This window comes from Perca flavescens, chromosome 14 (assembly GCF_004354835.1).
Source record: "Perca flavescens isolate YP-PL-M2 chromosome 14, PFLA_1.0, whole genome shotgun sequence".
Lineage (NCBI taxonomy): Eukaryota > Metazoa > Chordata > Actinopteri > Perciformes > Percidae > Perca > Perca flavescens.
Genome location: NC_041344.1, coordinates 18,626,935 through 18,698,261, shown reverse-complemented (window position 1 = coordinate 18,698,261; position 71,327 = coordinate 18,626,935). Strand labels below are relative to the sequence as shown.

At 39.5% G+C, this 71,327-nt stretch overlaps 6 protein-coding genes across 13 annotated transcripts in view; 4 read left to right on the top strand and 2 right to left on the bottom strand.

Moving 5' to 3' along the window:
* The window catches only part of LOC114568291 (zinc finger protein 385D), a 17,258-nt gene extending 11,275 nt beyond the window's left edge, over window positions 1-5,983 (top strand). For all 4 annotated transcript variants that reach the window (XM_028597821.1, XM_028597818.1, XM_028597817.1 and 1 more), the window contains exons 7-8: window positions 3,536-3,637; window positions 5,211-5,983. In XM_028597821.1, the coding sequence (XP_028453622.1) occupies window positions 3,536-3,637; window positions 5,211-5,468 (360 nt within the window). In that variant the 3' untranslated portion in view covers window positions 5,469-5,983. The remainder of the gene's footprint in view (window positions 1-3,535; window positions 3,638-5,210) is intronic.
* A 5,557-nt stretch (window positions 5,984-11,540) lies between these two features.
* Window positions 11,541-16,796, top strand: sgo1 (shugoshin 1). Of its 3 annotated transcripts, none has more exons than XM_028597527.1 (10): window positions 11,541-11,700; window positions 11,907-12,061; window positions 12,268-12,479; window positions 12,594-12,646; window positions 12,738-12,802; window positions 13,076-13,948; window positions 14,063-14,191; window positions 15,550-15,717; window positions 15,986-16,175; window positions 16,276-16,796. In XM_028597527.1, the coding sequence occupies exons 2-10, from the start codon at window positions 11,917-11,919 to the stop codon at window positions 16,433-16,435; spliced, it is 1,995 nt and encodes a 664-aa protein (XP_028453328.1). In that variant the 5' UTR covers window positions 11,541-11,700; window positions 11,907-11,916; the 3' UTR covers window positions 16,436-16,796. The 3 variants fall into 3 exon arrangements, with proteins under 3 accessions (XP_028453328.1, XP_028453329.1, XP_028453327.1); XM_028597528.1 differs by having other exon boundaries at window positions 13,076-13,960; window positions 16,055-16,175; XM_028597526.1 differs by having other exon boundaries at window positions 13,076-13,960.
* Window positions 16,797-45,088: 28,292 nt separating this feature from the next.
* kat2b (K(lysine) acetyltransferase 2B) lies at window positions 45,089-54,571 on the bottom strand. The gene is made up of 18 exons (XM_028597365.1): window positions 54,170-54,571; window positions 52,985-53,111; window positions 51,718-51,863; window positions 51,535-51,621; window positions 51,264-51,445; window positions 50,977-51,168; window positions 50,673-50,776; window positions 50,399-50,524; window positions 49,706-49,839; window positions 49,156-49,364; window positions 48,936-49,062; window positions 48,730-48,840; window positions 48,116-48,259; window positions 47,907-48,021; window positions 47,759-47,789; window positions 47,593-47,656; window positions 47,083-47,167; window positions 45,089-46,608 (listed from the first exon to the last, which is right to left on the bottom strand). Exons 1-18 carry the CDS (start codon window positions 54,368-54,370, stop codon window positions 46,415-46,417), a joined length of 2,379 nt encoding a protein of 792 aa, XP_028453166.1. The 5' UTR covers window positions 54,371-54,571; the 3' UTR covers window positions 45,089-46,414.
* A 2,731-nt stretch (window positions 54,572-57,302) lies between these two features.
* Window positions 57,303-62,276, bottom strand: LOC114567838 (ras-related protein Rab-5A). 3 transcript variants are annotated; one of them, XM_028596979.1, is made up of 6 exons: window positions 62,048-62,276; window positions 58,941-59,130; window positions 58,412-58,563; window positions 58,103-58,225; window positions 57,759-57,852; window positions 57,303-57,575 (listed from the first exon to the last, which is right to left on the bottom strand). In XM_028596979.1, exons 2-6 carry the CDS (start codon window positions 59,104-59,106, stop codon window positions 57,460-57,462), a joined length of 651 nt encoding a protein of 216 aa, XP_028452780.1. In that variant the 5' UTR covers window positions 59,107-59,130; window positions 62,048-62,276; the 3' UTR covers window positions 57,303-57,459. The 3 variants fall into 3 exon arrangements, with proteins under 3 accessions (XP_028452780.1, XP_028452778.1, XP_028452777.1); XM_028596977.1 differs by having other exon boundaries at window positions 58,941-59,159; window positions 62,048-62,274; XM_028596976.1 differs by having other exon boundaries at window positions 58,941-59,162; window positions 62,048-62,272.
* Window positions 62,277-63,610: 1,334 nt separating this feature from the next.
* Window positions 63,611-67,181, top strand: otud6b (OTU deubiquitinase 6B). Its single transcript, XM_028596975.1, has 8 exons — window positions 63,611-63,930; window positions 64,634-64,782; window positions 65,052-65,159; window positions 65,461-65,661; window positions 65,873-65,993; window positions 66,150-66,211; window positions 66,303-66,412; window positions 66,742-67,181. Exons 1-8 carry the CDS (start codon window positions 63,855-63,857, stop codon window positions 66,824-66,826), a joined length of 912 nt encoding a protein of 303 aa, XP_028452776.1. The 5' UTR covers window positions 63,611-63,854; the 3' UTR covers window positions 66,827-67,181.
* Window positions 67,182-68,017: 836 nt separating this feature from the next.
* lrrc69 (leucine rich repeat containing 69) lies at window positions 68,018-70,011 on the top strand. The gene is made up of 8 exons (XM_028596974.1): window positions 68,018-68,306; window positions 68,434-68,560; window positions 68,648-68,720; window positions 68,867-69,062; window positions 69,172-69,243; window positions 69,351-69,452; window positions 69,571-69,750; window positions 69,892-70,011. The coding sequence occupies exons 1-8, from the start codon at window positions 68,133-68,135 to the stop codon at window positions 69,997-69,999; spliced, it is 1,032 nt and encodes a 343-aa protein (XP_028452775.1). The 5' UTR covers window positions 68,018-68,132; the 3' UTR covers window positions 70,000-70,011.
* The last annotated feature ends 1,316 nt before the right edge of the window (window positions 70,012-71,327 follow it).

Below are 71,327 nucleotides of genomic sequence, written 5' to 3'. Positions count from 1 at the left end.
TTTAGGACAGAAGACACAAATATTTGTTTGCATTGCAATGTTCTATTTAAGAAGTTGGGTTATTGTCTGAAAATCATTTCACTGCAACATTGTTTTTTAGTGGTGGAAAAAGTACTCAAATCCTTCATTAAGTAAAAGTATCAATCAAACAGTTTTAAATACTTCATTATAAGCAAAGGTCCTGTATTTAAAAATCATACTTAAAGGAACCGTTTGTTGAAATAGGGTTATTCACCATCTCCTCCATATTTATATAGGTGGGCAAACGCATTTTTGTCTCAGTGCATGCATTGTCTTAGTCCAGCAGCCCCGCTGCTAGCTTAGCGTAGTGAATGGAATCCTATGTTGCCGGTCGTCATGTCGCATGTCGTGAGTAAAAGTGACCCAACAACACCAAAAACAAAACCTAATTACTTCTTGTGGCCTGCGTATTCACAACGAGTACAAATGGCAATGCAGATTAAGACTAGATGATTTCCTAGGCAGATGTTGATTTGGGACTATATTGGGTGGAAGTAGGCTACAGCCGAAGCACTGCTACTCGGGCACAGAGATATCACGCAGCAACTCTGTGTGTGTACGGCTCTAATAAGGGTCAATCTATCCCGTAAAATAACCATGCATCATGTTTACAATAATCACTTACTCTGTGGACAGCTGTTTATTGGGTCCATTCAGTGTTTTTTTTCTAGTGGACTTTATCGCACCAAAAAAAAGTCGAGGACTCCAGTATGGATCAATGCCGAGAAATCCTTGGTAGCTTTGACACAACTGCAGGCACGCTCATTTCAGTAGGCATACGTTGGCATATTCCCCCACACTCACGCCGCAGATCGTGTTGGCTCTCATCCTCACGTCCTCGGGCTGTTGAGCAATCGCAACCTCCTCCTCCTGTCGTTCTATTTCCAAAGCACGCAGCTCCTCTTCTGAAAACTCTGGTTCGTAGAGGTATGTTTCTGGATCTTGACTGTCTGAGAAGTCATCCTCTTCGTCTCTCACAATAATATATATATATATATATATATATATATATATATATATATATATATATATATAATAATAAACGCCGGTATGTTGACAGAAGTTGGGGGTTTTCAGGTGCTGCGTGATATCTCTGTGCCCGAGTAGCAGTGCTTCGGCTGTAGCCTACTTCCACCCAATATAGTCCCAAGTCAACATCTGCCTAGGAAATCGTCTAGTCTTAATCTGCATTACCATTTGTACTCGTGAATACGCAGGCCACAAGAACTAATTAGGTTTTGTTTTTGTTGTTGATGGGTCACTTTTACTCACGACATGCTAACCGGCAACATAGTATTCCATTCACTACGCTAACCTAAGCTAGCGGCGGGGCTGCCGGACTAAGACAATGCATGCACTGTACTGTACATGTACAATACATGCTTCTGCCCACCTATATAAATATAGAGGAGACGGTGAATAACCCTATTTCAACAAATGGTGGTTCCTTTAACTCATCATAATCAGCAAAAAGTGTAGAAAATTGTCCCCTGTGATATATTATTATATATGAAATTACTTGTTTGTGTAAGCAGCATTTTACTGATGGAGCTGGTTGAGGTGGGACTACTTTAACTACTTTACTGTAGTTTGTCCAGTGGTTTTCGACCTGTGAGTCTGACCCTGTCCAAAGGGTCACAAGATAAATCTGAGAGGTCGGGAAATGATTGATTGGAGAGAAAAGAAGAAAAAACTAAGTTCTGCTACACAAATTTTTATTTATTTTTTGGGACTTTCCTCTAATCTTTGCTGACTGGATAATTTTACCTCTTTGGGCCTCGAACAGTTATTTAAATGAAACCATCTGAGAAGTTTAGAGGGGAACTCACTCTTTGGTGGAACTGCAAATTCAACATAGACATCTGAAACATGACAAAAGGCCCCAAGCACACTCTGCTTTTTGTAAGAGGTCAGAAGCCCAAAAGATTGGAAACCATTGGTTTAATCTTTAACAGTGTGTTGTAATTTAATAATTCAGCTTTAAGCATTTTAGGCCTTTATTTGTGACAGGACAGCTTAGAGATGAAAGGGGAGAGAGAGGGGGAATGACATGCAGCAAAGGGCCGCTGCGACGAGGACTGAGCCTCTGTATAGGGGCGCCCAAGATATGTCTTTTAATGTAAAATCTAAACAGTGACTAGCAATTGTAAATGTCAGATAAATAATGGAGTACAAAAAGTACAAGATTTGCCTCTGAATTGTAGTGGAGTAGAAATATAAAGTAGCATAACAGTGTTACTAAAATACTAAAGTTTTAAAATAAATATACAAGTGCCTCAAAATGGTACTTACAGTAAGAACAATACTTGAGTAAATGTACTTAGTTTATTTTCATCTTTTTGTGTGTAGTGCAAATGTGCATGACACAATAAAGAACACCAACTGACCGTAGTTACTATGTCACTCGAGCAGAGCGAACACCGTGTACGTGACACGAGAAACTGGCTCATCACACTTCTTACTGGTTAGTTCCTCTTCTGAATGTAAAGCTATGAAAAGGTCAGCTGTCACACAGATCTGCCACTCCCTCAGTTGAGCCGCTTAAAGACACCAACAGATTCATCATCACTTTATCCGTCATGCATTACAGAAAGTCAATTTCAGGACTGTGCATATTTTATTCCAAATCACAGTGTGAACATCTCACACCTGTCCCTGCAGGTGAGTTCACTGAAGATAATGAGCACAAACCAGGTGGCTTGGCTTCCTGACCAGGTTCCAAAGGCACTGAGGTGTGGATAAAGCCTTCTCCTACTTTGTTCCTGGACTAGGAATAATCTGCAGAGCACTAAATGATGTAATGATATAAATGATCTAGTCCCTTGGGAAATAATTAAAGCCATGCTTAGAAGTCCATGTAACTAAGAAAGGCAACTGCTTTATTTGAGCTGGATTTAGTCTCAGCCTTGTGTGTTAGATGATTGTATTTCCTGTTTGTTGTGTTTCATTTCTATCTATCTACAGTATCTATGAAAAAAAAAAACTGCTGTATTGGCATGCAGGTCTCCCTCGGGAAAGAGATTTTTATCTCAAGGGACATCCTGGTTAAATAATGGCTAAATAAACAAAAAGAAAACAAAGCTACTGAGCCTGTTATGTTTGAGCCAGCATCTGAATATGATGTTGGCATCTTTGTTCGTGATATGAATGCACAGTCTTGGTCTGACTGTTTAAAAGTTAACTTTGGCCAGGTGCTCATGAATATTTAACAGTTCACTGCTGATTGTGTGGCCGTAGCCATCTGTTTGTGCTTGTCAATCAAATCAAAAACATTTCAAAACCTTCCCCCTCATGAATATTTTAAATCTCAAAGTCAGAGCCAACAAAATATCGACATGTTGCCTGACTCGTCAAAATAGGAACTTTGATTAGGCTTTCTTTAATTTCCTCTTCTCTGATTATTCAATTTACCAAACAAAGGTGACTGATGCCTTCTTGCTTTGTCCGCTCCGTCTTTATGCTGCTGCCTGCGTCTGTCTGGTGTTTATCTGTCTGTTTCTCTCCTCCACTCCAGCACATCAGCAGTAGGAGACACAAGGATAGAGCAGCAGGTAAACCAGCCAAGCCTAAGTTCAGCCCTTACACTCCCACCCAGCGCCATCAGAGTTTCCAAGCAGTGAGTACTCTGCTGTTGCTTAATTTACTTTCATCCCTTATCATTATGTTTGTGTACGCGAGTTGACTCTTCCAGGAAGCTCCACTCCCTTCCAATGAGACAAATCATCATGGGTTGAAAAATCTTATGTCTGAAATGAAAATGATGTAATCCTAAAAAATTGTGAGAGGCAACAAGGCAGATTACGTTAAAGGTCCCATGACATGCTGCTTTTTGGATGCAGTGGTCCCCTAATACTGTATCTGAAGTCTCTTTCCCGAAATTCAGCCTTGGTGCAGAATTACAGCCACTAGAGCCAGTCCCACAATGAGCTTTCCTTAGAATGTGCCATTTCTGTGTCTGTAGCTTTAAATGCTATTGAGGAGAGAGAGGGGCGGGGGAGGTGGAGGGTAATGGTGCGTTCTTTTTGTCTTGTAATCGCGACTAGTAGCTCGAGTGTAACGTCACATCCATGTCGAAAAACGAATAACCGTGGGTTGTTGCGTTCTTTTTGTCACACAATACTACGAGTCGGAGAAAAGATGGATTTTTGTAACATTTTTAATAACATTTAGGATTCTATTCACTCAGTTATTAACATATTACACAAATATATTTCACAGTTTGATAAATGAAAATTACGTTTTGATTAACGTTAACGTTAGGCTACTGCTCTGCTTTCTGCTCAAGACTTGGCTTAAAGCCATTGTTGTCATATAGCAACCGAGCGTCTCTAGCCAATTTCAGCTGCACAAGCTACAAAATAACTAATCAGGCGGTATTTAACTCTGTAGCGACATGCCTATAGGTAGCAGTATACAGTGCTATATGTACGACTTCTTCATTTGGTTACAACAAAGACAAAAGTGCTTAAAATGGTTGAAAACCACAATGTTTACTACGTGTGATGCACGACGTAGCCATCTTTGAAAGTGAACTCGGGGTCCTCTGAGTTCAGACGACTTGACGAGTTGTATATACGACCTCGGTGGCGTTCTTTTTGCAACTTCCGGTTCGTAACTCCGGAAAACAACTCGTAAATCGACTTCGGCGGACAAAAAGAACGCACCATAAGGTGGAGGGTGGGAGTGTGGCTTTGACCAACTGCCACTTTGCTTGTTTGCAAGCCACGATGTCTCTCTCGTTCTCATGGGTGGGCCAAATTCTCTGGGCGGGCAAAGCAGAGAAAGGGGAGGTAACCTTGCTCCTTATGACCTCATAAGGAGCAGATTCCAGATCAGCCCCCCTGAGCTTTCATTTTCTCAAAGGTAGAGCAGGATACCCAGGGCTCGGTTTACACCTATCGCCATTTCTAGCCACTGGGGGACCATAGGCAGGCTGGGGGAACTCATATTAATGTTAAAAAACCTCATAAAGTGAAATGTTCATGCCATGGGACCTTTAAAAGGAGACATATTCATGATAATATTGTTTGGCAGTAAATTAGGCAGCTTGTACTCTTATTTGCCAAGTAGCTGCTAAGACTTTATCTCCTTGTCCTTCTCTGGTTTCCTACTTCAACTGCTCAATGTCCTTTTGAGAGAAAAAGAACAACCTTGATTGCAATTTGTTTGTCTGTTTTTTTCCTCCTCAGATTGGTCTTGCTCTACGGAAAAAACAAGAGCTGACCAAACCTATGGCCTCCTGTCTTCTACAGCGTCAACTTTCCGTTGCTGCTGCCATGGCAACGATGCCCCCCTTCCCTCTCCGCCCTGCATCGAGCCCCGCCCTGTTTCAGAGTCAGCCCATCCCCCAGGCGCTACTGCATTCGGTCCCTGGACCCATCTGTTCGACACACACATCGGTTCTATTTTCCCCTTACTCACCCCGTCGAGGTCTCTATCAGCTGTGAACTGCAGCTAAAGGCAGACCTGAGACCTGAACAAGATGTGATATAAGACAGGGCTTACAGTGCTCTGGGGGTGTCATGGACCAGGGCTGAAGATTATTGTTGCTGTGGCCAAAACCATAAAGTAGAATGGGATGGAGGAAGCACAAAGCAGCAAATGAGCTAAAACAAGAGTGTGTGTGTATGAGCGTGAGTGTGTGTGTATGAGCGTGAGTGTGTGCGAGTGCATGCGCAGATATAGCCATCATAGAGGTCCAACTGCTGCACTACTGCTTCATTCCCCCAGTAATAAACAAGTTTTATAGATGCTGATAATCTATATGACAATCAAGAACATCTCTCTTACAATGGACAGTTTAATTCATAGACATAAGAAAGATGCATGATGGTAAACTTCTATGATGACTATAACTGTGTGTTTGTGTGTGCAGATATGCATATGAGTATGAATGCCAATCAGAGCATGCTTGACGATGGATGTTTATTATTTTCCAATAAACAATAGCTGTGGATACTCATGTTTGATTCCAGAAAATTCTTTATATCAATCCAATGCTCCACATCATGCATTTTATTCAATTAATAAGTGCAAAATCCTTTCAATGTTATATGATGTTCATATAGTGATACATCTTTGTTCCAACAGACGTAGCCTATTAGATAAGACTTATATGCAAACATCAATGCTAGTCTTTTCAGCTCCTTGCATACGTGTTCACCCAGACAATTCCAGAACCGTAGCATCACCTCCGGCCAAACTCTGCATTCAGACACAGACTTAAGCCCATTTTACCCTCCTTTGCTACTTACCAGCAAGCAAAAACAATCTTTTCTTGGTCTGTACTCAGGTACTTCCCTAAAAAACAAAATGAAAAATACTTTTTTCCAACAATGTATTACTTAAGAGTACAGATAAACCTTGCCCCCCATCTGCATCACCTCCTACTTCATTCTCTGAGATAAATCAAGACAGGAATGTTCTGTCTGACTTTATTGTCTGTCTTTCTGATGTTTACTACCCTGCAGCCTCAAGCAATGTGCTGCTCTTCTTGGTAAGCTTATGTTAAAGGAAGTTAATTTCGGAAGCCTAGAGGTATAGAGACAGTGTGTACTGTGATGGTTTACTGTAGATACAGATAATGTCTTGTTTTTTGATGTATGTGAAAATGAAACAACTGAAAACAATTTTAACTGACTACATTTGTGTGATCACAGCTGAGATTCCATGCTGATGTTCTGTGAAAGATGGTTATTTTAACCTTTCTCAGAGGTTGAAGTCTTAACTCCATCAGGTCGGAGGGCTGTGTGATCCCTGCTTTTTCAACTTTCTGTGACCTCTCAGACTATCTTCTTGTCTTTCATCAATCAACTGATACCAAACTCGATTAATTACTTAGATATTTTTGCTTCTGCCTCCCACAGCTGCTCCAAAGTAAATGATTCTACAAGCCAATTCAGAGAATTATCTTCCATTCAATTAGGGCCTCTTGATTCTCCCAGTTGTCACAGCAGTCATTATCATTATTATTAATTGTCTGGGGTGATGATTGTGAACATCTGTGTGTAGGATGCTCAGTTTTCCACAGGCTGTCAGAATCCAGACCTACTCTGGCCCCTTAACTCCCTGGCTCATTCTCTCGCCAGCTTTCACTCCTTCACTTTTTGTCATCTTTCTTTCGTTATCTCATAATACGTTCACGGCTACTCTCTACGCGGCCTTTCTGTCTCTCACTCCTCTAGTGAATTCGTGGCAAACACGCGCACATGCACACAAAAACATATGTCAGCAACACAAAAGCCTGACTTGGCATCCAGGGATTTTTTTTCATTTTCTTCTACCTGGAGAGAGTACAAAGGTACAAAGCAGACCTTTGCATGCCATGTGAAGGCAGTTCACATAGAAATAAATCTATAATAAGCTCTTGGCGCGAGGTTGCACCATTTTGTCTAACAATAATGTAATAAAATGGAAGTGGTCATGGATAAGTGCAATGAGACTACGACCAACAGAAATGAGCGTTGGAAAAACAAAAGTTTATAAAACTGGAAAATAAAGCTGAAAACACAACTGCAATCTGTATTCTCAACCCAATACTTTATTTACAAAGTAAATTCTGTATTAAAACGACTGCTGTGTAGTTTATTAAGTCAGCTGGAATATATTACCAAAATACCATTATTATACTTCCAAAGCAAGAGAAAAAGTGAGAGAAATTATTAAAAGAATAGTTCAACATTTTGGGAAATACACCCTTTCGCTTTCTTGCCGAGAGTTAGATGAGAAGATTGATGCCACTCTCACGTCTGTCTGTATGGTAAACTGGAGCCAGCAGCTGGTTAGCTTAGCTTAGCTTAGGTCGTCACAGCAAGACTGGAAATGAGGGAAACAGCTTAGGTTGGCACTCCTACACCTAAAAAAACCCTTTAAAATCTGCCCTTGGGAGCTGTGATTCTCCGGCTCTAGTGGGTAGACAAAACATGAGTGGGCAGAGGGGAGCTGTGGCACAAGCACCATCTGTGTGGGGTCAACACGCTTCAACAGTTGTCCAGAGCAATTTTAGACACAATCACGGCAGTCAATTCAAGTTCTCTCCTAAATATCAACCGCTGCTCTTGCAGCATCAGGCAGGATTTGTTGTTTAGTCCCTGTGAGGGTGCGGAGGCGGTGCAGCAGTATGGCATGGAGCAACAGATCAGTAAACGGAGGGGATGTAGGCTGTGTAGTAAATGCCTCAGCAGGGTGTTTAAGAGCAGGCTGTAAGGCATAATGACCAAGCTGCACCCCACAGGGAGTTGATTGTGTGTCTGGGGTTCAGTGATGCTGCTGTCTGCTTTCAAAATGATGTGGTGGTAAAGGAGTGCTCCTCCAGTTCAGTTTGTTAGCGATGCAGTCTGACATTGCTCACACACTTAGAGGGAAAAATTGTTAGAGTTCCTCTGCAATACTGAAACACATTGTGGGATGTTCCAGTTATAGTGATTACTATAGGTTCACTTAAATCCAGTGCTTACTTGTGTTCAATTTGTTGTTGTTTGTTTAGGACTCTTGTATTTGTAATTACTCATTATAGAGTTGTTCTTCCAACCTAAGCGAGATTCCTTCTATAAGCCCCTAGGTTTTTTTAAGCTCACCTGCAAAATCTTTATTTATATTATTTTCTTTTCTTGTGTTACTACAAAATAAACAAATTACAATTACAATTTATTACACATGGTTTTCATCAACAAATTCAAGAGTCAGCTATATTTTATTGTATCCGCTCTTAAAAAGACACTTCCTGAATGTAGCGGAGTCTGAATACAGCAGACTAAAGGCATAAACAAAAAAAAGCAGCGACCGGAACATCAACAAGTAATATCAGTAGGCAATAATCGATTATGGTCTGTCCCTGCATCGATGCAGAATTGTCTAGGTCCGCATCGCGATGCATCGATGCAATGATTAATTTCAACACCCCTAGTGATAAATGCACCAGTGGACCAGATATCCCCTCTAAATATTCTCTAATTGGTTATTAATTGTGTAATAGTGTTTGAGAGGACATTTATTTTTTGGACAACAGACTCTTTAATCTAACACTGATTGTCAACCAGACTAGAGTGTTGTGCTTGCCGAGGTTATACAGGTAATACAAACACATTTCTTTGGAGCTAGATTAAATTCATAAGTAACCACCACAATTTAAAATATAAGTTTCAATTAAAGCTTACAGGATATATGGAAGAATAAGCTCACCATACTGGTTAAAATGGTACATTATTGAAATACAGTATTTAATTTGGAGTAATTTTTATTGATAATGATTTATGTATTAATTGTGTTGGTTTGTTAGTAGTATGTCGCTTAATGTCGCACATTTTAAAGCATATGACAGGTGGCTACCTGGTTAACTGTCCTAGAGTTTCCCATCCACGTAAAATCCAAAAAAACAAGTCATAATCTAATATCCTGAGCTGTTTCTGTGTTACAGGTTGCTTTTGGGGTTGATTACACAACCGGTGTTATGCTTTCATTACCATCAATTGTGAGTATGGCACCATACTCACATTTTCCATATTAAAAAGTAGGGCTGTGTATTCTTGGCCGCAGCTGAGGCGAGTGCACAGATTAGAGCTAATACTTTTCATCTGGTAGAAAAGCAGATGATCTTTTCATTGGCCAGTCAGACCGTGTGGACAGTGATGGGTGAGCTAGAGATGAGACTGGACAGAGACGAGTTTGTTATCTCTTAATCTTAATGATATGAGTGCATCACGTCAGTAGATAAATAGTCTTGTACTAGCTACTGTTACTACTAAAAAAGGCAATGTATTCATCTGTGTTGATGCTCATCTGTTCTTTGTATCTATGTGCGCCCTAATTTTTCTGACAGCCACAATGCTCTCTCCATTTTAATTTTAATCAGTCCCTCTTATTCTGTCCTTTTGCTGTACCTGTGATAATATGTTTCTCTCCAGGCGTCTGACACGTGGATAGTCATGGAGCGGCATGAAATGACAGTGTGATGGATTTGTCCTTTAAAGCAAGCTGAGCTAAAACCTGTGGAGTCCCTCTGGCTGTCTATCCGTCTGTCTTTATATTTTTCTCTACCTACTTCTCTCTCTTTTATCTTTTTTAATACAGAAAGACTCACAAATACACCCTAACACACAAAACACACCACTTACGATGTCCCTTCTGTGAGGCAACAACTGTAACATGTACCTGCTTTTAGCAAGAATAATACACCTTTTAGGTAAACAGAAGTGATCTTTTTATTACAGATCTGTATGGCCCACTAAGAAAACAAAGCACTCATACCTAACACTTACTCAAGCCCCTAAACCATACTAAAAGTGTTAATAAAAAATGTATGATGTTAGCTGCAGTTTAGGGATTTTTAACTGTAATAAATCGTATTTATTTAGTTTAGTTTAAAGTAATAAAGCTTAACTGCTACATAACCTTACATATGCAATATGGGGGGAAATCCCATTGAGAACATACAAATGGTCAAATATTTGCGAGGAAAGTCAGCTAAATCAAGAACTGTCTGTATCCTTGACTCGCCCGAAAGTACAGGCCTGTTTCACAGCTGAGGCGCCCTGCTGAAGTCATTTGTTTTCAGTGGGTGACACTGACAACACCCTAACTTTACCAAACCCCTACTGTAGCCTCAATATGCCATTCAGTTGGCTGTCATGGACACTTTCTTGGATCCTCACTGACAGAAGGGCCAAATGGATGTTACATTAACTGCAGTGCCCTGCACCCTGCCAAGTAAGACATGCCTGTTTGACTTTAAGTTGGAAAAGTAAATGAGATCATGACGAGGTATTCAGTGTAATCCAATATTTACAGAACATTCATTGAGCAAAACCTGAGATGGGGTAGTAATGGAATCAGGGTGGATGGAAGAAAGTTGTGTGTATGCATGAAGGCATGTGTGTATGTAGGCTGGATCATAGTGTTATAAGACTTACTGGCTCAATTTAAAATTTGCATTCATCTAATAATTGACTCGCTCTCTGAGCTACTGTGTAATCTTATTTTGAAAGAGCCACAAGAGTTTCAGAAAAACCCCAAGGAATAGGCTATGGCTATAATTCAAACACTGCATGTCACTGCTTTTAGATTAGCACAATTATCAGCTCTATCCACATGCAGCAGAACACTTAACAGAGCACGGCTAAAGCTCTTATCTTTAGCAGTCAATTATAAATACCAAATTAATCATTTTTTATGGGCTGAATGAGCCTGACCCTTGATGAGTAGTAATCTAATTTCCATTTTTTAAGAAATTTACTATACCTCCATTTTCCCAGTGGTACTCCACTTTGCTTTGTTTGCCTCCCACAGACAAACAGACGGAAAAAGGAGAAAAGATGCTGATTGAAACAAGAAGAATTATAATAAGATATTTGGTGCCTTGTGTGGTAGCCTACTGTTAAGTTACAAAGCGTCAGAATATGCAGACGAGACGAATAATCAATACCAAATTAGTTACATCTCCTCAGCAAGGAAATGCACTTTATGTTTTGCTATACATTAGCGCCATCTAGCGAACGATCATTTCCCTTGAAGGAAGTGACGTCTCAGACCCCTACCAATCAACAGTCGCGGCTCAAAATTCGAACGTTAACTTGCGGATAGTCGGAATCGGACATGATTAATAGATTTTTGCAGCCTAACTTTAAAGTATTTTGTTGAAGCGATACTTTACCCACCAAACAGCTTACCGATATACACGAGCAAGTAAGTTAAAGTTTACGATGTTTTCAAATATGACGTCAGCTACTGAAGTTAGTTTGTTGGATTGACTTGCGTTAACCTTAAATACCATACTAACCTAGCTAGTTAGCATGTTAGCTTAGCTAGTCATTTGTTTTGCTATGATTCATCAGTAGTCTACGTTGTTGATAAGTTGGATAACGTAAAAATAAACTTTAAACTAATCATAGATCCCGAGCCATGGTGAAAGAACGGGCTCAGAAGAAGTCCTTCCAGCAGAGTCTGGAGGACATCAAGGAGAGGATGAAGGAAAAGAGGAACAAACGGCTGGCTAGCGCTTCAGCTCCCAACAGAGGACGGTCCAGAATGATAAACAAAAGCAGTGGTAAGGAAATTAAGGCTTATCTTGCACGTCGACAATCACAATTTTAATGTACGTTTAGGACTTTTCCCACAATCATGTAGACTACTAACGTGAGTGCTTGTAATCGCCATAACCATGACATGAATAGATGCAGATGTGCAGAATATGTAGACATGCAGATGAAATTTTGCCTTACAAGAAATGCTCTATCCCGTATTTTCTCCCAGTGGCCAACTCTAGCCACCAAACCATCTTGAAGGGTGTCCAACTGAACAACAAAGTGCTGGCTGTAGCCCTGCAAGCTGAAAAGGAAAAGGTGAGACAGTCCAATGCAGTGATCCTGCAGCTGAAAAGGGAGCAACAGGCCCTGTTTCTTCACCTACTTCTGCTCAAGAGGAAGCTCAAAGAGCAGGAAGCTGTGGCAGTGAGTGCTTCAGAGGTCTGTGGTCTGTCCTTTGTTTGTTGATTACCAATCCTGGCTAACATGTACGTTATTTTTAAGTACTGCGTGCCACTGTACAGATTTCTTTCTTTTCTTTCTGTGTTGATTTAGAATAAACCTGCAAACATCCTTGTTGAACCAAAACCCTCTGTGGATTCAGCCAGGTAAAAAAAACTAATTGTCATTGCATGAACTTTGATGACATTTTTATCTGAAGATCAGGATTATCAACATCTATTACCTTTCAATTTACAGGAGAAAGCGGACCAGCCAGGACCTTGATAAGCCCATTGTGTGCAAAGCCTCACCAAATTGTGCAGGTAAACAAACACACAGTCTACTACTACTACTACTACTACTCCTCTTAATATTAAGGATTAGCTGTAATAGTTAACTCATTGCCAGCTGAGTAATTTTTAATTGAAGTAATTGTTAAACATTCTGCCAAGAGTGTTATTTGTAGATCTGCAGAAACAATTTAAATACAGGCTGTTCTCCAGATCCCCTAGGTGACTGTTTTAATAAACTATTGTATGTATCCAAACAACTAAACTGTTGTAATTATAATTTAGATTTTGTGCTTTTCTTCACAGAACCTCAGCCCTCAGAAAAAAATGCACAACCTGGCAGGCAGATTGCTCTGCCATCTACCGTAGGTGTGAGGCGTCGCCATGCAGATAGAAGAAGCAGGAGGAGGTCTGAGCGTGTGCAAGAAAAGAGGTCTTTGAGTGAGGGGGACCAGATCGCAGGCTTGGGTACTTTGATAGCAAGTCCTATCCGCAGTGACAGTGAAAATGTGAATCAGCCACAGCAAGGAGCAGAACCAGATTTAGCGGACCCCGTTGACATTGAGGAGTTTCAGCATTCTACTCCTGAACCTGTCCCACCCAAAAACAACAACAACAACAACAACAACAACTACCAACAGCGGCCCAGCAGGAAAAAAGCCCAGCAGCAGCAGCCTCGCACCAAACCAGAACCTGCTGCACGCAAAGCGGAGAGAGGCCGCAAACCAGACCGTGCCCCATTAAAGAAACCATGGGAAAATCCAAAACCCAGAGCTCGCTCCAAAAGTCGGGACCGGTCAGCCACACGGGCCAAAACAGCACCTTCGTCACAGGGGAATAAGCTCAACACCTCACTGGGATTTAATGACACGTTTGACTTTGACTGTGAAGGGGCGGTTCACGTCACACCGTTCAGGGCCAAGGCAGAGGACAATCGGCCATCCACGCCCATCAGCAAAGAGACTCCCCAAACTAGAGCTTCACCTGTGATTTCCAAAGAGAATGAATCCAGCTCGTCATCACCATCTTCTGAATCGGAGGACAGCCTTTATGTCCCTCAGAAGGGCAGCCGGAGACCGACTTCCCCTGACAAGACCAAAGTGGTCACCACTCGTAGAGGCCGGCTTCCTAAAGTCATCAAACGGAAAGAAAACATCCCTCCAGAACAGGAGATTTCCAGTAAGCTTTTAGGTTTGTTGTTCTTAACTTCAACTTCATTTTTTAATTTGTGGTTTATTAGAGTTAAGATGGTTATAATTAAACAATGTAATCATTGTTTTGTGTTTTTTCTAGTCTTTAGAGATGAGGAGTCAAGTCCTATGGCTGTAGAGCCTGAAAAGGAAGAAGCTTATCACTCCCCTGACACGAGCTTCTCTAACAGTCCTGACCCGGCGGCGATGTTGAGACAGGAAAATCACCATGGTGAGTAAATAGTCAGGAACACGTTGACTTTGTGTCTCTTAAAGGACAATTCCGGCGCAAAATGAACCTAGGGGTTAATAAATATGTGTACCGAGTTGATCGTTCTCTGGGATATGTTTTCATGCTAATCGAATGTGTCTCAAACCGGTGATTAGCTGCTAACGCTAGCTTTCGGGGCAGAGGGTAAATTGATACATGTAAACCGAAGAAGCATTGAGGACTTTGTAAGTGTACAGACAGTTTATTAAAAAGATAGATTATAAAGACGGTAGCATTCATGTTTACATGCGGGCGCCATCTTGGGAAACGGTCATGAACAGTCGAACGCCATGTAACCAGTAATCAGTAGCACAGCTCAAACACAGCGTTAGTGTTCGACTGGTCGTGACTGTCTTTTTAACAAACTGTTTGTACGCTAACAAAGTTCTCAATGCTTCGGTTTACATGTAGGGACCCTCATTATGCTACCGTTGAAGTGTGGTGCTATTTTGAACCTTGTTAGTGGTATAAAATAGCGATTTACCCTCTGCCCCGAAAGCTAGCGTTAGCAGCTAATCACCGGTTTGCGCTAGCTTGTTTCAAACTAGAGACACATTCGATTAGCATGAAAACATATCCCAGAGAACGATCGACTCGATACACACGTTATTAACCCCTAGGTTCATTTTACGCTGGGATTGTCCTTTTTTAAAGCAGTGTGATAGTGCTCAGCTTCTAATGCCAGTGGGGAGACTGAAAAAAACATAGTTCTGATATGCATCATGTCTGCGTATTTAGGCAGTAGTAATAAACAACAACACGTTTCCCTTTTATTAAGAACTTGGTCCATTGTTTTTATAAATCATTGTCCATTAAGCAGTTACTAATTACTAACCATTATTCTAAAGATGATATGCCATGAGGTGATAAAATGAAGTGCCTGCCTTCAGGCAGTGTGACATGTAAGGGATAATGTACAGCGAGCCTTCGGGCTCTCCGGTGAAAGCCAGGTCAACCTGGTGAGTGTAAGCTAACCAGCTAACTAATGCTCTGTTTGCATTGTTACTATTGGAGTGGTTAGCGCTCCACCCTCTCTCTGCCTTTGGGATCCGCTGATCAGCAGTAGGATCAGATAACAGAATAATTTATTCAACCAAGCCATGTAATAACAATAAATACTTTATAGACATCTGGCTTGGTGTTCTCCTCTCGTCTCCCGATGACCTTACTGTCTGATTCTGTGACCTATAGCAAAGACATCAGGGTGGATTGTTGTAAAAGTTGCATGGCTCATTTTTATGCTTGAATGTCTGTTTTTGCTGATGGTAATTTGTGAATTTAAGATGGTTACGTGTTTGTTTTTTTCCCTGGTTTTTCAGAGCCTCACAGAGGGGTTATTGAGAAAAATTGTTTGCTGCCTGTCAGCCCTCTGGTTGAAGTGGAGATGATGAGAATAGACAATGTCCTGTCCAATTTGGATTCCTCCGGTGAAGCTCCTCCTATCCTACCCCAGCAAACGACCCAGAGGGTCAAGACGTGCAAAAAACGTACGTTTAATTGTCATTGCCCAAACCTGATTGTTGAAATAAAATCTCACAGTTTGACTGCTAAAAGACAAGAGCTTCGTCACAACATTAGTAGGCACTTTGGGAGGCTTGGCCAGATCACATTTTCGTTGCCTTGTCATTTCTCATTGCACTGGCTTCCTTGCACTCCGTCTTTTATCTGCTCACTGGTGTGCGCACGTGAGTACACACACAACTCTTGTTTTCTTTTTCTCACTTTTGGATCACATCTTCCTTCACGTTTCTACAGGTAGGCTTGGTGTAAGGACAGCAGGGCGGGGCTTGAGTCTGTGTGATGTGACCAATCTGTCCCCTGCAGCCTGTCGCAAGTTCTCCTATGGTGGCTTACGGCCCTCTGATGCCCGATGCTCCACCCCCGCTCCTGCTCGCAAGCGGCGCTGCACTATGGCGGTAGACTACACAGAACCCACGCTTAATGCGTAAGTTGACATATTGATGCTGCCCTTACTGTAAATAGTTTTAAGATAAGTTCACATTTTACTGCATTAATGCTTAACAATTACATTGTCCTCTTGACAGGAAACTTCGGCGTGGAGACAAATTCACAGACTTGCAGTTCCTCCGCTCTCCTATTTTCAAGCAGAAGTCTGGCAGGAGGTCTGTGCAGAAATCCAGGAATTCCATTAGCAGCCAGCCGCCATTTGAGAAATACAATGAGTCATTTGTTGGATGTCGCTGAAGGAAGCTACCTTGTTGAGTGTTTGCTGGCATTGTCCGTTTTGATGTGGTTTCTTAGTTTTGACAAGTGATAATTTTGTTTTTTTTTTACTCTCAAGGTTGTATTTCTTTATGTGATGAAGAACAACTGTGATCAGTTTTAGATGTTATTTTTGTGACTTTGTTCTCTCTTGCATTCCCGCTCATTATCTCTAGCTAAATGTATTAATGGCCATTTTATCAAGATGGCCAGATTTTCCAGTTATATTTATCATTATCTTCAATTCTGTATGTTTTAAGTATGCGATCCTGAATTAGTACTTATATTGTCATCTAATAAATTGTATGTATGATGTGACAATAAATGCTGTTTCTTAATTTTTTCTGTTGCAAGTGTCTGTTTATATTAATGGCTGTGGCAGAGTGACAATGCAATCAAGGTGTCTGCTGGGTATTAAAAAGTATTAAAAGTTAAAAAATCAATATAGTGACAAGGCCAATTAACATGTTTTCTGAGATATAAATGTTTGTAGCTTGTTTTAAATATGTATATGTGTTCAAAGAGGTTGTTTGCTAAAGTGTGTTATTTAATCATCGTGTAGGAACGTAGTGGGATTATGTGTCATTTATGAAATCCTAATGTTTTTGACATCCTCTGAAAAGGACAACTGTTTATACGCTCACTGACCGACTGAAACTTGATAATGTTATGCGAAGGTCCCTACTACCTAACTATATTATGACATGATGAATTTGTGATGACTTATTTTACAATGTACTGTGATTATGGCATACTATACTATGACTTTTATGACTTTATATGACATACTACTTTTTATGACATACTATACTGTGACTTTATGACATACTGTGAATTTTTACATGACATACTATGACTTTTTATGACATGTTATACTATGACTTTTAATGGTATACTATGACTTCATATGACATACTATGCCATGACTTTTTATATGACATACTACACTGACTTTATGACAAAATACTATGAATTTTTATGACATACAATACTATGACTTTGTATGACACTATACCATGACTTATAGACATACCATACTATGACTGTTTTAAGACATACTATACTGTGACTTTTTATATGACATACTATACATTTTGATCACATACTATGCTATGACTTTTAATATGACATGACTTTTTATGACATACTATACTATGAATTTTTATGACATACTATATATGACTTCATGACATACTATACTATAACTGACATACTATACTATGACTTTTCATGACATACTATACTATGACTTTATGACATACTATACTATTAATATTTATGTGACATACTATACTATGACATTTTTATGACATGCTATACTATGACTTTATGATATAATATACTATGACTTAATGACATACTATACTATGACTTTTCATGACATACTATACTATGACTATGACACACTATACTATGAATTATTATATGACATACTATACTATGACTTTTTTATGACATGCTATACTATGACTTTATGACATACTATACTGTGACTTTTTCAACATACTATACTATGGCTATGTTGGTTATTATCACTTTTCTCCAACATACTAGAATAGAATAGAATACACTTTATTGTCCCCAAGGGGAAATTAGTCTTGGACACAGTGCCACAATCCATAATCCGTTGCTTCACAACACAAACAACATGTAACATAAAAACATTCAATACAATATAAATCATTTTTTTAATACATTTTTTTGACATACTATACTATGACTTTTTATGAGAAAACTATACCATGTCTTTGTATGACACTATACCATGACTTATAGAAATACTATACTATGACTGTTTTAAGACATACTATACTATGACTTTATGACATACTATACTATGACTTTTTTATGTCATGCTATAGTATGACTTTATGACATACTATACTATGACTTTTTATGACAAGCTATACTATGACTTTATGAAATACTATACTATGACTTTTTATGACAAACTATACTATGAATTTCTATATGACATACTGTACAATACTATGACTTTTATGACATTTTACAATTTGACTTTGTATGGTTTTCTAATGGTATACTATGACTTTTTATATGTCGAAATAAGTGATAAAAAAAAGCCATAGTATAATATGTCGAAAAAGCCTTAGTATAGTATGTTGGAGAAAAGTGATAATAACCAACATAGCCACAGTATAGTATGTCGAAAAAACCTTAGTACAGTATAGTTTTTTTTATCACTTATTTCGACATACTATACTATGGCTTTTTTTTATCACTTTTTTCGACATTCTATACTATGGCTTCTTTATCACTTATTTTTGACATACTATGCTATGGCTTTTTTATAATCACTTTTTCGACATACTATACTATGGCTTTCTTTGAATCACTTTTTCGACATACTATACTATGGCTTTTTTATCACTTTTTTTAAAATCACGTTTTTTAACATACTGTACTATGGCTGTCTTTCACTAATTGTATTGGTGACTTAGTTACTGCGAGGTAAAATAGTAGTCTCAAGATCCCAAGGTTGGCTGTTCAATTCCAGGCTTCTCAGTCTCTTAATAAAGTATTGACATAAGGCTTTTTTGACATACTATACTATGGCTTTTTTATCACTTTTTCAACATACTATACTATGACTGTTTTATCACTTTTATGGCTTTTTTTGAATCACGTTTTTTTGACATACTATATTATTGCTGTTTTTGATTTTTTCTGTCAGTGACTTCTGGCTATGAGGTAAAGTTGTAGTCTCAGGATCCCATGGTTGGCTGTTCAATCCCAGGTTTTCAGTCTCTTAATAAAGTATTGACTTGAGGCTTTTTCGATATATTATACTATGGCTTTTTTTATCATTTTTTTCGACAAACTTTTTTTAAATCACTTTTTTTCGACATACTATAATATGACTTTTTTTGACATACAACTTTTTCGACATACTATACTATGGCTTTTTTTATCACTTTTTTGACATACTATACTATGGCTTCTTTATCACTTATTTTCGAGATACTATACTATGGCTTTTTTATCACTTATTTTCGACATATTATACTATGGCTTTTTATCCCTTTTTCGACATACTATACTATAGCTTTTTTATCACTTATTTTAGACATACTACACTATAGCTTTCTTTGAATCACGTTTTTTCGACATACTATACTATGGATTTTTTTTCATTTATTTTCGATATACTATACTATGGCTTTTTTATCACTTATTTTCGACATATTATACTATGGCTTTTTTATCACTTATTTTAGACATACTACACTATGTCTTTTTTTATCACTTTTTTGACATACTATACTATGGCTTCTTTATCACTTATTTTCGACATACAATACTATGGCTTCTTTATCACTTATTTTCGACATACTATACTATGGCTTTTTATCACTTATTTCGACATACTATACTATGACTGTTTTATCACTTTTTTGACATACTATAATATTACTTTTTCAACATACGTTTTCAACATACCATACTATGGCTTCTTTATCACTTTTTCGACATAAGATACTATGGCTTTTTATCACTTATTTTCGAGATACTATACTATGGCTTTTAATCACTTTTTCGACATACTATACTATAGCTTTTTTATCACTTATTTTAGACATACTACACTATAGCTTTCTTTGAATCACGTTTTTTCGACATACTATACTATGGCTTTTTTATCACTTATTTTAGACATACTACTCTATAGCTTTCTTTGAAGCACGTTTTTTCGACATACTATATTATGGCTGTTTTTATTTTTTTCTATCAGTGAGTTGTGGTTTTGAGGTGAAGTTTTAGTCTCAAGATCCCAGGGTTGGCTGTTCAGCTTTCTTTGAATCACGTTTTTTCGACATACTATACTATGGATTTTTTTTTCATTTATTTTCGACATACTATACTATGGCTTCTTTATCACTTATTTTCGACATACTATACTATGGCTTTTTTTATCACTTATTTCGACATACTATACTATGACTGTTTTATCACTTTTTCGACATACTATAATATTACTTTTTCAACATACAACGTTTTCAACATACCATACTATGGCTTCTTTATCACTTTTTCGACATAAGATACTATGGCTTTTTTTATCACTTATTTTCGACATACTATACTATGGCTTTTTTAGCACTTTTCCGACATACTATACTATGGCTTTTTTTATCACTTTTTTGACATACTATACTATGGCTTCTTTATCACTTATTTTCGACATATTATACTATGGCTTTTTTATCACTTATTTTAGACATACTACTCTATAGCTTTCTTTGAATCACGTTTTTTTGACATACTATATTATGGCTGTTTTTAATTTTTTCTATCAGTGAGTTGTGGTTTTGAGGTGAAGTTGTAGTCTCAAGATCCCACGGTTGGCTGTTCAATTCCAGGCTTCTCATTCTCTTAATAAAGTATTGATCTAAGGCTTTTTCGATATACTATACTATGGCCTTTTTTATCACTTTTTTTGACATACTATACTATGGCTTTTTTTATATCACTTTTTCGACATACTGTGCTATGGCTTCTTTATCACTTATTTTCGACATACTATACTATACCTTTTTTATCACATACTATGCTATGACTTTTTATATGACATACGACTTTTTATAACATGCTATATTATGACTTTTTCGACATACTATACTATGGCTTTTTTATCACTTTTTTGACATACTATAATATTACTTTTTTCAACGTACAACTTTTTCGATATACTATACTATGGCTTTTTTATCACTTTTTTGACATACTATACTATGACTGTTTTATCACTTTTTCGACATACTATACTATGGGTTTTTTATCACTTTTTTGACATGATATACTATGGCTTTTTTTTTAAATCAAGTTTTTCAACATACTGTACTATGGCTGTCTTTCACATATTGTATTGGTGACTTACTTACTTCGAGGTAAAATAGTAGTCTAAAGACCCCAAGGTTGGCTTTTTTATCACTTATTTTCGACAAACTATACTATGGCTTTTTTATCACTTTTTCAACATACTATACTATGACTGTTTAATCACTTTTATGGCCTTTTTTGAATCACGTTTTTTAGACATACTATATTATTGCTGTTTTTGATTTTTTTCTGTCAGTGACTTCTGGCTATGAGGTAACGTTGTAGTCTCAAGATCCCATGGTTGGCTGTTCAATCCCAGGTTTTCAGTCTCTTAATAAAGTATCGACTTGAGGCTTTTTCGATATATTATACTATGGCTTTTTTTATCACTTTTTTGACATACTATACTATGGCTTCTTTATCACTTATTTTTGAGGTACTATACTATGGCTTTTTTATCACTTATTTTCGACATACTATACTATAGCTTTTATATCACTTATTTTAGACATACTACACTATGGCTTTTTTATAATCACTTTTTTGACATACTATAATATGACTTTTTTTGACATACAACTTTTTCGACATACTATACTATGGCTTTTTTTATTACTTTTTTGACATACTATACTATGGCTTCTTTATCACTTATTTTCGAGATACTATACTATGGCTTTTTTATCACTTATTTTCGACATATTATACTATGGCTTTTTATCCCTTTTTCGACATACTATACTATAGCTTTTTTATCACTTATTTTAGACATACTACACTATAGCTTTCTTTGAATGACGTTTTTTTGACATACTATACTATGGCTTTTTTTTAATCACTTTTTTGACATACTATACTATGGCTTTTTTTTCATTTATTTTCGACATACTATACTATGGCTTTTTTATCACTTTTCCGACATACTATACTATGGCTTTTTTATCACTTATTTTCGACATACTATACTATGGCTTCTTTATCACTTATTTTCGACATACTATAATATGGCTTCTTTATCACTTATTTTCATCATACTATACTATGGCTTTTTTTATCACTTATTTCGACCTACTATACTATGACTGTTTTATCACTTTTTCGACATACTATAATATTACTTTTTCAACATACAACGTTTTCAACATACCATACTATGGCTTCTTTATCACTTTTTCGACATAAGATACTATGGCTTTCTTATCACTTATTTTCGACATACAATACTATGGCTTCTTTATCACTTATTTTCGACATACTATACTATGGCTTTTTTATCACTTATTTCGACATACTATACTATGACTGTTTTATCACTTTTTCGACATACTATATTATTACTTTTTCAACATACGTTTTCAACATACCATACTATGGCTTCTTTATCACTTTTTCGACATAAGATACTATGGCTTTTTATCACTTTTTTTCGAGATACTATACTATGGCTTTTAATCACTTTTTCGACATACTATACTATAGCTTTTTTATCACTTATTTTAGACATACTACACTATAGCTTTCTTTGAATCACGATTTTTCGACATACTATACTATGGCTTTTTTATCACTTATTTTAGACATACTACTCTATAGCTTTCTTTGAATCACGTTTTTTTGGCATACTATATTATGGCTGTTTTTAATTTTTTCTATCAGTGAGTTGTGGTTTTGAGGTGAAGTTGTAGTCTCAAGATCCCAGGGTTGGCTGTTCAATCCCAGGCTTCTCAGTCTCTTAATGAAGTATTGATGTAAGGCTTTTTCGATATACTATATTATGGCCTTTTTTATCACTTTTTTTGACATACTATACTATGGCTTTTTTTATATCACTTTTTCAACATACTGTACTATGGCTTCTTTATCACTTATTTTCGACATACTATACTATGGCTTTTTTATCACTTATTTTCAACATACTATACCATGTCTTCTTTATCACTTATTTTCGACATACTATACTATGGCTTTTTTATCACTTATTTCGACATACTATACTATGACTGTTTTATCACTTTTATGGCTTTTTTTGAATCACGTTTTTTTGACATACTATATTATTGCTGTTTTCGATTTTTTCTGTCAGTAACTTCTGGCTATGAGGTAACGTTGTAGTCTCAGGATCCCATGTTTGGCTGTTCAATCCCAGGTTTTCAGTCTCTTAATAAAGTATTGACTTGAGGCTTTTTCGATATATTATACTATGGCTTTTTTTATCATTTTTTTCGACAAACTTTTTTTAAATCACTTTTTCGACATACTATAATATGACTTTTTTTGACATACAACTTTTTCGACATACTATACTATGGCTTTTTTTATCACTTTTTGACATATTATACTATGGCTTCTTTATCACTTATTTTCGAGATACTATACTATGGCTTTTTATCCCTTTTTCGACATACTATACTATGGCTTTTTATCACTTTTTCGACATACTATACTATAGCTTTTTTATCACTTATTTTAGACATACTACACCATAGCTTTCTTTGAATCACGTTTTTTCGACATACTATACTATGGATTTTTTTTCATTTCTTTTCGACATACTATACTATGGCTTCTTTATCACTTATTTTCGACATACTATGCTATGGCTTTTTTTATCACTTATTTCGACATACTATACTATGACTGTTTTATCACTTTTTCGACATACTATAATATTACTTTTTCAACATACAACGTTTTCAACATACCATACTATGGCTTCTTTATCACTTTTTCGACATAAGATACTATGGCTTTTTTTATCACTTATTTTCGACATACTATACTATGGCTTTTTTAGCACTTTTCCGACATATTATACTATGGCTTCTTTATCACTTATTTTCAACATATTATACTATGGCTTTTTTATCACTTATTTTAGACATACTACTCTATAGCTTTCTTTGAATCACGTTTTTTTGACATACTATATTATGGCTGTTTTTAATTTTTTCTATCAGTGAGTTGTGGTTTTGAGGTGAAGTTGTAGTCTCAAGATCCCACGGTTGGCTGTTCAATCCCAGGCTTCTCATTCTCTTAATAAAGTATTGATCTAAGGCTTTTTCGATATACTATACTATGGCCTTTTTTATCACTTTTTTTGACATACTATACTATGGCTTTTTTTATATCACTTTTTCGACATACTGTACTATGGCTTCTTTATCACTTATTTTCGACATACTATACTATACCTTTTTTATCACATACTATGCTATGACTTTTTATATGACATACGACTTTTTATAACATGCTATATTATGACTTTTTCGACATACTATACTATGTCTTTTTTATCACTTTTTCCAACATACAACTTTTTCGACATACTATACTATGGGTTTTTTATCACTTTTTTGACATACTATACTATGGGTTTTTTATCACTTTTTTGACATACTACACTATGGCTTTTTTATAATCACTTTTTCGACATACTATAATATGACTTTTTTTGACATACAACTTTTTCGACATACTATACTATGGCTTTTTTTTATTACTTTTTTGACATACTATACTATGGCTTCTTTATCACTTATTTTCGAGATACTATACTATGGCTTTTTTATCACTTATTTTCGACATATACTAAGGCTTTTTATCCCTTTTTCGACATTCTATGCTATGGCTTTTTATCACTTTTTCGACATACTATACTATAGCTTTTTTATCACTTATTTTAGACATACTACACTATAGCTTTCTTTGAATGACGATTTTTTGACATACTATACTATGGGTTTTTTTTAATCACTTTTTTGACATACTATACTATGGCTTTTTTTTCATTTATTTTCGACATACTATACTATGGCTTTTTTATCACTTATTTTCGACATACTACACTATGGCTTTTTAATCACTTTTTCGACATACTATACTATGGCTTTTTTTTCATTTATTTTCGACATACTATACTATGGCTTTTTTATCACTTTTCCGACATACTATACTATGGCTTTTTTATCACTTATTTTCGACATACTATACTATGGCTTCTTTATCACTTATTTTCGACATACTATACTATGGCTTCTTCATCACTTATTTTCATCATACTATACTATGGCTTTTTTATCACTTATTTTCGACATACTACACTATGGCTTTTTAATCACTTTTTTGACATACTATAATATTACTTTTTCAACATACAACGTTTTCAACATACCATACTATGGCTTCTTTATCACTTTTTCGACATAAGATACTATGGCTTTTTTATCACTTATTTTCGACATACTATACTATGGCTTTTTTATCACTTTTCCGACATACTATACTATGGCTTTTTTATCACTTTTTTGACATACTATACTATAGCTTCTTTATCACTTACTTTCGACATATTATTCTATGGCTTTTTTATCACTTATTTTAGACATACTACTCTATAGCTTTCTTTGAATCACGTTTTTTTGGCATACTATATTATGGCTGTTTTTAATTTTTTCTATCAGTAAGTTGTGGTTTTGAGGTGAAGTTGTAGTCTCAAGATCCCAGGGTTGGCTGTTCAATCCCAGGCTTCTCAGTCTCTTAATGAAGTATTGATGTAAGGCTTTTTTGATATACTATATTATGGCCTTTTTTATCACTTTTTTTGACATACTATACTATGGCTTTTTTTATATCACTTTTTCAACATACTGTACTATGGCTTCTTTATCACTTATTTTCGACATACTATACTATGGCTTTTTTATCACTTATTTTCAACATACTATACCATGTCTTCTTTATCACTTATTTTCGACATACTATACTATGGCTTTTTTTATCACTTATTTCGACATACTATACTATGACTGTTTTATCACTTTTATGGCTTTTTTTGAATCACGTTTTTTTGACATACTATATTATTGCTGTTTTTGATTTTTTCTGTCAGTAACTTCTGGCTATGAGGTAAAGTTGTAGTCTCAGGATCCCATGTTTGGCTGTTCAATCCCAGGTTTTCAGTCTCTTAATAAAGTATTGACTTGAGGCTTTTTCGATATATTATACTATGGCTTTTTTTATCATTTTTTTCGACAAACGTTTTTTAAATCACTTTTTCGACATACTATAATATGACTTTTTTTGACATACAACTTTTTCGACATACTATACTATGGCTTTTTTTATCACTTTTTTGACATACTATACTATGGCTTCTTTATCACTTTTTCGACATACTATACTATAGCTTTTTTATCACTTATTTTAGACATACTACACTATAGCTTTCTTTGAATGACGATTTTTTGACATACTATACTATGGGTTTTTTTTAATCACTTTTTTGACATACTATACTATGGCTTTTTTTTCATTTATTTTCGACATACTATACTATGGCTTTTTTATCACTTTTCCGACATACTATACTATGGCTTTTTTATCACTTATTTTCGACATACTATACTATGGCTTCTTTATCACTTATTTTCGACATACTATACTATGGCTTCTTCATCACTTATTTTCATCATACTATACTATGGCTTTTTTATCACTTATTTTCGACATACTACACTATGGCTTTTTAATCACTTTTTTGACATACTATAATATTACTTTTTCAACATACAACGTTTTCAACATACCATACTATGGCTTCTTTATCACTTTTTCGACATAAGATACTATGGCTTTTTTATCACTTATTTTCGACATACTATACTATGGCTTTTTTATCACTTTTCCGACATACTATACTATGGCTTTTTTATCACTTTTTTGACATACTATACTATAGCTTCTTTATCACTTACTTTCGACATATTATTCTATGGCTTTTTATCACTTATTTTAGACATACTACTCTATAGCTTTCTTTGAATCACGCTTTTTTTTGGCATACTATATTATGGCTGTTTTAATTTTTCTATCAGTAAGTTGTGGTTTTGAGGTGAAGTTGTAGTCTCAAGATCCCAGGGTTGGCTGTTCAATCCCAGGCTTCTCAGTCTCTTAATGAAGTATTGATGTAAGGCTTTTTCGATATACTATATTATGGCCTTTTTTATCACTTTTTTTGACATACTATACTATGGCTTTTTTTATATCACTTTTTCAACATACTGTACTATGGCTTCTTTATCACTTATTTTCGACATACTATACTATGGCTTTTTTATCACTTATTTTCAACATACTATACCATGTCTTCTTTATCACTTATTTTCGACATACTATACTATGACTGTTTTATCACTTTTATGGCTTTTTTTGAATCACGTTTTTTTGACATACTATATTATTGCTGTTTTTGATTTTTTCTGTCAGTAACTTCTGGCTATGAGGTAAAGTTGTAGTCTCAGGATCCCATGTTTGGCTGTTCAATCCCAGGTTTTCAGTCTCTTAATAAAGTATTGACTTGAGGCTTTTTCGATATATTATACTATGGCTTTTTTTATCACTTTTTTGACATACTATACTATGGCTTCTTTATCACTTATTTTTGAGATACTATACTATGGCTTTTTATCCCTTTTTCGACATACTATAATATGGCTTTTTATCACTTTTTCGACATACTATACTATAGCTTTTTTATCACTTATTTTAGACATACTACACTATAGCTTTCTTTGAATCACGTTTTTTCAACATACTATACTATGGCTTTTTTTATCACTTATTTTCGACATACTATACTATGGCTCTTTGAATCACGTTTTTTTGACATACTATATTATGGCTGTTTTTAATTTTTTCTATCAGTGAGTTGTGGTTTTGAGGTGAAGTTGTAGTCTCAAGATCCCACGGTTGGTTGTTCAATCCCAGGCTTCTCATTCTCTTAATAAAGTATTGATGTAAGGCTTTTTCGATATACTATACTATGTCCTTTTTTATCACTTTTTTTGACATACTATACTATGGCTTTTTTTATATCACTTTTTCGACATACTGTACTATGGCTTCTTTATCACTTATTTTCGACATACTATACTATACCTTTTTTATCACTTATTTTCGACATACTATAGTATGGCTTTTTTATCACTTATTTTCGACATACTATACTATGGCTTCTTTATCACTTATTTTCGACATACTATACTATGGCTTTTTTTATCACTTATTTCGACATACTATACTATGACCTTTTTTATCACTTTTTCGACATACTATAATATTACTTTTTCAACATACAACGTTTTCAACATACCATACTATGGCTTCTTTATCACTTTTTCGACATAAGATACTATGGCTTTTTTATCACTTATTTTAGACATACTATACTATGGCTTTTTTATAATCACTTTTTCGACATACTATAATATGACTTTTTTTGACATACAACTTTTTCGACATACTATACTATGGCTTTTTTTAAATCACTTTTTCAACATACTATACTATGGCTTTTTTTTACTATAAAATACCTTTTTTATCACATACTATGCTATGTCTTTTTATATGACATACGACTTTTTATGACATGCTATATTATGACTTTTTTGACATACTATACTATGGCTATGTTGGTTATTATCACTTTTCTCCAACATACTATACTATGGCTTTTTCGACATACTATAATATATCTCTTTTCGAAATACTATAATATGACTTTTTTTTTTACATACAACTTTTTCGATATACTATACTGTGGCTTTTTTTATCACTTTGTTGACATACTATTCTATGGCTTTTTTTAAATCCCTTTTTCGACATACTGTACTATGGCTTCTTTATCACTTATTTTCGACATACTATACTATGGCTTATTTATCACTTATTTTCAACATACTATACTATGGCTTTTTTATCACTTATTTCGACATACTATACTATGGCTTCTTTATCACTTATTTTCGACATACTATACTATGGCTTTTTTATAATCACTTTTTTGACATACTATAATATGACTTTTTTTGACATACAACTTTTTCGACATACTATACTATGGCTTTTTTATCACTTTTTCAACATACTATAATATTACTTTTTTCAACACACAACTTTTTCGACATACTATATTATGGCTTTTTTATCACTTTTTTGACATACTATACTATGACTGTTTTATCACTTATTTTTGACATACTATACTATGGAGTTTTTATCACTTATTTTCGACATACTATACTATGGCTTTTTTTTTAAATCACGTTTTTCAACATACTGTACTATGGCTGTCTTTCACATATTGTATTGGTGACTTACTTACTTCGAGGTAAAATAGTAGTCTAAAGACCCCAAGGTTGGCTGTTATATTCCAGGCTTCTCAGTCTCTTAATAAAGTATTGACATAAGGCTTTTTTGACATACTTATACTATGGCTTCTTTATCACTTATTTTTGACATACTATACTATGGCGTTTTTATCACTTATTTTCGATATACTATACCATGGCTTTTTTATAATCACTTATTTTCGACATACTATACTATGGCTTCTTTATCACTTATTTTCGACATACTATACTATGGCTTTTTTTTTAAATCACGTTTTTCAACATACTGTATTATGGCTGTTTTTCACTTATTGTATTGGTGATTTACTTACTGCGAGGTAAAATAGTAGTCTCAAGACCCCAAGGTTGGCTGTTCAATTCCAGGCTCCTCAGTCTCTTAATAAAGTATTGACATAAGGCTTTTTTGACATACTATACTATGGCTTCTTTATAACTTTTTTCGACATACTATAACATGACTTCTTCTCCGTGAACCATCACCTTATCGTGGTGGAGAGGTTTGTGTGTCTCTGTGAACCTGAGGGCTGTGTTGTCTGGAGCTTTGTGCTCCTGGTAGGGTCTCCCAAGGCAAAGTGGTCTCAGGTGAGGGGCCAGACAAAGAATGGTTCAAAAACCCCAATGAAGAAGCAAGGTAGAGATGGAGTGACCCTGCCGGAGGAAGCCGGGGCCCCGTCTGGAGCCAGGCCCAGGCGGCGGGCTCGTCGCCCAGCGCCTGGTGGCGGGTTTGCCACGAACCCGGCCGGGCACAGCCCGAACAAGCTACGTGGCTCCCATCTCTCCAGCCCATGGGCCCACCACCTGTGGGAGGAACCGTTGGGGTCGGGTGCGATGCCACATGGGTGGCAGTGAAGGTCAGGGGCCTCGGCCGGACCAGACCCGGGCGGCAGGCGCTGGCTCTGGGGCGTGGGCGTCACCTCTCTGTGGGGAAGGGCGGAACTGGTGCGGGAGGTGGGCGCTACCGGTTAGATCTGGTGGGGCTTACCTCTACGCACAGTCTCGGTTCTGGAACCATACTCCTGGATAGGGGTTGGACTCTTTTCTTCTCCGGAGTTGCCCAGGGTGTGGCGCCCGGGCGGGTGTGGGGATACTCACAAGCCCCGGCTGGCGCCGCTGTGTTGGAGTTTACCCGGTGGACGAGAGGGTCGCCTCCCTCGCCTGCGGGTTGTGGGGAAAACTCTGACTGTTGTTTGTGCATATGCACCAAACAGGAGTTCGGAGTATTCGGCCTTCTTGGAGACCTTGACTGGAGTCCTGCATGGGGCTCCAGTGGGGGACTCCATTGTTCTGCTGGGGACTTCAACGCACACGTGGGCAATGATGGAGACACCTGGAGGCGTGATTGGGAGGGCGGCCTCCCTGATCTAAACCAGAGTGGTTGTTTGTTGTTGGACTTCTGTGCTAGTCATGGATTGTCTATAACGAACACCATGTTCGAACATAGGGATGCTCATAAGTGTACCTGGTACCAGAGCACCCTAGGCGAAGGTCAATGATCGATTTCATAATCGTTTCATCTGATCTGAGGCCGTATGTTTTTGGACACTCGGGTGAAGAGAGGGGCAGAGCTGTCAACCGATCACCATCTGGTGGTGAGTTGGGTCAGGGGTGGGGAAGACTCTGGACAGACCTGGTAAGCCCAAAGCGTGTAGTGCGGGTAAATTGGGAACGTCTGGAGGAGGCCCCTGTCCGACAGACTTTCAACTCACACCTCCGGCGGAGCTTTCGTGCATCCCTGTGGAGGCTGGGGGCATTGAACCCAGTGGACAATGTTCAAAGTTTCCATTGCTGAAGCTGCGGCGAGGAGCTGTGGTCTTAGGATCTTAGGTGCCTCAAGGCGGTAACCCACGAACACCGTGGTGGACACCAGTGGTCAGGGAAGCCGTCCGACTGAAGAAGGAGTCCTTCCGGGATATGTTATCTCGGAGGACTCGGAGGCAGTTGCAGGGTACCGAAGGCCCGAAGGGCTGCAGCCTCTGCCGTGAAAGAGGCAAAGCAGCGGGTGTGGGAGAAGTTTGGAGAAGACATGGAGAAGGACTTTCGGTCGGCACCAAAGTGTTTCTGGAAAACTGTTCGCCACCTCAGGGAGGCGGGGAACCATCAAGCTGTGTACAGTAAGGATGGGACACTGTTGACCTCCACTGAGGAGGTAATAGGGCGGTGGAGGGAGCACTTTGAGGAACTCCTGAATCCGACTAATCGCCCTCTATGTTAGAGGCAGAGCTGGAGGATAATGGGGGATTGTCGTCGATTTCCCAGGCGGAAGTCACTGATGTAGTCAAACAACTACACAGTGGCAAAGCCCGGGGATTGATGAGATCCGTCCAGAAATGCTCAAGGCTCTGGGTGTGGAGGGCTGTCCTGGTTGACACGCCTCTTCAACATTGCGTGGAAGTCTGGGGACGGTGCCAAAGGGTGGCAGACTGGGGTGGTGGTTCCTCTTTAAAAAAAGGGGACCAGAGGGTGTGTGCCAATTATAGGGGTATCACACTTCTCAGCCTCCCTGGTAAAGTCTACTCCAAGGTGCTGGAAAGGAGGGTTCGGCCGATAGTCGAACCTCGGGTTGAGGAGGAACAATGCGGATTCCGTCCTGGTCGTGGAACAACGGACCAGCTCTTCACTCTCGCAAGGATCCTGGAGGGAGCCTGGGAGTATGCTTAACCGGTCTACATGTGTTTTGTGGATTTGGAGAAGGCGTATGACCGGGTCCCCGGGAGATACTGTGGGAGGTGCTGCGGGAGTATGGGGTGAGGGGTCTCTACTCAGGGCCATCCAATCTCTGTATGACCAAAGTGAGAGCTGTGTCCGGGTTCTCGGTAAGTAAGTCGGACTCGTTTCAGGTGAGGGTTGGCCTCCGCCAGGGCTGCGCTTTGTCACCAATCCTGTTTGTAATATTTATGGACAGGATATCGAGGCGTGGTCGGGGTGGGGAGGGTTGCAGTTTGGTGGGCTGGGGATCTCATCGCTGCTCTTTGCAGATGATGTGGTCCTGATGGCATCATCGGCCTGCGACCTTCAGCACTCACTGGATCGGTTCGCAACCCGAGTGTGAAGCGGTTGGGATGAGGATCAGCACCTCTAAATCGGAGGCCATGGTTCTCAGCAGGAAACCGATGGAATGCCTTCTCCAGGTAGGGAATGAGTCCTTACCCCAAGTGAAGGAGTTCAAGTACCTTGGGGTTTTGTTCGCGAGTGAGGGGACAATGGGGCGGGGAGATTGGTCGGAGAATCGGGCAGCGGGTGCGGTATTGCATTCAATCTATCGCACCGTTGTGACGAAAAAGAGAGCTGAGCCAGAAGGCAAAGCTCTCGATCTACCGGTCAGTTTTCGTTCCTACCCTCACCTATGGTCATGAAGGCTGGGTCATGACCGAAAGAACGAGATCCAGGGTACAAGCGGCGAAATGGGTTTCCTCAGGAGGGTGGCTGGCGTCTCCCTTAGAGATAGGGTGAGAAGCTCAGTCATCCGTGAGGAGCTCGGAGAAAGCCGCTGCTCTTTGCGTCGAAAAGGAGCCAGTTGAGGTGGTTCGGGCATCTGGTAAGGATGCCCCCTGGGCGCCTCCCTAGGGAGGTGTTCCAGGCATGTCCAGCTGGGAGGAGGCCTCGGGGAAGACCCAGGACTAGGTGGAGGGATTATATCTCCAACCTGGCCTGGGAACGCCTCGGGATCCCCCAGTCGGAGCTGGTTAATGTTGCTCGGGAAAGGGAAGTTTGGGGTCCCCTGCTGGAGCTGCTCCCCCCGCGACCCGACACCGGATAAGCGGACGAAGATGGATGGATAACATGACTTTTTTCGACATACTATACTATGGCTGTTTTATCACTTTTTCGACATTATAACATTACTTTTTTCAACATAATATACTATGACTTTTTTCGACATACAACTTTTTTGACATACTTCTTTAGGCTTTTTTATCACTTATTTTTGACATACTATACTATGGCTTTTTTATAATCACTTTTTCGACATACTATAATATGGCTTCTTCATCACTTATTTTTGACATACTATACTATGGCTTTCTTTATCACTTTTTTGACATACTTAATAAAGTTTGACATACTATACTGTTGGTAATTATCACTTTTCTCCAACATACTATACTAATGCTTTCTCAACATACTATGCTATGGCTTCTTCATAACTTTTTTTCGACATACTATAACATGACTTTTTTCAACATACTATACTATGGCTTTTTTATCACTTATTTTCGACATACTATACTATCCATCCATCCATCCATCTTCGTCCGCTTATCCGGTGTCGGGTCGCGGGGGGAGCAGCTCCAGCAGGGGACCCCAAACTTCCCTTTCCCGAGCAACATTAACCAGCTCCGACTGGGGATCGGCGTTCCCAGGCCAGGTTGGAGATATAATCCCTCCACCTAGTCCTGGGTCTTCCCGAGGCCTCCTCCCAGCTGGGCGTGCCTGGAACACCTCCTAGGGGGGCGCCCAGGGGCATCCTTACCAGATGCCCGAACCACCTCAACTGGCTCCTTTTCGGCGCAAAGGAGCAGCGGCTCTCTCGAGCTCCTCACGGATGACTGAGCTTCTCACCCTATCTCTAAGGGAGACGCCAGCCACCCTCCTGAGGAAACCCATTTCCGGCCGCTTGTACCCTGGATCTCGTTCTTTCGGTCATGACCCAGCCTTCATGACCATAGGTGAGGTAGGAACGAAAACTGACCGGTAGATCGAGAGCTTTGCCTTCTGGCTCAGCTCTCTTTTCGTCACAGCGGTGCGATAGATTGAATGCAATACCGCACCCGCTGCGCCGATTCTCCGACCAATCTCCGCTCCATTGTCCCCTCACTCGCGAACAAAACCCCAAGGTACTTGAACTCCTTCACTTGGGGTAAGGACTCATTCCCTACCTGGAGAAGGCATTCCATCGGTTTCCTGCTGAGAACCATGGCCTCCGATTTAGAGGTGCTGATCCTCATCCCAACCGCTTCACACTCGGTTGCGAACCGATCCAGTGAGTGCTGAAGGTCGCAGGCCGATGATGCCATCAGGACCACATCATCTGCAAAGAGCAGCGATGAGATCCCCAGCCCACCAAACTGCAACCCCTCCCCACCCCGACCACGCCTCGATATCCTGTCCATAAATATTACAAACAGGATTGGTGACAAAGCGCAACCCTGGCGGAGGCCAACCCTCACCTGAAACGAGTCCGACTTACTACCGAGAACCCGGACACAGCTCTCACTTTGGTCATACAGAGATTGGATGGCCCTGGTAGAGACCCCCTCACCCCATACTCCCGCAGCACCTCCCACAGTATCTCCCGGGGACCCGGTCATACGCCTTCTCCAAATCCACAAAACACATGTAGACGGTTGGGCATACTCCCAGGCTCCCTCCAGGATCCTTGCGAGAGTGAAGAGCTGGTCCGTTGTTCCACGACCAGGACGGAATCCGCATTGTTCCTCCTCAACCCGAGGTTCGACTATCGGCCGAACCCTCCTTTCCAACACCTTGGAGTAGACTTTACCAGGGAGGCTGAGAAGTGTTATACCCTATAATTGGCACACACCCTCTGGTCCCCCTTTAAAAAGAGGAACCACCACCCCAGTCTGCCACTCCTTTGGCACCGTCCCAGACTTCCACGCAATGTTGAAGAGGCGTGTCAACCAGGACAACCCCTCCACACCCAGAGCCTTGAGCATTTCTGGGACGGATCTCATCAATCCCGGGGCTTTGCCACTGTGTAGTTGTTTGACTACATCAGTGACTTCCGCCTGGGAAATCGGCGACAATCCCCGTTATCCTCCAGCTCTGCCTCTAACATAGAGGGCGTATTAGTCGGATTCAGGAGTTCCTCAAAGTGCTCCCTCCACCGCCCTATTACCTCCTCAGTGGAGGTCAACAGTGTCCCATCCTTACTGTACACAGCTTGGATGGTTCCCCGCCCCCCTCCTGAGGTGGCGAACAGTTTTCCAGAAACACTTTGGTGCCGACCGAAAGTCCTTCTCCATGTCTTCTCCAAACTTCTCCCACACCCGCTGCTTTGCCTCTTTCACGGCAGAGGCTGCAGCCCGCCGGCCCCCCCGGTACCCCTGCAACTGCCTCGAGTCCTCGAGATAACATATCCCGGAAGGACTCCTTCTTCAATCGGACGGCTTCCTGACCACTGGTGTCCACCACGGTGTTCGTGGGTTACCGCCCCCCTTGAGGCACCTAAGATCCTAAGACCACAGCTCCCTCACCGCAGCTTCAGCAATGGAAACTTTGAACATTGTCCACTCGGGTTCAATGCCCCCAGCCTCCACAGGGATGCACGAAAAGCTCCGCCCGGAGGTGTGAGTTGAAAGTCTGTCGGACAGGGGCCTCCTCCAGACGTTCCCAATTTACCCGCACTACACGTTTGGGCTTACCAGGTCTGTCCAGAGTCTTCCCCACCCCTGACCCAACTCACCACCAGATGGTGATCGGTTGACAACTCTGCCCCTCTCTTCACCCGAGTGTCCAAAACATACGGCCTCAGATCAGATGAAACGATTATGAAATCGATCATTGACCTTCGGCCTAGGGTGCTCTGGTACCAGGTACACTTATGAGCATCCCTATGTTCGAACATGGTGTTCGTTATAGACAATCCATGACTAGCACAGAAGTCCAACAACAAACAACCACTCTGGTTTAGATCAGGGAGGCCGTTCCTCCCAATCACGCCTCTCCAGGTGTCTCCATCATTGCCCACGTGTGCGTTGAAGTCCCCCAGCAGAACAATGGAGTCCCCCACTGGAGCCCCATGCAGGACTCCAGTCAAGGTCTCAAGAAGGCCGAATACTCCGAACTCCTGTTTGGTGCATATGCACAAACAACAGTCAGAGTTTTCCCCCCACAACCCGCAGGCGTGGGGAGGCGACCCTCTCGTCCACGGGGTAAACTCCAACACAGCGGCGCTCAGCCGGGGCTTGTGAGTATCCCCACACCCGCCCGGCGCCTCACACCCTGGGCAACTCCGGAGAAGAAAAGAGTCCAACCCCTATCCAGGAGTATGGTTCCAGAACCGAGACTGTGCGTGAGGTAAGCCCCACCAGATCTAACCGGTGGCGCTCCACCTCCCGCACCAGTTCCGGCTCCTTCCCCCCACAGAGAGGTGGCGTTCCACGTCCCCAGAGCCAGCGTCTGCCGCCCGGGTCTGGTCCGTCGAGGCCCCTGACCTTCACTGCCACCCATGTGGCATCGCACCCGACCCCAACGGTTCCTCCCACAGGTGGTGGGCCCATGGGCTGGAGATGGGAGCCACGTAGCTTGTTCGGGCTGTGCCCGGCGGGCTCCGTGGCAAACCCGGCCACCAGGCGCTCGCCGGCGAGCCCGCCCGTCTGGGCCTGGCTCAGGGGGGGCCCGGGCTTCCTCCGGGCAGGGTCACTCCATCTCTACCTTGCTTCTTCATTGGGGTTTTTGAACCATTCTTTGTCTGGCCCCTCACCTGAGACCACTTTGCCTTGGGAGACCCTACCAGGAGCACAAAGCTCCAGACAACACAGCCCTCAGGTTCACAGAGACACACAAACCTCTCCACCACGATAAGGTGATGGTTCACGGAGAAGTACTATACTATGGCTTTTTTATCACTTATTTTCGACATACTATACTATGGCTGTTTTATCACTTTTTTGACAAACTATACTATGTTTTTTTTATCACTTTTTTTGATTTACTATACTATGGCTTTTTATGCATTTTTTCAACATACTATACTAAGGCTTTCTTACACAATTTTTTTACATACTATACTATGGTTTTTCATCACGTTTTTCTCCATACTATCCTGTGACTTTTTCATCACATTTTTAGACATACTATACGATAGCTTTTTCGACATACAATACTTTGCCTTTTCTTTACTTTTTTTGACATACTATGCTATGGCATTTTTGAGCTACTACTATGGCTTTTTCTTCACTTTTTTGACATACTATGCTATGGCATTTTTGAGCTACTACTATGGCTTTTTCTTCACTTTTTTTGACATACTATACTATGGCTTTTTTTAAATCACTTTTTTGACATACTATAACATGACTTTTTTCAACATACTACACTATGGCTTTTTTATCATTTTTTCGACATACTATAATATTACTATTTTCGACACAATATACTACAACTTTTTTCGACATACAACTTTTTCGACATACTATACTATGGCTTCTTTATCACTTTTTCAAAAGTTTTTATAATCACTTTTTCGACATACTATAATATCACTTTTTTTACACACAACTTTTTCAACATATGGCTTTTATTTACTATACTATACCTTTTTTATCACATACTATGCTATGACTTTTTATATGACATGCTATATTATGACTTTTTCGACATACTATACTATGGCTATGTTGGTTATTATCACTTTTCTCCAACATACTATAATATTACTTTTTTCAACATACAACTTTTTCGATATACTATACTATGGCTTTTTCTTCACTTTTTTTGACATACTATACTATGGCTTTTTTTAAATCACTTTTTTGACATACTATAACATGACTTTTTTCAACATACTACACTATGGCTTTTTTATCATTTTTTCGACATACTATAATATTACTATTTTCGACACAATATACTACAACTTTTTTGGACATACAACTTTTTCGACATACTATACTATGGCTTCTTTATCACTTTTTCAAAATTTTTTATAATCACTTTTTCGACATATGGCTTTTATTTACTATACTATACCTTTTTTATCACATACTATGCTATAACTTTTTATATGACATACTATACTAAGGCTTTTTCGACATACTATAATATGACTCTTTTCGACATACTATAATGTGACTTTTTTTACACACAACTTTTTCGACATACTATACTATGGCTTTTTTTACTATACTATACCTTTTTTATCACATACTATGCTATGACTTTTTATATGACATGCTATATTATGACTTTTTCGACATACTATACTATGGCTATGTTGGTTATTATCACTTTTCTCCAACATACTATAATATTACTTTTTTCAACATACAACTTTTTCGATATACTATACTATGGCTTTTTCTTCACTTTTTTTGACATACTATACTATGGCTTTTTTTAAATCACTTTTTTGACATACTATAACATGACTTTTTTCAACATACTACACTATGGCTTTTTTATCATTTTTTCGACATACTATCATATTACTATTTTCGACACAATATACTACAACTTTTTTTCGACATACAACTTTTTCGACATACTATACTATGGCTTCTTTATCACTTTTTCGACATACTATACTATGACTGTTTTATCACTTTTTCAACATACTATAATATTACTTTTTTCAACATACAACGTTTTCAACATACCATACTATGGTTTCTTTATCACTTTTTCGACATACTATACTATGGCTTCTTTATCACTTATTTTCGACATACTATACTATGGCTTTTTTATCACTTTTTTGACATGCTATACTATGGCTTTTTCATCACTTATTTTCGACATACTATACTATGGCTTTTTATCACTTATTTAGACATACTATGGCTTCTTTATCACTTATTTTCGACATACTATACCATGCCTTTTTTATAATCACTTTTTCTACATACTATAATATGGCTTCTTCAGCACTTATTTTTGACATACTATACTATGGCTTTTTTATCACTTATTTTGACATACTAAACTATGGCTTCTTTATCACTTATTTTCGACATACTATACTATGGCGTTTTTATCACTTATTTTCGACATACTATACCATGGCTTTTTTATAATCACTTTTTCGACATACTATACTATGGCGTTTTTATCACTTATTTTCAACATACTATACAATGGCTTTTTTATAATAACTTTTTCGACATACTATAATATGGCTTCTTCATCACTTATTTTTGACATACTATACTATGGCTTTTTTTATCACTTTTTTGACATGCTATACTATGGCTTTTTTTTTAAATCACGTTTTTCAACATACTGTACTATGGCTGTCTTTCACATATTGTATTGGTGACTTACTTACTGCTAGGTAAAATAGTAGTCTCAAGATCCCAGGGTTGGCTGTTCAATCCCAGGCTTCTCAGTCTCTTAATAAAGTATTGATGTAAGGCTTTTTCGATATACTATGGCTTTTTTTATCACTTTTTTGACATACTATGGCTTCTTTATCACTTATTTTCAACATACTCTACTATGGCTTCTTTATCACTTTTTCAACATTTTTTATAATCACTTTTTCTACATACTATAATATGACTTTTTTTACACACAACTTTTTCGACATACTATACTATGGCTATGTTGGTTATTATCACTTTTCTCCAACATACTATAATATTACTTTTTTCAACATACAACTTTTTCGATATACTATACTATGGCTTTTTTTATCACTTTTTTTGACATACTATACTATGGCTTTTTTTAAATCACTTTTTTGACATACTATAACATGACTCAACATACTACACTGTGGCTTTTTTGTCATTTTTTCGACATACTATAATATTACTATTTTTGACACAATATACTACAACTTTTTTCGACATACAACTTTTTCGACATATTGTACTATGGCTTCTTTATCACTTATTTTCGACATACTATACTATGGCTTTTTTATCACTTATTTTCGACATACTATACTATGGCTTTTTTTTATCACTTTTTTCGACGTACTATAATATGACTCTTTTCGACATACTATAATGTGACTTTTTTTGACATACAACTTTTTCAACATACTATACTATGGCTTTTTTATCACTTTTTCGACATACTATACTATGACTGTTTTATAACTTTTTCGACATACTATAATATTACTTTTTTCAACATACAACTTTTTTGATATACTATATTATGGCTTCTTTATCACTTATTTCGACATACTATACTATGGCTTCTTTATCACTTATTTTCGACATACTATACTATGGATTTTTTTAAATCACTTTTTCGACATACTGTACTATGGCTTCTTTATCACTTATTTCGACATACTATACTATGGCTTCTTTATCACTTATTTTCGACATACTATACTATGGCTTTTTTATCACTTTTTCGACATACTATACTATGACTGTTTTATCACTTTTTTGACATACTATAATATTACTTTTTTCAACATACAACGTTTTCAACATACCATACTATGGCTTCTTTATCACTTTTTCGACATACTTTACTATGGCTTTTTTATCACTTATTTTCGACATACTATACTATGTCTTTTTTATAATCACTTTTTTGACATACTATAATATGACTTTTTTTGTCATACAACTTTTTCGACATACTATACTATGGCTTTTTTTAAATCACTTTTTCAACATATTATGGCTTTTTTTTACTATACTATACCTTTTTTATGCAATGACTTTTTATATGACATACGACTTTTTATGACATGCTATACTATGGCTTTTTTTTATCACTCTTTTCGACATACTATAACATGACTTTTTTTGACATACAACTTTTTCGACATACCATACTATGGCTTTTTTATCACTTTTTCTACATACTATACTATGGCTTTTTTATCAAGTTTTTTTGACATACATACAATGGCTTTTCATCACGTTTTTTGACATATACTATGGCTTTTTATGACGTTTTTCAACATATTATACTGTGACTTTTTATCACTTTTTTTTTGACATACTATAGTATGGCTTTTTTATGCATTCTTTAGAATGATTTTGTTGTTGTTTAGCACTGCTCCAACAGGCAACTAGCAAGTAGTCACAGCAGACTCTGACCCATGTTCAATTCTGGTCGGGGCTGGGTGTTTTTATGACGTTTTTTTGACATACTTTTCGACATGCAATACTATGATTTTTTTTTCATCCTTACCAGATGCCCGAACCACCTCAACTGACTCCTTTCGACGCAAAGGAGCAGCGGCTCTACTCCGAGCTCCTCACGGATGACTAAGCTTCTCACCCTATCTCTAAGGGAGACGCCAGCCACCCTCCTGAGGAAACCCATTTCGGCCGCTTGTACCCTGGATCTCGTTCTTTCGGTCAGCCTTCATGACCATAGGTGAGGGTAGGAACGAAAACTGACCGGTAGATCGAGAGCTTTGCCTTCTGGCTAAGCTCTCTTTTAAATCTAGCGGTGCGATAGATTGAATGCAATACCGCACCCGCTGCGCCGATTCTCCGACCAATCTCCCGCTCCATTGTCCCCTCACTCGCGAACAAAATCCCAAGGTACTTGAACTCCTTCACTTGGGGTAAGGACTCATTCCCTACCTGGAGAAGGCATTCCATCGGTTTCCTGCTGAGAACCATGGCCTCAGATTTAGAGGTGCTGATCCTCATCCCAACCGCTTCACACTCGGTTGCGAACCGATCCAGTGAGTGCTGAAGGTCGCAGGCCAATGATGCCATCAGGACCACATCATCTGCAAAGAGCAGCGATGAGATCCCCAGCCCACCAAACTGCAACCCCTCCCCACCCCGACTATGCCTCGATATCCTGTCTATAAATATTACAAACAGGATTGGTGACAAAGCGCAGCCCTGGCGGAGGCCAACCCTCACCTGAAACGAGTCCAACTTACTACCGAGAACCCGGACACAGCTCTCACTTTGGTCATACAGAGATTGGATGGCCCTGAGTAGAGACCCCCTCACCCCATACTCCCGCAGCACCTCCCACAGTATCTCCCGGGGGACCCGGTCATACGCCTTCTCCAAATCCACAAAACACATGTAGACCAGTTGGGCATACTCCCAGGCTCCCTCCAGGATCCTTGCGAGAGTGAAGAGCTGGTCCGTTGTTCCACGACCAGGACGGAATCCGCATTGTTCCTCCTCAACCCGAGGTTCGACTATCGGCCGAACCCTCCTTTCCAGCACCTTGGAGTAGACTTTACCAGGGAGGCTGAGAAGTATGATACCCCTATAATTGGCACACACCCTCTGGTCTCCCTTTTTAAAAAGGGGAACCACCACCCCAGTCTGCCACTCCCTTGGCACCGTCCCAGACTTCCACGCAATGTTGAAGAGGCGTGTCAACCAGGACAGCCCCTCCACACCCAGAGCCTTGAGCATTTCTGGATGGATCTCATCAATCCCCGGGGCTTTGCCACTGTGGAGTTGTTTGACTACATCAGTGACTTCCGCCTGGGAAATCGACGACAATCCCCCGTTATCCTCCAGCTCTGCCTCTAACATAGAGGGCGTATTAGTCGGATTCAGGAGTTCCTCAAAGTGCTCCTTCCACCGCCCTATTACCTCCTCAGTTGAGGTCAACAGTGTCCCATCCTTACTGTACACAGCTTGGATGGTTCCCCGCTTCCCCCTCCTGAGGTTGCGAACAGTTTTCCAGAAGCACTTTGGTGCCGACCGAAAGTCCTTCTCCATGTCTTCTCCAAACTTCTCCCACACCCGCTGCTTTGCCTCTTTCACGGCAGAGGCTGCAGCCCGCCGGGCCCGCCGGTACCCTGCAACCGCCTCCGAGTCCTCTGGGATAACATATCCCGAAAAGACTCCTTCTTCAGTCGGACGGCTTCCCTGACCACCGGTGTCCACCACGGTGTTCGTGGGTTACCGCCCCTTGAGGCACCTAAGACCCTAAGACCACAGCTCCTCGCCGCAGCTTCAGCAATGGAAACTTTGAACATTGTCCCTCGGGTTCAATGCCCCCAGCCTCCACAGGGATGCACGAAAAGCTCCGCCCGGAGGTGTGAGTTGAAAGTCTTTTGGACAGGGGCCTCCTCCAGGCGTTCCCAATTTACCCGCACTACACGTTTGGGCTTACCAGGTCTGTCCAGAGTCTTCCCCACCCTCTGACCCAACTCACCACCAGATGGTGATCGGTTGACAGCTCTGCCCCTCTCTTCACCCAGTGTCCAAAACATACGGCCTCAGATCAGATGAAACGATTATGAAATCGATCATTGACCTTCGGCCTAGGGTGCTCTGGTACCAGGTACACTTATGAGCATCCCTATGTTCGAACATGGTGTTGGTTATAGACAATCCATGACTAGCACAGAAGTCCAACAACAAACAACCACTCTGGTTTAGATCAGGGAGGCCGTTCCTCCCAATCACGCCTCTCCAGGTGTCTCCATCATTGCCCACGTGTGCGTTGAAGTCCCCCAGCAGAACAATGGAGTCCCCCACTGGAGCCCCATGCAGGACTCCAGTCAAGGTCTCCAAGAAGGCCGAATACTCCGAACTCCTGTTTGGTGCATATGCACAAACAACAGTCAGAGTTTTCCCCACAACCCGCAGGCGTAGGGAGGCGACCCTCTCGTCCACCGGGGTAAACTCCAACACAGCGGCGCTCAGCCGGGGGCTTGTGAGTATCCCCACACCCGCCCGGCGCCTCACACCTTGGGCAACTCCGGAGAAGAAAAGAGTCCAACCCCTATCCAGGAGTATGGTTCCAGAACCAAGACTGTGCGTGAGGTAAGCCCCACCAGATCTAACGGTAGCACTCCACCTCCCGCACCAGTTCGGTTCCTTCCCCACAGAGAGGTGACGTTCCACGCCCCCAGAGCCAGCGTCTGCCGCCCGGGTCTGGTCCGCCGAGGCCCCTGACCTTCACTGCCACCCATGTGGCATCGCACCCAACCCCAACGGTTCCTCCCACAGGTGGTGGGCCCATGGGCTGGAGAGATGGGAGCCACGTAGCTTGTTCGGGCTGTGCCCGGCGGGCTCCGTGGCAAACCCGCCACCAGGCGCTCGGCCGGCGAGCCCGCCGTCTGGGCCTGGCTCCAGGCGGGGCCCCGGCTTCCTCCGGGCAGGGTCACTCCATCTCTGCCTAGCTTATTCATTGGGGTTTTTGAACCATTCTTTGTCTGGCCCCTCACCTGAGACCACTTTGCCTTGGGAGACCCTACCAGGAGCACAAAGCTCCAGACAACACAGCCCTCAGGTTCACAGAGACACACAAACCTCTCCACCACGATAAGGTGATGGTTCACGGAGAGGGACATAATATACCATGACTTCGTAATCACTTTTTTGCGACTTACCATACTATGATTTTTAAATGTTTTTTTGTTTTTTTACATACTATACTATGATTTTGTTTTCGACATACTACACTACTGTATGATTTTGTATGACATACCATACTATGACTTTTTTGAACATACTAGACTATGACTTCTTTATCATTTTTTTCAACATACTATATTATGACATACTATACTATGACTTTTTATCACATACCGGTACTATACTACTGTATGACTTTGTATGACATACTATGACTTTGAATCACATACTATACTATGACTTTATATGACATACTTCATTATGACTTTTTTTTTTTTACAACATAGTATATTATGACATTTTCATAGCATATTATAGGATGACTTTTTAATTTTTTTAATAAAAAAAATACATTAAAAAGAAATATATTACACACTGACTCTTTACTATACTATGATTTTTTTATGACATACTATACTATGACTTTTTATGACCTTTTTGATGGCATACTATACTAGGACATGTTTTATGGTAGAATATACTATTACAATTTCAAGCCCTTATCAGACCTGAAAGGCTAGTAAAGAGCTGCGTCATGTCATGTTTGCAAGTGAAAACCTTTGACATCCTTGAGTTAAAAAACAACAGACACTAAATTAGCCTCACTTCTGTTTTATTCAGTCTATAAAATAGGCTAATACTATGTAATTAAAACCAGTTGTACAAAGAGCATGAAATATTTTTTCCAGACATATTACAAAATTTATTTTTTTCCTAAAGTTTGAAAAGTACAAACACCTTTTTACAAAACAGCAAAACTACATAGTATTGCACGATCTTTTCATTTATCTCCAAAGTATAAAGTTATCAATCTCCATCTGCAGGACAAAAAAAAGAATAAATTAAGACCTTGTCTTAAGCATAATTCTTTTAAATTACAGAACATAAATAAGAATAAACTTCAGATAATTGAATTAGTCCTTAGTCAACAGCGATAATTTATACCTAAAACAAATTCTGAAGAAAAGAAGATGCTGTTATTAACTAATACTTGGAAAAATAAAAGTGCATTTCGATAGTCAAACTGCCCTATGCGGCTAATAGGGAAAAAAGAGATTCTTTTTTTGTTCTGAAACAGAAAATATATGTTATATACACATTTAAAATATACAGTGGAAATAAGTGCTTTAAAATAATTCAAATCTGTACAAATTTAAAGTATGTATTCCTCTTTTGGCAGGATGAACTCATCATAGACAAACTTTGCTCACAGGAATAAAGTAAAGTAGACAGGAAAATCTGAACTCAGTCACATTCCTCACAGGTAACACTTGTGTAATGACTTAAAACAATGTAGATGTGGTTACTGCTCCTGACAACTCTACCTGAGTCAACTGAGAGGAATTAGGCAGACATTAAAAAAGGCAGGGGATGAAAGTATGAAAAGAAAGGAGAGAAACGAGGGAGAGAGACAAAGTAAGGTGTATGGTGAATCTCCAATCAGCTGTCATTCTGTGTCGCCTTTCAACGTCTAACACACAAATAATAACGGAAGTTTTCAGCCCTGTTTAATAAGTATCACTATTACGCCTTCCACTGTCCTGTTTTTCCATGGGACTTTGGGATATGTGATGAAATATGAAGACGCAATGCTTCTTTTGCTTAATGTTAGCAACAGTCTCACAGGCCTTCAATGAGGCCTTCCCTTGTGGCCTATCTTTCAGTGTTTATATCAGTCTAAGCTACTGATTCAGGATCTGGGCCGGCATGCATCAAACATAAAAAGAGTGCTGATGTAAGACCCGTTTCCACCTTTTAAGATATGGGTTTCTGAAACCTAATCGCTCCAGTATCAGTAGTCCTGTTCTTAACTTCTTCATGCATATAGCTGTCTTCTGCATTACCCATGACCTAACCTTAACCATTTATAGTGCGAGTCTCATCTTTTGTTAAGGTGTTGAGAAACTTCTTCTTCCTCTCTTTTACTTCTCGATGAGGCCTGCTTCTTTGATCTTAGTGTAGAAGAATTTCTCAAGTAAGTTGGCACACTTGTAGTACTCGCTCTCTGGAGGGTTGTATTCACGACAGTTGGTGAAGATGCGCTGCATGTCAGCCATGAACAACTTGCGTGTTGTGTAGTACCTGCTCTTCAGGCGCTCGCTCATTGTCTTAAGGTCTGTGAGGAGAAAAAATGTGAAGTCTATAATTTACACTGCTTTTGAATTTTTGACTGTCAGTTGTATATGTATGCTACCAAACCAAGAGCTCCTCTCTTTATGCACACTTCATTCTTCATCTGATATGACTGGCACTTGGGTAGCAACTATGAGTAAGGGCAACTGAATTGTGCTAAATGTGATGCACTGTAGCTGTTAAATCTTAAAATTCAAAATACAGTGCAAACTATTTTTGAATGGAATAAAAAAATTGGAGCATGGTACACAAATACTGAAGAAAAATATTCCTCTTATGGAGACCAAGCTTCAGCCAGAAAAAAGCCTCAAACCCAGCATGCCTCTGCACTGATGATGTGTCCTTTAACCTCTTCTGCAATGCCTTACTCCTCATTAGTATTTTATCATTCATTATTGTAAATAATTAGGCCTGCCTATTAAATCGTCTGCTCCTTTGTCAGATACAGTATACATACCCATGGGGAAGCGAATGACTTGGTAGTACCCAGGAGCCTCTGTTTTCTTCACTGGCTCCATGAAAGGCCAGCCGTTTGGGTGACTCTAAGACATAAAAAACAGTCTGGTAAGAATAAAGTTTGTGTACTATATGTATTAGAGCAGAGCTCTTCAACAGGGGCTCCGGCACCCCTAGGGGGTCCTCAAAGTTACTGCAGGGGGGCCACCAAATTATGGTATAATGTATAATAATTTGTATAATGTTTTGAAAGTTTTTTCAAAAATTAAAATGTCTTAACATGAATCCAACATATTATTGGCTTAGTATTCTATGTACTAAAAAGGTATGTAAAAAGGATGCCCACACGTTATTGCAGGCCCAGTTTAATATGCAAGTTCATTTTATACAATATATGTAGTAGGGGGTCCCTGATCCGTCTCTCTCAGTTAAGGGGTCCGTGGCTTAAAAAACATTGAAGACCACTGTGTTAGAGGAACACTGCATGTGTATGTGTGTGTCTGTCCCTCACCTTCACATGCTGGAGGATGGTCTTCAGAGTACTGTACAGTTGATCTGGGTCCTTCAGTTCCTTTCTACAAGTACAATAAGAAACAGATAACAACATGAAGTTTGACATAAGCCAAGTCATTGTGTGAAGCAATAGAAAAGGCATTCTGCAGTAGAGTCACACTTACCCTTTGCCCACAGGCTTCCAGCCAGTTTCACCTGTTAATATAAAGAAACCTCATAAGTCATACAAAATACACCCATAAATGTTAAATACAAATAATGTAAGAGAAAGATATACTGCATACTGTAATGTCAATACTGTAAGTAACCTACGTATGCCAGGAATGCTCTCAATGGGAATCTGCCGAACTCCTTCCTTGAAACAGGAAAGCCCCGGATAGACTTTTCTGATCTGAGCCTGCTTCCTCTCTATCAACTTCTTGATGATCTGAGGGAGACAAATAAGATTAAAATATAGTGAGTGCAGGGACAAAAATAGAAAAGGAGGCATTTAAACTTGATTTGAACGCAAAAAAACACACCTCCTTCTGCTTCTTGATAATGACAGAAAACTCTGTGTAGGGAATGCTGGGGTTGAGTTCACAGCCCATGAGTGTGGCTCCTTCATAGTCCTTGATGTAGCCCACATATTTGGCCTTGGGAACCTTGATGTCCTTTGAGAAACCCTGAAAGGGAGGAGATTTCTGTTTTCTTGCAGCAGTACTTATATCACTACAAAAATGAGCCCACTAAAAAACATCACACATGTAATTTCGTATTTATATTCATTATGACACCCTAACACCAAAAAAATGAAAAGTTAAAGTAAGTGAAAACAGTACAAATGCTGCCAAGCGGTAGTAATTGTACTTGTAGAAATGTTGGTTAGTAGCGTAAAACAAGATTGCAGATTGCAGCAGTATCAAAAATAGCAAACTTCCATACAATATATTAAAACAAGTTGATTAACACTGGAAACAAGTGAAATTAAATCAAATGGTTCTTCTGTTTTTGCAGATCATGTAAAGGTTTTTATGTGTACACGCTGAAGAGGTTCAGGAGAGAAGGGGAAGTGAGAGAATATTGCATCGTGTGACCAAAGTAACCATAGAATTATAAGCATGTACCATGCACGTTAATGGACATAACATGTTACCTGTTTCTTGAAATAGCCGATGGCATACTCATCAGCATAAGTAAGGAAGTTGAGGATTTCATGTTTTATGTGATATTCCTTCAGGTGGTTCATTAAATGGGTCCCATAACCCTAAAGCCACACATCCAAAAAAAAAAGGCAACGGTCAAAACTGACTAATCAGATAGCATGAATTCATCAAGCTGTCAAACAGGAAGTGCTATTACCTTGACCTGTTCGTTGGAGGTGACGGCACAAAAGACGATTTCTGTAAAGCCCTGCGATGGAAACATCCGAAAGCAGATCCCTCCGATCACACGGCCATCTTTGATTAGGGACAGGGTCTTGTGCTTCCTGTCAAAAAAAAAAAAAAAGAGATGAATTTTAGTCCGAATGTGCCTCCGCTACATCTCGTGATGAGTGATGATAAAGTACGGTTGCACTCACGGATCAAAGACCAGCCGCGTGATGTACTCCTTAGGCATGCGGGGCAGCTGGTGAGAGAAAACATTCTGAAGGCCGACGAGCCACATCAAGATCCTCTTATTAGGCTTCTGGTTTAGGGAGTTACCGATAACGTGGAATTCAATTACCCCCCTGCGCTCCTCTAGACGGGCAGCTTCATCGCGTGCAGAGTGAGCTGACAGCAGACTGGTCTGCACAGGAAGGAAGGTTTCAAATAATGATGAGCACCTTTGTTCCTAACATCCCTGTCCTTATCAGAGGTATTAATAGACCCTGTCATCATCAAGTGTGAACAGATTACTACACACCACTCCTTACTACTACACGTCACTATTACTTAAATTATCTTGGATCATTAACAGGAGTAAGATATTCAAATGTAGTCAAACATATGTTGTGTTTTTCTTGCAAAATGAAGAACATTATTTTCCTCTATAAACTTGATATGACTTTCACCAACTATACTTTGGGCATACAAAATAAAAAATGTCAATACCCAACTCTAACTGTAAGCCAAAAGGGAACTGGTTACCTCTGGAATGGCGGCAGGGTCGGTGATGGTTGCCATGACTTCATTGATGAGCTCCATGGGGATGTCGCCCACCACCCTGGGTCTCTTGTTTTCCTCATGGGGGAGAGGTTCTGATGGTTTACGCTTTTCTCCAACTGTTATAATGCATGGACACAGAGGAAGGTACTGTTATCTTTTATATTTGCACTCTTCCCACTTTGTATTGCAACTGCTGCACAGCAATTTGCCTCGGGATAAATCAAGTTTTATCATATCTTTCTCATTACATCCAAATCTAAACAAGAAGTTACCCAACATTTAAGGTTAGCTTACTATGGGTTCATCTCCAATTGTTGCCTATGCATATTGGGAAAACTGATATATTAACATAATAATGTTAGTAGCAGTTCTAGGGGTTTTTCACTTCTATTTCTTGATACAGCTTTAAGGCCAACATTCAAATTTGAGTATGTGTTAGCTGTACCTATGGGACATTTCATTTTAAAACAACATTTCTTTAAAGCAATTGATAGAAATAAGTAGTCAGATGGAGACGATGAATCTATGTTAGCTAAGGAGGCTCAGGTGCAAATGCCACAATCAAACCAACATGGTAACACAAAGCTAACTTTCCCTTAGTGCTCACTGTTTACTGTGAGATGTAATGTGGAATCATTGTAACCTTATGGGTAGTTACCAGTTTAACTGTAATACCTGGATTTGGTTCAAGTACAGAAGCTGTTTTCCTGGCAGGACTGACACTGCCACAGGTGGACGGGTCTACTGACACAGGACTAGTGCTGTAGTACAATGGCCTGGCCACAGGGGGCGCACTGATAACTACAGAGAAACAGAGAGGACATTAGTAATACTGTGGGAACATGTTTTTATTATCATATTCTTAAAGACATTAGTGTCAAGAAGCCAGCTTGAAGGGTGTGTCTGTGAGGGTGTGTGTTTCTGTTATGACTGTGAGGGTGTGTGTTACCTGTATGGATAGGTATCTGCCCTGCTGGGGCTCCTGCCAAGAAGTCATGGCTCCAGATTGGAGAACTATGGCTGTACACCTCCTCCTCCAGCATAGACAGGAACCTGAGCCAAAGAAAACAAAACAACCACAACTTTAAACTTTAACGTTAAAAAAAAGGTTGTCAAGCAAGCATATGTGGTTACTGTGTGGTTTGATATTGAAAATGTGCATGCATGAGTGTCTCTGCTGTGTGGTTAATTATATGTTTAGTCTGAATATATAATTAAGTGTCTGGTATATTTCTTTGTGTGTGATCTCGTACTTGGGAAAGTGTGTGAGAATGAGTGTGCGTTTCTCAGGCGGCAGCTTGTCCTTTTCCTGTCTGGCCTGCTCCAGCAGTTGTTTTCTCATCACAGTGAACACCGAACGCAACAGTGTGCGGCCGAAGATCTGAGTGGTATCGTAGCGTGGTAGACTGTCGCAGAACTGAGGCACATTGCAGTAGCAGAGCCATCTATAACGAGCACACCACAGAAATAACTATGACAGTAAACAGGTGTGATGCATGTTTAACAGGATATCTGGCAGGACATCTGGTAGTGCTGCTACCTGGTGTAGTTGGCTTTGTATCCAGCTGCATCATCATTGGGAACCCTCTGGCGTCTCTGGGAGGGCGTCTCCAGCTGCCAGTAGTTGATCTGGTTGAGAAACATCTTGGCCAGCTCCATAATGGTTTGACGTTCCTTAGATGGCAGGTGGCTGAATTTGTACTGGACAAAATTGTTCACCCCCTATTTAGAAAAGAGAAGATAAATAACTGGTAATGTGGAAACACTGAAATTGTGTTGAATGGTGTTGCTTTTGTATTGCAGTTGATTACCTGCTCGATGCTAGGTTTTTCAAACGGAGGACTTTCCTGTGCTTCTAACGTCGGTTTACCCATCTGTAGGATGGATTTCCTCAACAGCTGAAAAATAAGCAGAAAAAGGGAAATGTTCACTTGTACCCAATACCCAGTTGTAAATCTTGTTTGTGTATTTTGATTGTAAAAGTGGAGGCTTACTTTGAAGAGGGAAAAGTAGACCTGTTTAGTGTCAGCATCTTCCTCTTTGTGAACACATGTGTAGAGATACTCCACATCCAGGACAATACCAAGAAGTCTGTTCATTTCCTCCTCTGAAACATTTTCTAGATGGGTCACATGATCACCTAGGAAGAAAAGAATAAACCTTAAAATGGTCTATCTATCTATCTATCTATTGTATATTTGGGGTGGCAGTAGTCTATATCCACGACGTTCCACTTCCGAGATTGCTCCGGTGCCGCAGGAAATTTTGCCAATGTCCGTTTTCTTCCGCTTTCTTTGTGTTGGAATTCTAAACTCCGGTGGATTTATGAGGACTATGGTTCACTGCTCCTCAGATCTCGGTTTGAGACGATTGAGACAGCTAGCTAGACTATCTGTCCAATCTGAGTTTTCTCTTGCATGAATAAAAAAACTTTTGCACGTACACGTTCCAACAAAACAAGTTCCTACCCAAGGCTATTTTGCAGCGGCTCCGTGTGGAGCTTAGTGCCACCCATGATGATTGTGATTGGTTTGAAGAAATGCCAATAAACCAGAGCACGTTTTTCTCCCATCCCAGAATGCTATGTGGACTAGGTAAAGGTACTTTATTGTCACATACACGTAACGAAATTCATTCTCTGCATTTAACCCATCCCTCAAGGGAGCAGTGGGCAGCCCTTTACAGCGCCCGGGGTTCAAGTGCCTTGATCAAGGGCAGCGTTTTTTGATGGTGGGGAAACCAGAGCACCCAAAGGAAACCCACGCAAACATGGGGAGAACATACAAACTCCACACAGAAAGGCCCGCAACGACCTGGATTCGAACCCAGAACCTTCTTGCTGCAAGGCCACAGTGCCAACCATTGGGCCCCCGTGCTGCGAGACTAGGTTGGCAGTAGCTCAGTCCGTAGGGTGTTGGTTAGGGAACCGGAGGGTCACTGATTTAAGTCCCCGTACGGACCGAAGTCCATAGTGTGGACTGGTAGCTGGAGAGATGCCAGTTCACCTCCTGGGCACTGCCAAGGTGCTCTTGAGCAAGGCACCGATCCCCCCCAACCACTCAGAGCTCCATTTGTGCATGTAAAAGGACCTGAGCATATGTGTGTGTGTGTGTAATAACTGTGTAAGAACAACAGAGTATACATTGTAATTTCCCCACTGAGGATTAATAAAAAGTATAAAATTGAATTAACTTATTCCATACTCTGTACTGTTTAGTATTATCATTAGCTCTAGCTTTTTTCCTAGACTTAATGACATACCCAAGGTGTGAGAGCAGCTCCGACAAGGCTCCTGCAGGTTTACTGTGCTGGACTGCTGGTCAGTTCGTGGGGGTGTAGGAGGGGGGTTCTGACTTTTCCAGCCATTACACTTACAGGCTCCCTCAGCCTAGGAAAAACACAGTTTAAATGAGTACAAGTAGGAATACAGATGAGGGTAAACATCTTATATCAAACTAACCACCCTTATCTGTGTAACATATGATTTATAGTCAGCTGTCATAGTGAGTAGCTTTAAATTGATGCAGGTTTTAGTGATATTTTAAGGAAACAAGCATAAATGAATTGTTTTCTGAAATTATTTGTTGTTTGTAAAGTTGGTTATGGTGCTTCATGACTGACAGGTGGAGTTGTTGTCATTTGCATACTACATCTGCTATTTAGCAGTGCTTGAAAGTAAACAGCATGGGCACTAACCATTTTCCTAGTAATGTTGTATTAATTGAATATAGAGTAAATGGGCCATAGCTGCATACATACATTTTAAAACGTGACAATGCTGCTGATGTTAATGGAGATTTGTTATGACTGAATCTGTACTGTTATCAGGAGGTGCGGTGAAGAGGCCTGTCAGCGTCAGCTGGAGCTGCCGCACTGAGCATGCGCCTTGAAACAACAACAAACTCCGCCCCTCCAGCAGCTGTCACCCTGTCAAAACAAAGACCCCGTCCCTCTCTGCGGATGATATACTGCATAAAACCAATAAAATCCACTCTATTTAACACCGTGCGTTGACAGACGGCACGGAGACACTGAATAATTTCCTGTGGAAAGCCTGTGGACCGCGCACGAGCATACACACACTGGGATGCAGCCCTTGTGCACACAGCCAGCTACTCCCAAGTACCAGCGCCAAGCCAATGTTTACGTTCCCCGACCCCCCACCTAGACAGAAACATTAACATTGTACATACAGTGGACAGCGTGCAGCTGTAAGGTCCCTGCTTAACAGACCTGCAACAATAACGCCTGGATTAACTAGATTATTAATATAGTTATTTCAATATTTGCTTCGTGCATGTAAAATGAAAAAAAAATGAAGTGCGGCAATGGCTTCCTTTGCTGCGCTTGCATTTTGTAAACTATTGCAACGAAGCCCAAGAAATACGATTCATTAAGAATAAACCCCGTTAACCGCTGTGTTTAAAAAGTCAGCCATCTGCATACTTTGCAGGATGAATACACTCCGAGTTTTTCCAGTTTCTTCGGCCGAGGTGACGAGCGGAGTTGCGCCTTCTTCACGGCGATACGTGCGGATCCTCCAGCGGCGCCCGAGCCCTCCGTCCCCCCGGCTCCAGGAGCGGCCGGAACCAGGCCCGATGCACCGATGGCCGGCGAACCTTGCTGAATCCCAGCGCTGTCGGCCATGATTCACACGGAACCCCGACGGGACCGCCGGCCCGGGAAATATTCGCTCTGCCGTCCGCTCTATTCCACAAGCGGATGATCAGACATGGCGCTCATCCTTATTTTCAATTTCTCACTGTAGGCCCATTTTCCTCCGCTAGGGGACAGAAATGGGATAGGCCAAAGCCACTACAATTCAGAGGAGAGGTCACAAAATGCAACCATCTGTAGCAAAATTTCAAGGTCAAATGTAATGATAATTATAATGAGAACATTTCGGAAGCATATCGGAGCACACAGTGAATAATGAATCATGCTAATTACATGCAACATAAAGGAATAAGTGGAATTAATACCAATACCCAATATTTTATAACTTTTTAAAAATAGTCATTGAAAATCCATCTATAAATTTTGTTTATAAAAGAACGCTTTGTTAAAACCCCTGAAGGAAAGAAAACATGGAATCTAATCAAATTCAAATAATTATTTCAGAAAAATAGTCAGGTTAAAGGTCAGAGATGACCAAAGAAAAAAAGCTTTTTTATAAATTCGATGCCAAGTTGAGAGGTAGGGGTGGAGGAGGGTAAAACTGTAAGTCATAACCTATAATAACCAAACAAAAAAACTGTAGGAGGTCCACACACACACACATCCTGATGACAATAATAAATTATCAAATTTATTTCAGTATTTATTCGGTCATTACATAACAGTACTGTAAAATGCTTGCATTTAAATGTTTTCGGCTGCAATTAAGTGTTCACGGCAAAAAAAAAAAAATCATACAATTTACATCCTTATGTGTTAATTCATTTATTCATGAATCACCATCGTGCCAGCGGATAGTTGTTACACTGTTCCTACAATATCGTCACAAGGTTACGGAGATGTTATGGAGGGGCAGACAGTTGTTTAAACTGTTTTGTATTGTGTCTGACTCCTCTGGAGCTTTTACAACCAGTATTTCTGGAAGTTTGGGTCTAGCTACAGGGAGGAGTACTGGGCATTAGCCTGATACCACTAAAAAAGAATTAGTAAAATGCAAGAAATAGATCATGTTAAAAAATAGAAACCAAAATGTTTGGAAATTATTTTTTTTTCCTTTTGAGAAAAAAAAAGGTACAAGACAGATGACTAAATGAATGCAATTTCATTTTTTGTTAATAACACTACATATATTTATAAAGACCTTCACTGATTATAATTTAACCATTTGTGTGAAAAAAGGAACAGCAACAAAACTCCAAACCCAGTTTGTAGCTGTTTTTTTCTGCTAACTGTACAGTTTTTTTATGATTATCTAGACAACTTCCTAGCAAGCATTAGTCCCGTCACTGGTAAATTGAAAAAAGTAGACTACACCGCAACACCCTATTTACAGTATATTATTTATATATTTATATATCACACTGGCTGTAATTATGACAAGATATATTCATGAGCATCATTAGTGCAAGGCATGAGTAAGACCTGTAAAGAGTTATTGACCACAAGTACTGTAGGTTTGTACGTGTGTGCGCATGGGTCGCTGTGTGTAACAATGTATAATTGGGGAGTGGGACAGGGAAACAACATGTGCGCTCACCGTAAGTGAAGGAGAGGTGTAACAGACTGCAGGTGTGTAATTATGTTTAGGTCTGACCACACACACACACACACACACACACACACACACACACACACACACACACACACACACACACACACACACACACACACACACACACACACACACACACACACACACACACACACACACACACACACACACACACACACACACACACACACACACACACACACACACACACACACACACACACACACACACACACTTCCAAGGTGATTTTGACACAGCCTTACATATTGCAACTCCCAGCTCGCTATACCATCACCTCCGCTTTTACCAGGGGCAAACCCTGCAGCGGTCAAGCAACATTACCACAAGGGGAAAAGTAATCTGCATAAACTAAATCATCAAAAGACAGAACCCAAGAGACCCAAGTATAACCACAAAATGGATGATTAACACAAGATGTATGCAGAGACCCCTACGCCTTGTTTGGAGAAAGCTGGGTGGAACGTATTTTTCATGCTGTGCTGTATTGGTCCTCGCAGACACTGAAGTCACAGAGAAAATACTGTGAAACATTGCACAATGCCACTAGGGACAGCTAGAAGCAGGCATGGCCCCAGAATGGAGCCTTTGAGAATGTACACTAGTACTACTTTGGGTTTAGTGAGGGTAAGGACATGGATGGTGTGGGCAGGCCGAGGGAACCAGAGAGAGTGAGAGAGAGAGAGTGAGAGAGAGAGCAAATGTTTTTAAACTTTAAGATACAAGGGCCCAAGTAACAAGAGAGAAGTGTAGAGCTTAGAGTTCCTAAGCTCTACACCTCTCTTTTGGTCTCTCTCTCTCTCTCTCTCTCTCTCTCTTCCTTTCCTCTATCTCAGATTAATAAGTATAAACTCCTCCTCTCTTAATAGTCATTTTTTTCTGTGCTACTGCAGACAAAAGGTTCTTGTTTTTCTATTTTTCTACGTAGGTAAGTATAAGGGTTTGTGCATCTGAAATTTTGACAAAATTATAGCAAACCATACATAACAAAATTATAAAAAAAAAGAACAAAAACAGAAGACTGGTACAAGACATGAAATAGTAGAGTCCTAAGCTACCCCCCAAAAAGGGAAGTAACCACTTCCTCTAAATTAAACTCATATCTACACGTTGGAAGGAAGATGAGTGGAAGGCAGGGTGCGCTAATGTCTCTAATATCTGCTCATTAATCTATCAATAATAATTGACAGATTTAACAAGTTGGTTAGCAGAAAGTAGGAAGGAATGGTTAGGAAGCTTTACCAGGTAGCAGCAGAACCAAGATGGAGGAAAAGAGGCAGGGCCATGTGGGGAGATCAATGTATTGGCATTGACTTTGTTACTGCAAAAAGAAGGGGGGGGCACAGGGCGTCTTTTCTTGTATGCAGATCAGAGAATTGGAGATAAGAGTACAACATATTGCATTAGTAACTGCGGTGGCATTCAGGGCATCGGCCGCATTAGTTACTGCTCTACAGGTTGGTTGGTTGGTGGGAAGGCGTTCTTCACGTTAGTTACTGCAGCATGAAGCCTTGGCTGGCTGGGCAGCTTCTGTCAGGTCCACTCCCCGGTTCCGCCCACTATTGGCTCCTGCAGCCTGGGGCTCACTCTTCGGCAATCTCTTTGCTGAAGGAAAAAAAAAAAAAAAAAACACACACTGAACAACAATAAAAGCAATATATAATATAAATCATATCAAATACCAGTAGGAATAATACAGTTGGCTCTGGCACCTGTCTATGTATCTATCTGCACCACTCTACAAATACACTGGCAAAATCTATGAATAAAGTGTAAAGAATTACCCACCAATAGCCATAAATATCTCATTCACATTCATAGATGTCTTGGCTGACGTCTCCATAAAAAGTAAGCTGTTGTCATCTGCGTAGGACTGGGCGTCCTGTCAACACAATGTAAACACCATCAGTTTTCCATATGCCCTCACACATGCATGCATTCAGGGACCACAAATGACAATTAGATGTGGTATCGAGACTGCAAGTCCTGGCAGTGAAGAATAATGGAACCGATCACTTGTTGTGTACGTTTTGGATATAATAACATAACAGAGATAGCCATGAGAAGAAGGTGATCAGTATTCCCAGGAAATGTGAAACTAAGACTAAGACAGTTTGATTGTTTGCTCTGACCTGGAAGTCGACAGCTCTCTTGCTGGCTAGGTCAGCCTTGTTGCCTGACAAAGCAATGACTATATTAGGGCTAGCTTGTCTTTGCAGCTCCTTCACCCAGTTCTTTGCCCTTGCAAAGGACTCCTACAAATAGAAAAAAATAGTGCGATCTGTCAGTGCCTTCATTTGATCAGTAACATCAAAAGATATTTCCTTTCAAAAACCACACATTTTCATGTCATGTTTTACACTTCTGAAGGAATCTGACATCATTTTGAAGACATGTTGTAAAATAGTATAAAGAACTTAGTCATGGGTGAATGAACGTGCCTCGTTTGTGATGTCATAGACCACGATGGCGGCCTGTGCTCCTCTGTAATACATGGGTGCCAAACTGTGGTAACGTTCCTGACCTGCGGTGTCCCAGATTTCAAACTTTACTGTTGTGTCATCTAGACACACTGTCTGGGTGAGAAATGCAGCTGAAATGAAAGAATAAGACAAGAGATAATCAACATTTACACCAAAACAATACTTTTTTGTAATACTATGTAAACAATGCAGGTCATATGTATATGAAAACAAAGCATTGTCAATTTTTCCATTATGTGACACAAACACGATTTACATGCTACGTCACAAATGTGGCAATGATTCTGACTACAAAACAAAATGGTACACTTCTCCAAATATTTTTTATTCTAGAGCTTGGAAAATCTTATCTTATGGCGCTGTCCTGACAGTAGCAAAGCACCCAATTGGCTGTAAGAAGGTGCACCTGCCCTTAAATTCACGTCATTGGGTATTAACCAACTGGCATCTCGTGAAAAATAGCCGGGTTTGTTGATATGAAGCTCACCTCCTATCGTGCTCTCCTGGAATTCATGGAACTGACCCTTGACGAAGCGGAGCACTAAGCTGGACTTCCCAACCGCTGACTCCCCCAACAGCACCAGCTTAAACTGACAGATCTTGTTCCCTGCATTGGGTCCATTGGGTCTCGTAGCTCCTCCTCGATTGGCCATGACCTAGTCAGATCCCCCGGTGCCCTGTGTGCCAAACCTCACTATCAGGACTTCTGCTGCAAGACGCAAAGAACAAATAGGTTTACTAAGTATCAACGAGAAATAAACATGTGTTGAACTTTGCTCAGAATAAAAGTTGCAGATATAAAACAAAAAGAATGACTAACATCGGCCAATACCAGAAGTGATTTCCAATATATCATGCATCCCTACTACTGAGAGTAATAACTTTGTGCAAGCAGTTAGTGGTGGTTTTAAGTAATGGGTAATATCCAAAGGGATTTAGAGATATAGAACTTGATCTGCCAAAGGGTGACATGTATAAAATGCATTAAAACTTTTAACACTGGAAAAAAAGTCTGTTCTACTTCTGTGTAAGTGAACAGGGTGCAGACTATGTTACTCAAACTGTGGAATATGTGACCTTTTCCCTGGCCTGTCCTAATGAACTTGTGATATTGGGCATTTCTAGAATTCTGAACGATATTGGTAGAAAAATAATTTAAACATTAGCCTTTCTGAAGCAGTTTAACAAGACTTAACACATATATTATAATAAATGGGTGTACATGTGTAATCTGCCAAATAAGAGAAGTGAGTATTTGTAGCCGATTTAGAATAAGATCAAGCTAAAAAAAAAGGAAGAGTCTTCAACGCTAAGCACAACCATGTAAAATTAAAACTAAATTAAAAAATAATCACAATCTAGAGCTGGACTGATACATAGACTGACAGAACTAATGGAAGTAATTAATATGGTGGCTCTACCTTATTACTATCGATCATTTGGTCAAGTCTTAATTTGTATTTTTCTAATATATCTATGTCATGTATAAGAGTATAAGTATAAGAAACATTAGCCAGCCCCGTCACTGTAGCTTGAGATGATCTTTATTCTCTTATTAATGCATTTGAATAAACTTGTCTGGTCCCACTTGTGACAATGCCAATCATGTCCACATTAAACAGCCAGTAAGTGAAAGTGATTCATTTTACACTCCTACTTTACATGTCAAATTCGAGCTGCATGCACTTTACAAGTTGTGCAATTTCAAATAAACAGCAGGCTTCTGCAGAACTTCCACAACAAGAATGCAGATATTTTTTAACACCCTTTACCTTTTGCCACTGCAAAAGGAGACAATGTGTGTAAAGTTATGAATTTCACCTTTGAAAGCAATAAATAAGTTTACATTCAAATTATGCATTGAATAAATTAATATGTCAACAAAATGTAATTACAGTGCTGCTTACCATGCAATCATTTCCTTAATTTTTGTCTTTCATTTATGAAAAAGTAAATTCATCTGTAAAATTATTTTCAAGTCATTTAAATTCACGCTATGTTGAAAGCACTTAAAACATGCAAAGCCTCATTTAAATATAACTATCATCATTGACACAATTTTTCCACGGTTACAAACACAAGTAGACATTCCCTTGCCTTTATGAAAAAGAAAAGAAAGCCCATCACAACCACATTCAGTAACATAAAGCAAAGGAAGCCTTGTCAAGGACCAGTTGAGTTTCACCCAACCACATTATTTGAGCATCTTACAACTGCAAGAACCTCTGTATAGATACATGCCATGCATTCATGCATTGCTTAGTAACTTATTTAGGACTGAACTGCTGACTAATTTGTATACAACAGATGGCTGTTTTCAGGAGAATCACAGTCTATATGTCTGACTTGCATGGAGAATTTGTCCTGAGCATGATCTGTGGAATCTCCCAGGCTATTATGACTTCACTGTGCACACCCCACCAACTCCCTTATCCAGGAGATACATATATTATGCTTACTAACAAAGATACAGATACCTTATCATACTCATATGCTGTCTAATGCAATAACGTATAATGGTTCTGTAAAAAAGCTATCTTTGTTAAGCATATTAGTGACATGTTTGTTAGCTGACATCGTTCTTTGAGAGGTGTTCATGGTCTCTATGGTGAATTGTGAGGCCAGTTTAGCCTAAACCTGTGTGTGTAAAACCTTGACTTATGTGGCAATAATGGGGAATAAGACTGTTCTTTTGAATAAAAAGCTCTGGAACCCAAAGCCCGTGAAAGGGACTAGTGAGGTAGTTAGCTAGACATGTATGCTTATATTAACCAAGAACATTTGACAAGAAATAGCAGGTAAGCAAGAAGAAAAGAAGCATGCATAAGAAACTGCTCCGTAAAAACAGTAACTGCGTTTACTCAGTCGCACGACAGGAACTGTCAACAAACGCTGCGCACTGCAATGCTCACAAAATATTTGAATTTGACTCTCGTTAGTTGACTGTAAACACAGTTGCTTAGCTGTAGTCATGTATTTGTTTTGATTTTAGAAGGGGACACCATTTTCCAAATTGTTTTTGTTGTCAAGCTAGTTAGCGTACTTGCTGTTAGCGACCATAGCTGGCCACCAGTAGCCTCCCAATCACTTTATGAAAAGAACATAAAACAGGCTCAGCTAACGTTAACTAACCTAGCTAGCTACGTAAAACAAATACGATGTGTTAACAAGCTAGTCGTTGTATTGCTACACAACGACATCAAACTGAAATGCTATGCAGGTTGGACCAAGTTATTAACGTTAACGTTAGCCAACCCCTCAATTAACAAACACTTAGATTAGCTTGCTAGCACTGTTAGACCTGATTCCACCAATTTAGCGGTTAGCTATCACAAAGTCAACCCTCATTCAGCTTGCTATACCATACATTACTAGCCACTTTCTAATGGCACCTCATCAACACAGAAGAGTAACAGCTGGACACTGGTAATATGTGATAAAGGCCTCTATTTCTGCATTCCCTTAGCAATCAAACATCACCGACATTAGCTAGAGGCAGCTAGCGACAGCGCTAGCTAACGTTAGTCCCCGATGAGCGTCAGCCTGTCAGCCAGCTGGAAACCACAACTTGTCGATTCATGTCAAGTACACTACCTGAGAGCCAGACGAGGTTTTGAACTTCAAATACCACTGCTGTAGTATTTACACACGGAGCCCGGGACACTGTGGTGGGGTGGTGTTGGGGAACCAAAAAATAATTTCAACAATCCCGTCAGTCTCCTCCTTTCTTTCTTCTCGCAACTTCCCCTAGAACCAAAACACAAACAAGCTCTTCCGCCCCCCGTGCCACGTCACACAGCACACAGCAAGGCTGCCCTACAAAAGGAGTTTCTCATCCAATTAGCTAATGTCACCAATAAAACTAAAGACGTTTTAATGGTAGGCCTAATTTAAGTTGCCTAATACAACTATTCCATTAAATATTATGATGGGCTTACTGTATATAGTCTATTATCATTGGTCAATATTTGCATAAATGTTTTGAATATATTGTAAACGTAGCCTATACTGTATATTTAGATAATATTGCATTGGTAAACAGACACATTTTATATTTATAAATATAGCCGAGGAACAATATAGGCTAGATCCCTTAATGCCGTTTGTATAAAAGGAACAAAACTGAAGCAGGTGGGAGACAAATAGCATGGTGTGTCCATAAACAGAGATCAATATTTGTAGATATGGCCAGTTTTGTTATGGTTAATAATAATAATAACCATGCAACTGGCCTCAACCACCTCTTCGGTTTGGCTTTGAGAAGGTTATTTTTATGAAATATAAAAAAAAATCCCTTAAGGTTCCCAGGTTATTCTTGAAAATACATAAGACAACCTCCAGGAAAGTTGCCTGAAGATTATATAAAACATTTAGAGAACCTCTAGGTAACATTAAAGGTTCCCAGACAGTTATATTTGTAAAGCTTAAACGTGCAGTGTAGTTAAGATTGAAAGGGAGCAATTTACAAATTTAATAGTAGGCCTATAGGCCTACAGGAATACGTTATTATAGATAGGCATGTGGCCCACGCTGCTATAGGCCAGAGACAATGAACACTGAAGGGTGTAACCCCTGAAGATATAGCAGTATGGATATTTGCAATAGCCTGAAATATGTTTCATTATAGGCCTACATAAAAACATAAAACAGTGCTAATTCCGGAATGGTTTATCTAGTGATTGTGACTCAGCGTGTGTAAAAAAGTACATAGTGAAGTCTCAGAAAGCTGCGCGAAAGCTATTGCGAGGTCGAAGGCTCCGTTTATCATTTTATGAACCTTGATTTATGTTAAACTTTCGACCTATTAGGGTGATGAGAACCCTGGTTGGGAACCTGTGATTAAATAAATAGGAGGGAATAGCGATGTGATGTCTGAGCAACTATATAAGACATAGAGAAAAGGGGAAGCGTCAGCATTTTGTCACAGCTGCACGGTCACATAATCTAAAACATTGATTAGCCTACATGACTAAAGGCCCCTGTATCTAGAACAACGTGTTCTCTCACTGGTCTAAGATAAGATCCTGCTTGAAATGTATAACATGGTTTGAATAAATATTTACGCAAATGGAAAGGATGCTTTGAATGAACACCCATATTACAGCTGGCAGCAGAAAATACCTGTAGTATACTAAATAGCCAAGAGAAGGCGGCATAGCAAGATTAATCTCGGAGTTTAGCTAAGAGAAGAAGAAGCAAGCTCCGCCCTCCTCCGTCGTCTCTTCCGGTCAAGGCCATATATCGGCACGCTTTATTTATTGTGGAATATATATTTGTATCTCTTGTCAGTGATGTGGCCAATGTTATGACAGGGACATCATAACACGTTGTTTATTTAACGCGTGTCAGTTTAGTATAGCTCGCAAAGATCACCGCTGAACAAAGTGAGCAGCATCCAGTCATGGAGGATGAGATAGTGGAGACAGCAGAGGAGCAGCTGGCAAAGCAGCACCGCAAGGAAAAGAAAGATACGCAAGGTAGCTAACTTCAACTGTTTCTCTGCATCTCAGGTGTTGTTTTAATATCTTGGAATTTAGCACAATCAGTGTCATTTCACAGGAGAAAATTGCTATGACAGTGTTATCATTCTTAGGTATTTGCCAGTCCATGTGTCACTAGCTCACAATGATTGCAGTTTTAAGGGTAAAATTCACAATGAATGATAGAGGGTAGAAAACAGCTGCTGTACCGATCTCCGTGAATCTTAATGGGCTGAAACTTTTAAGCTTATTACGCCCATCACCTGAACTCCAATCATTGATGCCATGTTTTTCATCACCTGTCAAAGGCAAAATAAAAGCTGTGACATCACAGATTTGGGCGTGGCCAAAAGACAAATATATTCATACACTCATGCCATGCTATGTATGCTAAACTAGTTTGGAAAAGGGTGCAGCCGCAGTTTTCTGCCAGACTGCCACATATGATTGATGTATTCAAAAAATATTTTTATCTTGATGTCTTTAACCAATAAACTAACATTGAGGTACATTAACACGATCTGTGAGTGTGTTCTTCTTCATGTTGATCATCCTGGCCGTCTAAGTTATTTTTAACCTTTCCGAAACAACATTCAGCATCAGCCGAGTGTGAGCTCTATTCTGTTTTTAGTGTGTGTAGGCTTTATTGAAATTGTTGTGTTGCTTTGTCAGACAGTCTGCTCTTGTGCTTAATTTTCAGCTAAAATTCAGAGCATGAAAAATGCAATCCCCAAAAATGACAAGAAAAGGAGGAAACAGATGACAGAGGAGATTGCAAAAATAGAAGCTGACCTCAGCCAGAAACATGAGGAGGAATTGAGGCAACTCAAATCTACCAACGACGCAGAGGTAAATGTCTTCATTCAGACAACTGACAAATCTTCTGGCTATGCATTAAGATTTTACATCCTGAAACATGGCTGCCTAATTGCTGCTGTATTGAAATTTCACATAGTTTTATTTAATCGTTTGGGAGGTATATTGTAAAAGAAGCAAATGTATACTGCACAGAATGCATTTTTTCATATTTGCATCTCATTATTCATGCTTATATGAAGTATATTAGATAAACATCAATGTGCAACATAACCAAAGCTCTCCTCACTCAATCTTAAAAGGTGGAAGAGGTGTTAAATGGAGTGGAGACCATGAAGATGGAGGGTGGTGAAGAAGAAAAAGGAGAGGAGGCCAAACAGCCACGTTTAACCAAAGCCCAGAAGAGAAGGGTGAGATAACAGGTCTCATGTCAAATAGGACCGTTTTAAGCTCTGTTTACCCACAGCAATATAAGAAGCACACATAAGGCTAATAATCAATCATATTTATTTACTATAACTCCCATTCACAAAACACACCACTCTGAATAATAAACAAATGTCAGAACCCATATAGCAGGTTATTCAGTAGTGATATAGCAGATTATTAGGTAGTTTAATCAACCATCTGTTTGCTTTCCTTTTTAATGTTGGTTCAAGCCATGGTTTCAAATACTAATCAAATGCATTTTATTTAAATTACCCTTTCTAGGACAAGAAGGCAGCCGAGGAGAAGGAGAGGGAGAGCAGGATAGCAGAGGCTGAGGTGCAAAATCTGCAGGGTGTGAGGCACCAGGAGGGTTTGAAGCTGGCTCAGAAATTGGCCCAGCAACAGCTTCAGATCAAGGAGATCTCTTCTGATGGCCACTGCATGTACCGTGCCATTGAAGACCAGCTGGCACAGCGATCAAAGGTACATATTTTCATAGTATTATAGCTCTGTAGCTGTATTTTGAATACCTAATCAGAAATGTGATAAGCAAAAGTCTACACTCCTTGCCACTTCACTATCCAGAGTTGCTACAATTTAAAATGACACAATGCTGCTCTGACAAACGTTCAACAAAGTTCATACATATGTTATTCCTAATGTTCATACACATAATCTATTCGGTTTGTTCTAGCCAGGGTTAATCATGAGTGTGAAAGAACTGCGGTCCCGCACTGCTGAGTACATGAGAGGCCATGCTGATGACTTCCTGCCTTTCCTCACCAACCCCAACACTGGGGACATGTACACAGCAGGTAACACTTAATTTGTTTAGGTTTTCAGAAACAATTTGTCATAAGTATGAGTACATTAAAGACCAAAAATATTCGATATAACATGTTAAGTTTTAGAAAGTAACTATGAGTGTGCCCAGTATTCATGCAAGTGTTTGTGTGTGTTTTGGTTTCCAGATGAGTTTGAGAAATACTGCAGTGACGCGGAGCACACAGCAGCTTGGGGTGGACAACTGGAAGTGAGTTGTTAAAAGTTATGTCACAGATGCACTGTGCTGTTGCTCTTTTCAATAATTGTTTTCTTTTTCATGCATGTCTTTTCCCTAACAGTTGAGAGCTTTGACCCAGGTTCTTCAATTGCCAATGGAAGTGATCCAGGCCGACTCCCCGACTATAAAAATTGGGGAGGAATTTGATAGTGAACCCATCATCACCCTCGTGTACGTTCTGTATATGTTGTTGTTGTTATTTTAATAATTATGCTAATGCCACCTGAATAGGTGGCATTAGCATAATTATTAAAATATATACAGTTAAATTAGAAGGAAAATTTATAATTATGTAGTTGTTCATGAAGGACATAATGGATTGTTTTGGACTCTCTTGCATCGCACAGCACACTAAAGCCGATGTAGAAAGACAAACCTGTATAACTAATCTATGCATTGACTATATTAAATGACACATTCTAAAAAACACATTCTTTTTAAGAATTTGGAAAGGTTTACCTCAGAACTCTTGACTGACAGAATATATTTTCCCATTGCAGCTATATGCGTCATGCCTATGGACTAGGAGAGCACTACAATTCTGTGGAGCGGCTAAAGGACCCAGCCACTGCAGAGGACAGCTGAGAGGCAGCTCAGTCTTGGTGTGACATAAACCAATGTGTGTAATGCAGAGTGTGTTCAGACCACCGAGGGCCCTAAATACAGAAACCCCCCTCCCTTAATTGAAGACATTGTTAAGCTGAGGTTAACAGATAATGTTGCTGTTTTCAGAATGGGTTAAATGTCATCTCTGTTTAGAAGCCAAAATATATCAGTGGGGAGAGTGAAATCTAGTTCTGACAACAGTATCATTGTGCTTTTGAAAAATATAACATAGAAAGGAAATGTGTTAATGATTGTACACTGGACACCCTTTGTCTATTCCAATGACCCCCATGTTTCACTTCAGCCAATTTTGGGAAGCAGTGGTATACCATATACTGTTTATCCAAAATGGACAGGAGAGGATTTAAGAGCTGTCGTTCATTCATGTCACTCCAAATGTCAACAGATTCACTGGAGGGGTTGATGAACTCTTGTAGTGTTCTTAGAATAAATTGAATTGTGGAACTTGTAAATCATATTAATATTACATAAACACATACAATACTAATAAAGGGGGTGTCACTGCTTTATTTTTATTTTTTTAAGTAAATATTCTTTGATTTTACATGAATACTGTTGTTTTCAACATGAGACTCTTGAGAGAGGGCCATTTTATTTTTTTAAATTAAGGTCATTAACAGGCGGAATGTGCACATCCATCAATTCTTTGCAGGTGTTTAGCAACAATTATCTGTACAAAAAGATGAAGAAATACCTGCACGCTACTGACTCAATTTGTCCCAATTCTTTTAGTCTAGAGAAGACGGTCATTATACTTTTACCACAAATGGTCTCCTCAGGATGATTAAACTTAATAAATAGTTAAAAAATATGTCTGCCTATCGTACTACAATAAGGGAAAAGGGCATAGAAAGAACATAAACATAACAGTTATTAAAAAAAGATGAAATATAACACAGAATGCATCACATGAAGAAAACCCACTGAATAATAAAAAATAAAAGTTAAAAATATTAAAATCAGTACCTATATTTGCAGAACACACATATACATCAATACCACTGACATGTATAAAATCAATACACACTGCAGCGGCATCAGGCATCAAAAGGTCTCCATTTTTTTCTACTCCGTTCTTGGAGATTTTGATTTATCAACACACTGAAGCACGTGGACACATTCTTGCTATGCTTAGCTGCCACCACTAGACGCCGCGACTGCCTTAAAGCAAATCGATCGTCAAAAAGAGTCTTGTCGCCATGGAAACTTAAATGTGAGTGCTTGGCGTTGGTTTTTTTTTTTTTTTTTTTTTTTTTTTTTAGAAATGACGGAGTCAGTGGTGAGAGCTTTGTATGGTCAAGCAGATTCTTTAAATTTGAGTTCGAAGAAAATAAAGGCCGTTCCTAAGTGTGTTTCCAGATTACCAAACCTGTCAGTTCTCCTGCTGAACAACAACTCCATCAGCGCCCTGCCTGCCGAGCTGCTCTCTCTACAACATGTGAGTCTGCTCCGTTTGTTTGAGTTTATCTCTGTTTGCTGGAAATTTACCAGGACAACTCTTTAAATGTTTTACACACCACGCAGATTTGTGATTAAATACTTTTCGTGTTGCAAATGCCTTCAAGCTGGCTGAGCTGAATTTGGGAAATAATGCCTTGAAGGAGCTTCCCGCTGTTTTGGGCCATCTGGAGTCCTTGAAGAAACTGTATCTGTTCAGCAACCAAATTACAGTAGTGCCACCTGATGTGATAGGTAGGTTCACACTGTTCTGCATGATTAGCACCTCGGAAGATTTGTTAAGAAAACAAAGCTAAAATGATTGGCATTTATATTTAACAGATGGCTTACGGAACCTTGTTGTGCTCAATCTGAACCACAACCAGATAAAAAGACTTCCACCGGAGATTAAAAGGTACATTTATGGCACCATGGTATCCAAGATCTTCATACCATTATTCATAATAGTCTCTCTCTCTCTCTCTCTCTCTCTCTCTCTCAAAGGGGTTACAAATAATTTCTGTGTTAAAAACACAAATGCAAACCTGTCTTTTCCATTAGTTTGAGTAGGCTTCGACATCTCAGTGTACTGGACAATAAGCTGGAAGAGGTCCCTGTTGAGTTGGGTCATCTCACCATGTTGTCTGAGATAAACTTCACTTCCAATAATTTGTCCTGGCTACCTCAGCAGCTATGTCAGTGTAAAGAACTAACGAAGTTGCATGTAGCCAGAAACAAGCTGACCAGCCTACCAGAGGTGGGTATTGTACATTGGGCATGTGATTTAAAAAAAAAAAAAAAAAAAAAAATGTCACGGTACAATATGTCAGCTACATAATTAAACGCTTACCTTACATTTCACCCAGGGAATGGGGGCACTGGCAAAACTCCAAGTTCTGGATGTGGCTGGGAACAAGTTGTCCATGTTCCCTGTTGAGGTACAGTATACAGTGTTGGTAATGCAGCAGCACAATGCTGTGCCATAGTGACATCTACAAGATATGGAATAAGGTCACTGTATGACGCAGGACATTGCTCTGTGTAGTTTCACCTGCTGTCCCTGAAGGAGCTTTACTATGAAGGCAACAGGTTTGTGCGCTGTGAGCCCATGTCGTCAGTGCAGGATGTGGAGGTGCTTACGTTAAAGGTAAATTGTCACTGAAGTACAGCAGACAGAACACTTTCCGTAATTGTAAGTTATCTCACAATATGTCTGTGTTTATTAAGCAACATTGGATTATTCTGGTTTCATCTTTGTTTCTCAGGAACTGGTTGCCAGATGTGTCTTGCGGGAGGACAGGAACAGGTCCTCTCTGGTCCACAGGATGCTTCCCCACTACCCACTCCTGACTGCCTTGTTGGCCAATGGCAGCTGTTGTGCGGTCTGCCTGGACCCCTTCCTCACCACCTGGCTGGAGTGTGTGCATTTTATCAATCTGAAGAAGGTTGGTTGAATGTTTTTGCCCTAATTTCATTGCATTATATTATTGTGTGAAAATATTCTGTTAAATACATGATTTAGAATGAATATGTAGTGTCTCATATAGTAATTAAATGGGCGTTGTCATGTTTTATGTGTGTTACAGGACATGAAAATGAGAAGTTCGCAAACTATTCCAGTGCGTGCCCTTCTTTGTTCATACAAATGCTTTAATACAGATGGACACTCCTACTATGGTGTTGCTACAAGATAAATACAAGTTGTTAAAAATAAATACATGATCTCAATCACTATCCCGTATCATTTTTTTTCAGTAAAACCAAAAGAGGTTGTAATTATTATTAACCTCTTTGTAATTATTATTAACCTCTTTGCTAAAACTGTGGACACAGATCTGTTAATACACACATTTAACAACAGACTTTGCTAAGATAATACATTTATGGCAGTAGTAAGATGTGTTGTGGTATATTATTAATATGGTGCTATGATTTCAGTATGAGAGGTTTTTGTCCTTCAAACATCTCACAGATGCCATTTGACTCTGTGGTCACTAGGTGGCATCCAATGAACATTTTTGATCTAGTCGGCTCCTGCTTTAACACTTACAGTAATTAAACTAAAAGCATGTAGAATATATTTATGCTGTATGCCAACCACAGCTTTCATACAATTCTCAATAATGGTAAAACACTGCAACAGCTGAATACCAGATACATGGTGGCTTTGCTACAACTGTTTTTCTGCCCATTGGTCTGTCAGTGCAGGTATGTAATATCTAACGGGCAACCCTGTTGCTACTTTCACCATGTTTGGTTAACACGAAGCCTACATGGAGGCTCAACCATTACAATTACATTTTATTTTAAAGTATTGTCTTTTCAACTGTGTTTTACTGACAGGTGTTTGTATTATTTTGTCCACCTCATGTATATCAATGAGGGTAGGCTAAATAATGGAAACACCCCTCTGTATAATGCAATACAGATTTACAGCATCATAAACTACAGCCTCCAAAATGATCATAATGTTGAATTATAATACTCTTTAAAACAGTTATAACAAAAACTGAACACTTTAAACTGCATACAGTAAGCAAAGGATTTATTGCAGGACTGTTGGATTAGACTGTATTAGTTGTAACTAGGTGTATGTAATAAACTGGTGTATAGACCTAGTATAGTTACACATGCTGACAAAATTCTAGTAATACCTGACTGAAAATTTTACAAGCATATATCACCTACACATATTTTGTAAATCTAGTGGGATTCTAATCCCTTATCAGCGCTGATCAAGTTGTACTGAGACATCATAGTTGCCTTAATCTCTATCTCTGTCCCCAGCCAGTGGCATCGGTTCCAACCTGCCAGGAGAGAGAGAGAGAGAGAGAGAGAGAGAGAGAGAGAGAGAGAGAGAGAGAGAGAGAGAGAGAGAGACTTCATTTCTAGCAAATTAATTTCCCATCCACGCCTCCAGAGCTTGCTAGCTCGTTCGCTGGCTGCTGCGGCCGCTGCTGCGTGTGTCTACTGAGTCGGAGCCTCATGCATAAGGCATCAGGTTTAATTGCAAACCCAGAAA

Excerpts from the sequence above, each read along its gene's own strand:
- lrrc69 (XM_028596974.1), top strand. The coding sequence starts at position 68,133 with ATGACGGAGTCAGTGGTGAGAGCTTTGTATGGTCAAGCAGATTCTTTA. Across the intron at positions 68,561-68,647 it reads AGTGCCACCTGATGTGATAG|ATGGCTTACGGAACCTTGTT; the intron begins GTAGGTTCACAC and ends TATATTTAACAG. Across the intron at positions 69,244-69,350 it reads TGTCCATGTTCCCTGTTGAG|TTTCACCTGCTGTCCCTGAA; the intron begins GTACAGTATACA and ends TGCTCTGTGTAG.
- kat2b (XM_028597365.1), bottom strand. The coding sequence starts at position 54,370 with ATGGCCGACAGCGCTGGGATTCAGCAAGGTTCGCCGGCCATCGGTGCA. Across the intron at positions 49,063-49,155 it reads ACGCGGCTGGTCTTTGATCC|GAAGCACAAGACCCTGTCCC; the intron begins GTGAGTGCAACC and ends TTTTTTTGACAG. Across the intron at positions 48,022-48,115 it reads TTATCAAGAAGCAGAAGGAG|ATCATCAAGAAGTTGATAGA; the intron begins GTGTGTTTTTTT and ends TGTCTCCCTCAG.
- otud6b (XM_028596975.1), top strand. The coding sequence starts at position 63,855 with ATGGAGGATGAGATAGTGGAGACAGCAGAGGAGCAGCTGGCAAAGCAG. Across the intron at positions 66,212-66,302 it reads CTTGGGGTGGACAACTGGAA|TTGAGAGCTTTGACCCAGGT; the intron begins GTGAGTTGTTAA and ends TTTCCCTAACAG. Across the intron at positions 66,413-66,741 it reads GAACCCATCATCACCCTCGT|CTATATGCGTCATGCCTATG; the intron begins GTACGTTCTGTA and ends TTCCCATTGCAG.
- LOC114567838 (XM_028596979.1), bottom strand. The coding sequence starts at position 59,106 with ATGGCCAATCGAGGAGGAGCTACGAGACCCAATGGACCCAATGCAGGG. Across the intron at positions 58,564-58,940 it reads CCAGGAGAGCACGATAGGAG|CTGCATTTCTCACCCAGACA; the intron begins GTGAGCTTCATA and ends CTTTCATTTCAG. Across the intron at positions 58,226-58,411 it reads TCTATGACATCACAAACGAG|GAGTCCTTTGCAAGGGCAAA; the intron begins GCACGTTCATTC and ends TTCTATTTGTAG.
- sgo1 (XM_028597526.1), top strand. The coding sequence starts at position 11,917 with ATGGTGAAAGAACGGGCTCAGAAGAAGTCCTTCCAGCAGAGTCTGGAG. Across the intron at positions 12,480-12,593 it reads TGGCAGTGAGTGCTTCAGAG|AATAAACCTGCAAACATCCT; the intron begins GTCTGTGGTCTG and ends GTGTTGATTTAG. Across the intron at positions 14,192-15,549 it reads GAGACAGGAAAATCACCATG|AGCCTCACAGAGGGGTTATT; the intron begins GTGAGTAAATAG and ends CTGGTTTTTCAG.